At 34.2% G+C, this 72,089-nt stretch overlaps 4 protein-coding genes across 5 annotated transcripts in view; 2 read left to right on the plus strand and 2 right to left on the minus strand.

The window, feature by feature from the left end:
• The first annotated feature begins 22,636 nt into the window (after positions 1 to 22,636).
• Positions 22,637 to 26,656, plus strand: LOC107492853 (sugar transporter ERD6-like 7). Of its 2 annotated transcripts, XM_016113901.3 has the most exons (18): positions 22,647 to 22,931; positions 23,021 to 23,083; positions 23,173 to 23,262; positions 23,333 to 23,392; positions 23,485 to 23,550; positions 23,780 to 23,845; positions 23,937 to 24,012; positions 24,119 to 24,183; positions 24,261 to 24,353; positions 24,461 to 24,541; positions 24,649 to 24,733; positions 24,884 to 24,927; positions 25,017 to 25,079; positions 25,159 to 25,218; positions 25,286 to 25,339; positions 25,448 to 25,507; positions 26,123 to 26,237; positions 26,366 to 26,656. In XM_016113901.3, the coding sequence occupies exons 1-18, from the start codon at positions 22,779 to 22,781 to the stop codon at positions 26,479 to 26,481; spliced, it is 1,410 nt and encodes a 469-aa protein (XP_015969387.1). In that variant the 5' UTR covers positions 22,647 to 22,778; the 3' UTR covers positions 26,482 to 26,656. The 2 variants fall into 2 exon arrangements, with proteins under 2 accessions (XP_052107337.1, XP_015969387.1); XM_052251377.1 differs by lacking the exons at positions 25,159 to 25,218; positions 25,286 to 25,339; positions 25,448 to 25,507; positions 26,123 to 26,237; positions 26,366 to 26,656 and adding an exon at positions 25,263 to 25,281 and having other exon boundaries at positions 22,637 to 22,931; positions 25,017 to 25,117.
• Positions 26,657 to 27,300: 644 nt separating this feature from the next.
• LOC107492852 (probable indole-3-acetic acid-amido synthetase GH3.6) lies at positions 27,301 to 29,553 on the plus strand. The gene is made up of 3 exons (XM_016113900.3): positions 27,301 to 27,751; positions 27,932 to 28,039; positions 28,118 to 29,553. Exons 1-3 carry the CDS (start codon positions 27,444 to 27,446, stop codon positions 29,463 to 29,465), a joined length of 1,764 nt encoding a protein of 587 aa, XP_015969386.1. The 5' UTR covers positions 27,301 to 27,443; the 3' UTR covers positions 29,466 to 29,553.
• Positions 29,554 to 29,709: 156 nt separating this feature from the next.
• Positions 29,710 to 48,133, minus strand: LOC107492849 (uncharacterized). The gene is made up of 4 exons (XM_016113899.3): positions 47,425 to 48,133; positions 46,330 to 47,343; positions 46,116 to 46,232; positions 29,710 to 29,955 (listed from the first exon to the last, which is right to left on the minus strand). Exons 1-4 carry the CDS (start codon positions 48,112 to 48,114, stop codon positions 29,815 to 29,817), a joined length of 1,962 nt encoding a protein of 653 aa, XP_015969385.2. The 5' UTR covers positions 48,115 to 48,133; the 3' UTR covers positions 29,710 to 29,814.
• Positions 48,134 to 68,159: 20,026 nt separating this feature from the next.
• The window catches only part of LOC107492746 (uncharacterized), a 4,170-nt gene continuing 240 nt past the window's right edge, over positions 68,160 to 72,089 (minus strand). Inside the window, exon 1 of the mRNA XM_016113804.1 lies at positions 68,160 to 72,089. This exon is cut by the window's right edge and continues 240 nt beyond it. Coding sequence (XP_015969290.1) covers positions 68,160 to 72,089 — 3,930 coding nt within the window.

A 72,089-nucleotide genomic window follows, 5' to 3' on the forward strand; every position in this document is an offset into this window, starting at 1 on the left:
CCTGTGGACCTGGCACCAATTTTTAAGATGGAGACAATAAAAGAGAGCAACTGGGGAGGACATGTTCTGAATTTCATCATTAAAGGCATAACAGATTATAATCTGAAAAAGAAGAAGTCAATCGACGACTGCCTGTTTGCCCTGATGATAGTCTACTTCCATCTATCAAAAAATAAAGATAAGAAAGGAGAGGAAAGACCTCCACAACCCTGGATTGCCAACTGGACTAGAGAGCAGTTGGTTGAAAGAATGAGAGAAGAAATGGATGAACATATGGTAAGTGAAAAGAACACCTTGGGTGTATTTTATTTAAGTGAATGCTGTTAACTAACATTTCAACTGTTTCAGGGAATTGTAAAGATGGCTGAAACAAAGGAGAATTAAAACAAATGAAGAAAAAAGAAAAGAAAGAAAAAAAACAAAAAAAGAAAAGCAAGTTCATCATCATCATCTGAGCCTGAAACAACTGAAAGTGAAGTCTATTCTACCTCTGAGTCTGAGACTGAAGAAGACTTAGAGGAACCAATAAGGAAACAACCCACCCAAACAGCCAAAAAGTAAGTAACAGTCTGAGACTAAATCGAATGATGAGTAATGTTTTGAAATTATTATTGCTTTTCTTTCGGTTTATTATCAAAATTTCATGTATTAACGGAGCGTCTCTTATTAACTTTCAGAAGCGAAGAATCATCACCAGTAGCGAAGCAAAAAATAAAGAAAAAGACTCAGAGAATACCCCAAAAGTAAGCACTTCTTTAGATAGTATTTTCTGATCAATTTTATTTTATATTTCTGATTCATACTTTTTTTTTCTCCAAGAGTCAATCCAAAAAGAAAAAGGTCATTGTTGAGGATTCATCTCCTGAACAAGCTCAATCCTATCATGGGTAGAGTACTTTGTAAGCTATATTACCGTTTATCATCAAAAATATATTTGTTAACATGTTCTTTTATGCATGTACTGTCAGATCTGAAATTGAAACTGAAGAATTAGAAGAATTCTTAAGGGAATCTAAGAAGAAGAAAAACAATGAAAAATCTGCTGCACAGGGGTATGTCTTGTTGGAGTGTATATTTCCGATTTTAAGGTGTTTTCTTTGCTAATAATTGTTTCTGGTTTGCCAGGGAGAAGGAAGCTGACCTGCGGTCGACAGAAGGTCACTATGTCTCATCTGAAACGTAAGAACCTTTATTTCATAAAATTTTGTTATCCTGATTTAACAGTATAGTATTTTTACTGAATAATATCTACTCTATGTTTAGAATACCGGAGGTAAACTTAGGAAGTGATGATCCTTTGTCTAAAGGACACACAGATCAAAGTAGTGTAAACAAATTGGCGGAGAGCATGTAATTTCTCTTTCTAATAACCGTTGCATTTATTCTTTTATTACCTTCTACTTCTAATTCTGTATATATTTTTTTTGGAAAAAAAGTCCTTTAATGTTTTATTCAAAAAAAAAGGCAGAAAAAAAAGCAAAAACTAGAGCTATGTAAGTTCTCAAAAAACAAAGCATGTCTTTCTTTTGAATGCTTCGGGTGTATTTTTGACTTTCTTAGGGTGTATTTCAGGTTGAGTCTTGTAGAAGAATCACCCAATGACCAAACTGAGGAGAACATGATGGTTGTGCAAAAAGAGACACAATCACAAACAGAAGCGCTTTCAATGTGAGTTTTTCGAGTAAATTTCAATCTTATAACCATTTTATTTTCATTGTTTTTCTTAACCTTTTATTTTTGTTTTGTTTAGAGTTCCAATTTAAGTTTGTCTACCTCTGTCCCAAACAACTCCGTGCCACAAATTGAACAAACTCTTGTAACAGAAAATAAACCAATCCTTATGCCAGAAAATGAACAAAGTGTTCAAGTAAAAAAAATAACGAAAGAACTATAAAAAGGTAAAAAATAATCTTAGAATGTATTTGGTTATAGTTTAGATGTATATTATTCCTTTTATTACATCCATTCATTCATAGAATTCAATAACAAATTCAATAACAAAAAAAGATATCAGCAGAAATAGAAAAGTTAATAATCAGATAGGGTGTAACTAAATAAGTGCTATTATGATGCTTGGTTGGATTATTCTTCTTGTTCATAATTTGGTAAGTGAGCTTTATTTTATTTGTACAAAAGAATTCCATTATTAGACCATAAAAGAAATGCTGGCAGGGATATTAGTTAAATTCCATTATCAGAAAAAGTATGCTGATTCCCTTGTTTATTTAATAACTAGTTGTATGTTCCGCGTCAGGAATAATACATAAAATTAAATTATATAAAAAAATTTTATTAAAAAATTAAACAAAAAATATATGTAATAATTATTATAAATATTTTATAATTTAAAAATATTAAAAATAATTAATATTTATTTTATTCAATTTAAATTAGTTAAATAGTCATCTCATTTGTTCGTTTAAGCAATTACTTAAAATTTAAATTTTATTTTGTGTGTAACAATTCATTAGTTAGTGATAGACTCTTAACAATAAAGCATTAATACGTGGTGGATTAGTCCTCAATTGTAGAGTTAGAAAATTCGTACAAAAAAAAATTATATCTATTTTTAAAATAGATTAATTTCTCATTAATAGCAATACTTATAGACTTTCGTCTTTGTTAAAATTTACCTAGAACAATTTTATTTGTTGGTACTATATTCATTCTAAAAATCAAAACAATATAATCAACATTGTTGCTTGTTAAAATTTCACATTTTATGATATGATTTTTAAATTTTTAAACTTATAGATTTATGTCATTAAAAAAGTTATTAGATTGATTACTATTTCTTAGTAACATGGTGTACCAAAATACTATCATTAAGTATTAGTTAATGTGAAGAAAAATCAATAATAATTTTTATTATTCAATATATAATTTAAGAAAGTTTTCAAATATACCCAGAATATTCTTAATACACTTGAAATTCTTCCTATAATTTATTCTATTAAAAATAAATTAGTATTTTAATTTCTTTTTAATTAGTATTTATCCTATAATTATTCCCTTAAAAAACGCAAATCTCCTCGTATCTATCAATATTCTTTGAAAATTTTTAGAAAAATAAACACAAAAGGGCATAATATAATTATCATACAATAATCAATTCAATATAATTTAACAAAATTCATAACATATTTATTATAAAAAATAGCATTTCAAAAGAAAAAACATAAAAACATATTCCAATATAATAATATAACATAATTTTTTGGGATGATACTGAACGGCGTAGTGATAGACTTGAGAGGTAGAGAAAGTGAGTTAGAGAGAGAGAGTTTGAATTAGAGGCAAGAATTAGGGTTACTAAATTCAAGAAATAAATTTATGTATATATAAATTAAAATAAATTAAATAATTTTATATTCGCGTGTATTTAATGGATCACATAGGGTGGATACTTATACCCGTGTCCCCATCCATTTTTGCATGGCGGGTCATGGAGATTTTACGAGTCCCTATCTAGTCCTAAAACACAAATAATTTCCACAAATACTTGTTTCTGCTATTTTTGTGATCATTTCTATTACTAGCAATTCATTGGTTTGTGACGTGGAGTTATTCGAGTCACTTAGTAATTTTTTAAATAATCAAAGCCTAGATTATATCATTTTTTTAAAGTTATATGTATTCTTGTTATAACAATATATCATTTGTGTAGCAACTGAAATTTAATTGTCAATAGAAAAGTTATATATAATATCATATCGTAATCAAATAAGTGTTTAATCAAAGAATTTAATATTTATATAATGTGATAAAATAAATTGAAATTTGAACTTAATCATAGTAAGTGTTTAAGTTTAAATTTTCATAAATCAAATTTTTTTTGTCAAAGTGAGAAGGTATCTGATAACATTTATAAAGAAATTATTTTTAACTGGATTTTTATTACAAGTCTTCTTGATAAACCTTAAAATTGATTTTTATTACAAGTCTTCTTGATATACCTCAAAATTTTATAGTTATAACTTTGAAGTAGCAGTGAAACTTGTTAATACGTTGGTCAGCCCAGATCGTAGTCCCAGTTGTAAGTCCTAGTAAGACAGTGAATCTGTTGATTAACAAGGGTGGTCCCGTAACTCGCAAAGTTCTAACCATAAAATGGCTAGTTTATTGAGAACGATGAGTAGTTTAAATCTAGAAAAAAACAATTCTTTAGTGATAAAAATAGATAATGATGAAGCTTTCACCTCTGGAACTAAAAATGAATTAGAAATAGCTAAATTAGAAGAAAGTTTTCATAATTGGAATATACCTATAATAGATAAAGATAAAGTATATAAAAAGAGAAACTTTTGGGAAGGAAGAAATTATGAAATTCATATGTTAGAATATTGTAAACAAGGAACAAGTAATAATAAGATTATTACCATCTTAAAAGAGGATAAATTGAAAGAACATAACAGTAAAGGATATAACTTCATCCACATAGGATTAATAAAAGTAGTCATAAAACCTAATTTTAGAATAGGAATTAATCTGCCTATATTATTAACCTTAAGAGATACCAGATTCCAAAATTTTAGTGACTCATTAATAGAAATATTAGAAAGTAACTGTCATGATGGACCAGTTTTTTTTTAATTGTTACCCAAATTATGCTAGGAATTTAAAAAATAAATACACATGGCAAGCCTTAAAATTGCAAGTAAGATCTGATGAAACAATTATAAATGAGAAATATGATCCATTCGAAATAATCTATAGGATATATTATAAATTACTAAGGTTAATTATGACTTTAAAGCATTAAGACAATCCTCAAAAGAAGAAACGATAATTATGCATGCAAATCTAAAAAGATCTAATATACAAACACCTAGAAAATTAAGACATGAAGAATTAAAAAGTAGAATGCCTGAAGAATGGATAATACCTGATGGTATTGAAGAACCACAAATACAAAATACCAGAATAAGAGAAGGACCTGATATTAGAATTAGAATGAATAGATCCCAATCATTAAGAATTCCTGATAATGTTGAAACTATTAGTCATAGAAATTCTATAGATAACTCATCAATAGAAAATATGAATAATATTGTAGAAATTGACAACAGAAGGCCGAATATAGCCACTGCTGTATATAAATCACCTTCGGAATTTGATCCAATGAAATCACAAGTTTCATCAGTAATTATAAAGGAAGAACCATTTGAGATTGATAAAGAATGGATAAGACAAGATTTTAATGCTGATTATAATAAACCACTAAGAGTTTGGTATTTTACCAATCATTCAGAAAATGAAGTTATTAGACTAAGAGAACTATTCTATGATTTTATGAAAGAAAATAGAATTAGTTTATACTTCTTTGATTGGTAGGTTAATTATTACTCTAAACTCGATAAGAAATTATGTCCTTTAACAAAACAAACTGTTATTTGGAAAACAAGCTCAGGATCAGTAATAAAATCTGAATATCCTCCTAAAGAAACTATTAAAATACCAATTGGAAAAGACCTAGAAGTTGAAGCAACACCCTATAAAGATAGCAATGTAGAAGGAAATATAGAAAAAAGAGATATTAAAAAGTTACATCAACAATTAAACTTTACTAATATCATGTTAGATATAATGAAAAATCAATTAGGAAGAATGAAAAATATGAAAAAGGTCATTAAGGTAGAAAAATCCATAGAAAAACCTATATATAAATTACAAAGTTTAGATAATATTAGCTTAAAATCTAAAGTAGAAACAGAAGTTGAAGAACTAAAAGAAAAACTTAGGAGTATTAGTCTAGGAAAATTAACAATTAATATATTATAAAAGGAAGAAGAATTAGAACTAAATAAAATATCCCATAAAAGAGATTATCCTAAAACAAGAAATTATTATTCTAGACCATCACCAGTAGATGTAGGCCTAGAAGAGCGAACACAATTAGTGCAAAATAGTTTCTCAGGATCAGACTTAATAGAATGAAATATAGATGGATTAAGTGAGCAGACCATTTTAGATCAAATGTGTAATATGACTATGGCTGCAACTGTCTATAAGATGAGAAAAGCTTCTGATAAAGAAGCAGCAATTATGATAACCCAAGAATTTACAGGACAATTAAAAGGTTGGTGGGATAATTTTCTCAGCATCTAAGAAAGAATTAATTATTAATAGTATTAAACAAGAAAATCAGTCACCAGACGCTACATCCACATTAATATATACTATTATTAAAAATTTTGTAGGAGATCCCAGTATTTTTAAAGATAGAATACAAACTCAATTAATGAATTTAAGATGTCCAACCATGTCTGATTATAGATGGTATAAAGATGTTTTGATGTCAAAAGTCATGATAAGAGATGATGCACATGCACCTTTCTGGAAAGAAAGATTCGTAGCAGCCTTACCAAAATTATTCTCTGAAAAAGTATTACAAAAACTACAAACACAGTTCGGGACCCAGATTCTCTATAATTCATTAACCTTTGGACAATTGCATAATATAATAGTACAAACAGGTATAGAAATATGCACAGATACCAAGATACAACAGAAAATAAAACAAGAAAGTATCACGGAAAAAAGAGAGCTTAGCACTTTCTGTTATCAATATGGAATAACTCCTAAAAAGGCACCTAGTGGACAACATAAAATTAAAAAAAATTTATAAAAAATCTAAATATAATATAGACAAACCCCTTTATTATGAACAGAAATATTATAAAAAATTCCATAAGACTCCTAAAGGAAAACCTAAATTTTCTAATAAGAAGAAACAAGTAACATGTTGGAAATGTAAAAAATAAGGACATTATGCTAACAAGTGTACGACAGAACAAAAAATAAATAAAATAGAAAATAAAAATATTAAACATGCTTTGACAGCTATACTAATCAATTCAGAGTCAGAAGAAGAATCAAGTTATGAGGGTTCTTCTGAAACTGAAGACTATTTTATACAATAATTAGACCTTATGTCAGAAGAAGAGAGCTCAGGAGGAAATAGTGAAAAAGAAGAACAGGATAATAATAATTGTTTAGGAATAGGATTATGTAACTGTAGAAACTGTGAAAAAATTGTAAATGTTTTGACTAAAGAACAAACTTTTACACTAGTCAAAATAATTGATAAGTTAGAAGATACGCCATTAAGGGATGAGTTCATAAGACAATTAGCTGAATTAGTTAAAAAAGAAGAAGAAAGTAAGCAAGAAATAAGACCGATAGAAATAAAAAAATTTATAATCGTTTTAAAAATCTACAAGAAGAAATTTTTCTTAATTCTCTCAAAGAAGAGATAAAAAAGTTAAAAAGAGAAGTTTCAGAATTAAAACAACAAAATATTAATATGGACTATAGATTACTAAAAATAGAAGGAGAAAACACAATAAAAATCCAAGAACAATCTTTGCAAAATAATGTTAGTCAAATAGAAGGGACTAGTAACATAACAATCTCCGAGAATTATATTAACCTGGGTACAGAAAATTATATAAATATACTAACTTTATTAGTAAGCCAAAAATGGTTCACTACAATAACCTTAATAGCAGGAGAAGAAAAATTTGATTTAATAGCTATAGTAGATTCAGGAGTAGATGTCAATTGTATACAAAAAGGGTTAATACCCACAAAATATTATGAGAAAACTACAGAAAGAGTCCTAATGACAGAAAATGACAAAATGACTATAGACTATAAGTTATCTAAAGTAAAAATTTGTAAAAATAGGGTATGCTTTTCCACTACATTCTTTTAGCAAGAAATATATCTCATCAAGTTATATTAGGAAATCCTTTTACTTTATTATTATATCCCTTTAATGTCGACATCGATGGAATAACTTGTACAAGAATCTTCAATCATCCTATTCATTTTGAATTTCTCACCAGACCAAAACAGCATGAGCTCAATATGTTACAACACCTATCTACACAAGTTAGTGTTATGGAAACAGAAGTAAGACAAATTAATTGTTTGGGCCAAGAGAAAATTTTACAACACTTACCGCGTCAAGTTAATATTATAGAAAGGAAGACAAGACAAATTAACTACTTAAACCAAGCAGTTACACATAAAAGAATAGAAGAACAATTACAAACTTCGGAAATACAAGATAAAATAAAAGCAATTGAAGAAAAAATTAAGATAGAATTATGTAGTTTAAATCCCACAGCTTTTTAGCATAGGAAATTACATGAAATATCTTTACCATATGAAGATGGGTTTGATGAAAAAAATATACCAACAAAGGCAAAACCAATACATATGAACAAAGAATATCTAGAATATTGTAAAAAAAAATACAAGAATATTTGGATAAGGGACTAATAAGGCATTCAAAATCACCCTGGAGCTGTACAGGCTTCTATGTGATGAAAGCATCTGAAATAGAAATAGGTGCTCCAAGATTAGTTATTAATTATAAACCTCTAAACAAGGTATTAAAATGGATTAGGTATCCTTTACCAAATAAAAGTGATCTAATTAAAAGATTAAATAAAGCAAATATCTTTTCAAAATTTGATTTAAAATCAGGATATTATCAAATTACAGTAAAAGAGGAAGATAGATATAAAACAGCTTTTATAGTATCCTTTGGACATTATGAATGGAATGTAATGCCTCAAGGATTAAGAAATGCTCTAAGTGAATTCCAAGAAATAATGAATAATATATTTTGCCCGCATATAGAATTTACTATAGTATATCTTGATGACGTATTAGTATACTCAAAAAGAATAAAGCAGCATATATATCATCTAGAAAAATTTATGGATATTATAAAAGAATAAGGACTAGTTTTATCAGAAAAGAAAATGAAAATTTTTACAACTAAAGTAAGGTTTTTAGGATATGAAATTTATCAAGGAACTATAGTACCTATTAAAAGAGCTATTGAATTTGCAGATAAATTTTCAAATGAAATAACTGACAAAAAATAACTACAAAGGTTTTTAGGATGTTTAAATTATGTAGCGGAATTTCTACCTGGAATAAGAATCACATGCGAACCTCTTTATAAAAGATTAAAAAAAATTCACCTCCATGGACAAAAGAAATGACTTCTATAATAATAAAGATAAAAAATGCAATAAAAGAAATACCTTGTATAAGTATACTAGATCCATTGGCTAAATTAATTGTAGAAACAGATGCATCAGAATTAGGATATGGAGGAATTCTTAAACAAATACCTCCTAATAGCTCAAAAGAACAAATAATAAAATATCATTCAGGAATTTGGAACCAGGCTCAAAAGAACTACCCAACAGTCAAAAAAGAAATACTTGCCATAGTATTATGTGTTTCAAAGTTTCAAGAAGATTTATTCAATAAAATTTTTTTAATAAGGACTGATTGTAAAGCAGCACTAAATGTTTTAGAAAATAATGTCAAAAATTTGGTTTCAAAACAAATATTTGCAAGATGGCAAGCTATTTTATCATGCTTCGATTTTACTATTGAACATATAAAAGGAGAACTAAATTCACTCCCTGACTTTCTTACTAGAGAATTTTTGCAGGAAAAGAATGGAACAAAAAGCAGCCTCCAGTGAAGATTATGGTCAACCTTTTGACCAAATAAAAGAAACGAAATTACCTATTACTGCTATACCAGCAAAACAATTATCATTAAGACCTATGACAATGTCACAGGTTCTAAAAGTCGCACCATCATCGTCATCACCTTCTAAGAGCCGTTTAATTACTACCAATAATAAATTCACATTATTACAACCATCTGACCTCTATAACACTCAACTCCTGAAAGAACAATTTTCTTACTATGAAAAACCCAATCCTATAAAAATATTAACCATCGAAAAAGAGTGGTTCAAAAAAAATAGGAAAACCCTATATAAGACTATTTTCCCAAACACTTTCCATTACATTCTTATTAACCCACAAAAAACCCAAAAATTCTATGAATTCATATTAGTAAACACCGGATCAATTGAATTAACCCATTACAGGGATTCGAACACCAAACAGCCTATTTATTTAAAGATAAAAATCATAAAAATATTATCTTTACAATAATGAAAAATACCTCCCTATCAGTCTAAGAGTTTCTCACTAAAATTCGAACCCTAGAACTATACCTACTATGATTATCAAGAAGCCTGGAATCATATATTATTTCTATCACCAAGTCCCCATTCGTGGTTCATTTAGTTTAGAAAGGGGATATCATTACAATTTCCCAAATGGTTCCAAGCATGGTTCTAGAATTTTGGACCAATGGAAGCTTTCTTCCCAAAAGAAGCCAGTATGGGGTATGAATATTTTAAAATCAAGTCATCATTCTTACAAGAATATAAATTCATTTCATTCATAGCAGCCATGGGAATAAGCTGGATTATGACATGGGAATATGATTCAGCAGCATATGAAGAATCTCCAAGCATACAATATTTAGTAAGAGTAATAAAAATAAAATGGTGGAACAAATATGATATAAATTTACTAAGAAGAGCAGCTATTGATCAATGGTTAACAACATCACAAAAGCGTCCAACAATAACAGCCTCAAGCACCACCAATGAACAAATAGCTTATAAAAAAGAGACCCAATTCTTAGCACAGAAGCGACAAATTATGGCAGCTCTAGCGGCAGCAACCTCAGAGGAAGATATTCAAAGTTCTCTACAAGCAATACAAACCGTACCTCTTGGAGAAGACGAAGAGGTCCAGTCTAGCCCAGCTCATTACGATCAAGATTCTCAAGACCCATTTGAGATGTAATAAGTACTGTATATGCAATCAATGTAAAAGCCCAATCATAAAGAAAAATGATCTCTGTAAAAAAAAGAGGTAAAAAGGTAAAAAGTAAAAAGTAAAAAGTAAAGAGTAAATATCGACAAATAGTAAAAGCAAACAGTGAATGTCGGCAAAACAGTAAATGTCTGCAAACAGTAAAAGCAAACAGTATTGTCGGCAAACAATACCCAAATAGTCATCATTTGGGGTCTATAAATACCAAAGGCCTCACTCATTCAAGATCATCAAATACTTGAAAGCTCAAGAAATCTCTCTACTCTTATATCTTCTTACTTCATATATTCTCTAAATATTTGTAACTATCTTCAAGAAGTGTATCAATTTTGCAAGCAATAAGAGTACAAGTTCATCTTTGTAAGCTTACTATCTTTCTTTTCTTTATTCTCTTAGTTATTATCCCTGTTCTTATAACATGAAAGAGTTTCATAAAAAGTTTAAATCTTTAAAGTTAGATAGAAGAAATATGAAAATAAGAGTAATGACAATAGAAATGAAAGTAAGAAAACTAATAACTGAATCTTTTGAATTGAAAGAAGAAATAAAAAAAGTGAACAAGAAAATAATTAAAACTAAAAGGTTTTTACAACAAATGAAAACCATAAAATCAGTAAAAATCGTTAGGCAAAGTATTAAGAATAAACGTATTTATTATGTTAGAAGAATGCATTATCTTCATGTGCAAAATATGATGCGTTTTTATGATATACAATCAAGAATACAAGCCCTTAGATCTTTACAAATAGAGTCTCAACCTCAACAAGATCCTTCTTTACTAGAACAAGCTCTGAATATACAGCTAAAAAAAAATTATAATTTATAAAAATTATCTCTAAAATTTATTACATAAAAAGAAAAATTGTAAAAGTTATGTATTTATATAAATTAAATTATATTAAATTATAAAATATCTAAATATTTAATCAACATAATTAATTAGTTGTAATTGATTTTATTTAATAATTTGAAAAATTGAATAGCATTTTTTTAAAATATTCCAATCCAAAAAATCTAAATTAAAAATAAAAAAGATAACTAAATTATATAACAACAACATAATATGTCTAAAAGTTTTTTTTATAGTAAATCTAATGCCAATATATTTATCATCAGTGGTGTTCCTGTCTAATAATTTGAGCCGAGATATAACTTATTCTTCTGTGTGTATGGAGTTTTCTGTCCTAAGAGCACAGATGCCGAATTATACTTCAGCTGTCAAGGAACATCGGAGGAGGTTGGAACCAAATGAGTGAGAATGAGTTCTGTACCTCTTTCATATCAAGAGTGGATGTATTTATAGAATTGTTGTGGTACGATTACTCTGATATTGTGGAGCTGTTATTTAGTGGGATAACTGCTCTTTAGTGAGCTTGTTTAGAGAGATTTGCGGAGAGATTCGGGTTGGCACGTAGTTATTTGATTGTATAGGATAAATTCGTTAGGAGAGCAAAACACGTACTCTCTACGTACTCCTGCACGTGTGTATTTACTTTTAACCAGATTGATTCCGATTTATAGTCCTGAGCCGAATTATATTTAATTTCACAATTAATTAAATTTTTTTTTGTAAAAAAATACGCATTATTTGTTTTAAAAATATTTATTCTAATTTAAATAGGATATAAAATATTACTATTATTATTCAAATTCCCACGGTACCCGCTTTAGTAAAACAAAAACTTTTCGCCTAATTCAGCTTGTCTGAAAATGTTCTAAATTTACAAATTTTTTCAAAAGTTTTCAAGAACCCTAAAAGATCAAAGAAGTTACTGAGGATGGAAATGAAAATCAGCGAGCATTTGGGTTGTGTTTGGTTGTTGTCTCAATATAAATGAGATATAGACATAGATACACAAGAGTACATAGACATAAGAAGACACTAGTTGGTAAGTTAAATATGACAAAAAAAAATTATAAAAAAATTAGTGTCTCAAGTTAAAAATTAATATCTCAATATTTTAGACAGAATACATGTTTTAATGGGTGCCTATGTATGACTGTATCTTTCATAATTTTCGTCTCCGTAAACAAACACCATACATATATTCCCGTATCTATATTTTGATGGACATGTATACCAAAAAGGCAAAAAACAAACGCTGCCTTGAGAAAGATCTTCAGAAAAATTTGCAACTCCCGAAACAAATCGTGAAATTCAACTGAAGTCACAGAAATTGGAAACGGGGTTGTCAATTCTTAAACCTATTCGAATTCAACCTCCTTCTTCAAGTAACACATTGTGGGAGTGGGAGAATCTGAAGTCACGTAAATTTACAAGGGAGGTGATGATTCAAAGAATGGTTGCTTATGCTTGGAAAATAGTTTAATTTGTAATATTGATGTCATTTTGATTTGTTGTAATTCATTGTGAAGAAATGGTTTTTTTTTATTTTTTTGACAGGGAAGTGCACTTTACAAAATTGAAAGAGTACAAAAAGAGTACGCAAAGATAAAGAATATTTTGGTATGTATTTTTTGATTGATTGAATTATAAGAATAAAACTAAATATATATAGAGTATTGTCTACTCAAAGATGAGATAAAATGGTAACTTAAAAATAAGATAAGATGATAAAGGCTAAAATTAAAACTGAATGTATGAATTCTGTTAGGCTGAATTTGTAGATTGTGAGACTTTTTTATTGTTGTCATGAGTTAAGGTAGAAAAATGGTTTAATACACTTGAAGAAGAAGAGTATGCCGATATTATATTTAAGTTCGCCAATTGGAGATTCACTGGTCCCAGATTCAGAGACGTGAATGAGGCCGAGTTATTCATAGAGGGAATCCCTGAACAATTCAGGGAAAAGAGAATTTACAGTGCGCTTTTGAGAGGTTTCGTGTATAAGCATGACCTTTGCAGTGCTAAAGAAACAGTGAACAAAAATCATAAAGTCCAAAATTCCCATTTACACAAGATTTGATTCATTTTGTTAGGTTGTTCAAGAGGAAGAAAAGGATATCGGCGAGCTTTGGAGGAAGATCTTCAAAAAGAATTGCAACTCTACTGAAATTCACCCGAAGTCATAAAAATTAAAAAGGGGTGTCAATTTTTAAAACTGTTCGAACTCAATCTCTTTTTGCAAAATTGGCTGCTTATTGTTGGAAGGTAAGTTAATTTGTAACATTGATGTCATTTTGATGCGCTATAATTCATTGTGAAGAAATGGTTTTTCTTATTTTGTTGATAAGAGGTTTACTTGAAGAACAAGTGTATGCCAATGTTATCTCCAGTTTCGGTTTATTAGTAGACCGTAAATTCCGAAACGTGACTGATGCTGAATTGTTCATGGAGGGAGTCCCTGAACAATTTAAAGGAGAGAGAGTATACAGGTCATTATTGAGAGTTTTTCTATTCAATGATGACCTTTTAAAGGCAGAAGAAATAGTGGACAAAATTCCAAAATTTCCTTGGACATTCCAAATTTAATTCAGTTTGTTAGGGGTGCCATAGGCGATGATGACTGTTGGAAGGTGTCAGGACGCCTAGGCCAAAGTAACCCAACGTGGAAGTGGGAGTTGGGGAGTCTGAAGTCACGTGAATTTACAAGGGAAGTGATGATTCGAAGAATGATTATTAGGTTGTTCAAGAGGGGTTCCATAGGCGATGACTGTTGGAAGGTGAGACTTAGGACTCCTCCCAAGTAACACAAAGAGGAAGTGGAAGTTGGTGAGTCTGACGTCACCTAAATTTAATAGGAAGGTGACGATTCAAAGTCAGAAGGTAGTGTTGGAAGATTGAATCAAATTAGGGAGATATTTAAATTAAATCAGGGAGATATTTTAGGATCACGAAAAATATTAGAAAAATCAATGTTATCAATTTAGAATATTTCTATAAATAGATTCCTAGCTATCTATAAATTAAAAGAATTGTTGTAAATCAAAATGAATTAGAAAGAAAATAACATTTCCTAATCTCTTCTTATTCTTTCTACCTCCTAATTATAGCGGTGTTAGGTCCTAAGAACTCAGAATTGGATCATCGTTCTTATACTCTCTCAGTAAAATTAGCCAAAACAAAATGTCAACATCTGACGAAGATACCAGTGTTAATACTGGCAATAATTCAAACAAATCTGATAAGTTGACGCTGCAGATCACAAAGCTGCTGTGGAGCATCCTTGGAATGCAATCTTTACAGTCTATCAATTGGTTTTCAATTGAATGGGGATAATCATCCTCTGTGGGCAACCCTAATAAGAAAAGCAATTGGTGGGAGAGGAAAGAAGGCTCACCTGACAGGGATACCCCTAGCACCAGCAGAAACAGAACCGACATATGAACAATGGGAGCAAGGAGACCAGACCATTTTTACTTGGATCATCCAGAACATTGAAGCAAGCATAATGAATAATGTCTCTCAATTTCCAATGGCAAAAGCTTTGTGGATGGCTTGGAAACCACATACGGCAACGGAACGGATTCGATACAAATCTACGACCTGCATCGACAAGCAAACATGCGAAAATAAGGACAAGGTACCCTAGAGGATTTTTGGAACAAACTACAAGCCATTTGGATGGCATTAGATAGAAAACAACCAAATCTCATAAAATGCCCAGAAGATATTACGACTTTCAATCGGTTAAAACAGGAACAGAGACTATACCAATTTCTAACTGGTATAGATGACAAATTTGACACTGTTAGAAGAGATCTATTGAAACAGGAACCTGCTCCTTCAGTAGAATCTGCCTACGCCACTATCCAGAGGGAGCTGGCCCGACTTCAGATTCTGAAACCTACCACTAATGGCGTAGGAGAGGCATCACAAGGAGTGATCGGGACAGGCCTCGCTGCGAAAAATAGAACCGATCAAGGCGGTCAAGGGCGTGGTCGCTCAGACACTGTTGGACGGTGGTCATCATCGCGGGGGAAAGAGAGAGAAGACAAAAGCCATCTTTACTGTACCCACTGCGGAATGAACAAGCACACCAAGAAAACATGCTTTAGAATCGTAGGATATCCAGAATGGTGGGAAGATAATCACAAGAAATCAAAGAACAAGTCTGGTCAAGGGAGAGGCGCCACCGCCGTGGGCATCCCAGAGGTGACCAGCAGTAGTGGCACCGAAGAAGAATAAGGAGAAAACCACAGGACACAGCACGGTAAGGCTTCGGTGGTCGCAACGCAACAAGGTAAGAGAGAAAAAAAGGGCGATAATGGGCTCTACCAAGATGGGTCATATAATGGCCTTGGTTTAATTGCTGGGAATGGGCCCCTAACCAAGGTCCTATAAAAAAAATCAAAAGCGTGGATCTTCGATTGTGGGGCCACTGATACCATTACCTATGAACTCGAGGATTTTGACAGCTTGACCAAGTCCTCAAAAGCCCACATTGAGACTGCTAGTGGCGATTTAATTGAAGTTAAAGGGGAAGGCTCTATTATTTTTTCAAAAACTTTAAAATTGGACAAATTCCTCTATGTTCCTGATTTGTCTTTTAAACTGTTATCTGTTAGCCAAGTAACCAAGGAGTTAAATTGTGTGGTACTCATGTATTTCAATTTCTGCCTTTTGCAAGACATTCTTACGAGGGAAATCATTGGATGTGGTACTGAGTGAGATGGCCTTTACTACGTTGATGAGGTAGCACACCAGGGACATGCCATGCTTACTCACGGAATAGTTACCAGGCAACTTTGGTTATGGCACAGACGTTTGGGACACCCCTCATTTGGGTACCTTAAGATTTTATTTCCTAGTCTTTTTTTGAAAAATACTGAAACTATTAAATGTGAGACTTGTATTCGTGCAAAAAATCATAGAGTTGCTTTTTCTCCAAGCAATACAAGAGTCAGTTCTATTTTTTCTCTTATCCATTCTGATGTGTGGGGTCCCGCACCGAAGTCCCAAAATAATCCCTTTCAATATTTTGTGTTATTTGTGGATAGTTTTTCTCGCATGACTTGGATATATTTTTTGAAACATAAATCTGAAGTTCCTGATCGGTTCTTTGATTTTTACCAAATGATTCATACCCAATTCAATAAAAAAAATTCAAATACTCCGGTAAGATAATGGTGGAAATTCATAAATCAATCAATGAAAGACTTCTTCCAAAAGAATGGGCTTATCCACCAAACATCCTGTCCAAACACCCTCCAACAAAATGGTGTCACCGAGAGAAAAAATCGTAAAATTCTTTAGATGACTCGAGCCATGATTTTTGATGCACAAATGTCAAGTTCTTTTTGGCCTGAAGCTGTTGCAACCTCAGCCTACCTTCTCAATCGCCTACCCACTCAGGCCCTCGGCAACAAAACACCCCTCCAAATCTTGGCCACTCAGACTAAGATTCCCTCTATACTTACCTTGCCACCTCGAATTTTTGGGTGCTCTGTGTTCTTCCATATCCCGAAAATATATAGGAATAAACTCGAACCTTGTGCAGAAAAGTGTATCTTTGTTGGGTATGCTACACACCAAAAGGGGTATCGATACTACAATCCTGTCACTCGTCGTATTCATGTAACAATGGATTGTGATTTCTTAGAGTTTGAATTTTACTACTGTCGCCAACATGGTATTCAGGGGGAAGAATTTAGTGGATCGCCAAGTTGGCTAGATAACCTTTGTTGCCTTGAAACTGTTCAAATAGATCGAGTAGATGGAGCCACCGAGCATACCTTACTCAACGAAGAAAATCACTCAGTACACACAACCAGTGAAACTCCTTCTGAGAATGTTATACAAGAGGTAAGTGAATCCCATTCTGACAATTTACTCCATACTTTTAATGAAGCTGCTAACAATGCCAGTATAGCTCTGAAACTTAAAGAATCAGAATAAGAACCCTTTACACTTCCTCCAAGAAAAAACAGAGGTGTTCCACCCAACCGATACTCTCTAGAACATGTCTCCCGCAACTCAAAGTACCTGATAAAGACAACCAGAGAAGGAGTGACAGAGGTTGCAAAGGCCTTTTCTAGCATCCTCCTAACTGAAGACATCCCCAGAACGGTCCAAGAAGCAAGTAAAAGGACTGGATGGCAAGAAGCTATGAAGACAGAAATGGAAGCCCTGGAGAAGAACAAAATCTGGAAAAAAATGTATTCTACCGGTCGGGAAGAAACCAGTTGGGTGTCGATGGGTATTCACCATTAAATACAAGATAGATGGCACTGTAGAACGTTACAAGGCAAGGCTGGTCGCCAAAGGGTACACACAGACTTATGGCATTGATTATTCAGAAACCTTCTCACCAGTAGCAAAAATTGATACCATCAGAGTCCTCTTCTCAGTAGCCACAAATGAAGATTGGCCTCTCCACCAATTTGATGTAAAAAATACTTTCCTTCATGGAGAGTTGAAAGAAGAGGTATATATGGAAGCTCCACCAGGATTCTCTAAAGGATTTGAGAAGAATAAAGTTTGTAGATTGAAAAAGACTCTCTATGGCTTGAAATAATCACCACGGACTTGGTTTGGAAGGTTCACAGTTGTCATGAAGAAACACGGGTACAAACAGAGTAACTTAGATCACACCTTATTCCTGAAAAGGAGAGGGGATTTAATAACATGCCTAATAATTTATGTGGATGATATGATAATAATAGGGAGTGGCAATGAAGAAATTGCAAGGCTAAGGAGGAATCTCTTCACAGAATTTGAAATGAAGGACTTGGGTGGATTAAAGTACTTCTTGGGAATAGAGGTTCTACGCTCCAATAAGAGAATCTTTATCTCTCAGAGAAAATACATCCTAGACCTCCTTGCAGAGACAGAAATGGTTGACTGTAAACCTGCAGACACTCCTATGCAAGTTAATCATGGCTTGAGACTCGAGGAAGACACTAAACTGGCAGATAAGGAGCAGTACCAACGCTTGGTTGGCAAACTAATCTACTTGTCACACACCCGACCAGATATAGCCTATGCAGTAGGGGTAGTTAGCCAATTTATGCACCAACCACAGGAGAATCATATGGAAGCTGTCATGAGAATAGTCAGGTACTTGAAAGGAACTCCAGGAAGTGGGATTTGGTTCAAAAGAAATGGGCACCTTAACATTGGTGCATACACAGATGCTGATTGGGCCGGTAACCAAAATGATAGAAGATCTACATTAGGCTACTTTACATTGGTGGGAGGTAACTTAGTCACCTGGAGAAGTAAGAAACAGAAAATTGTTGCCCTCTCAAGTGCTGAAGCAGGATTCCAAAGAATTGCTAACGGCATAACTGAAATCCTTTGGAGTAAGAAACTCATATCTGAAATTGGGTTTCCACCTCAATTGCCAAGCAAATTAAAATGTGACAATAAAGAGCAATAAGCATCTAAGAGAATCATGTACAACATAACAGAACTAAACATGTTGAGGTAGATTGGCACTTTATCAAAGAAAAAATTGAAAAAGATGTCCTTACGAAAGCAGTGTCAGGCAGAATTTTGGCCGAAGTTCTCAGCAAGTTGAGCATTGGTGACCCCACTACTCATCTTGAGGGGGAGTGTTAGAAGATTGAATCAAATCAGGGAGATATTTTAGGATCACGAGAAATATTAGGAAAATCAATGTTATCAATTTAGAATATTTCTATAAATAGATCCCTAGCTATCTATAAATTAGAAGAATTTTTGTAAATCCAAATGAATTAAAAAGAAAATAACATTTCCTAATCTTCTCTTATTCTTTCTACTCCTAATTATTCTTTCTTTTTCCCTTAAACCCTCGATACCATCATAAGAGGTAGTTTAATTTGTAACATTGATGTCATTTTGATTTGTTTGTAATTCATTGTGAAAAATGGTTTTTCTTATTTTTTGATAGGGGGTGCACTTGAAAAAAAGAGTATGCCAAAGATTTGCTAATCCCAGATTCAGAGACATGAGTGAGGGCGAGTTATTCATAGAGGGAATCCCTGAACCATTTAGGGGAAAGAGAGTTTACAGTACGCTTTTGAGAGGCTTTGTGTATAGGCATGACCTTTGCAATGCCAAAACTAAACAAAACAACATTAATTTATATTAATAATTAATTAATTTTAAAATTTTTAAATTCAAAATTTGAAAAATTTAAAATTAATTAAGTAAGCCTAATTAAAACCTATAAAAACCTTCCTCTTCTCTCTCACAATAACCTATCCACCTCCAACAATCACACACACAGATCCCTCTCTCTCACCGTCAGGTCCTCTCCGCCTCCCCACCGCGACCCACTCCTCTTCTATCACCGACATCTGGCTCGTCAGATTCGTCACCGTCGACAAGAACCTCTTTCCTTTCGTGAACCAGATGTGTTACCGGAGCCGACGTTACAGGCTCTTGTCTCTCCAGGCCTCTTGATGCAAAATTAGCATCTTCAATTCCAATAGCTTTCAGAGCAGATAAGAGACTAATCAAAAGGAGTCCTTGAACAATTATAGAAATATAAAAAAATATTCATTTAATAGAAAAAAAACTTCCTAATACTTAACAAAAGAAATATTCAGTTATATTTTAGTAAAAATAATTAAATATCTATAAAATTTAAAAAAATATATAAATTCTTAAAGAAATAGAGACACTTACATTTGTAATACAAAAAAAATAAAAAATATATAAAAGAACATCTATTTAGTATGAAAAAGAAATATTCTCATACTTAGCAGAAGAAACATCCATATATATTAACTCGTAAAAATTTTGAATTCATCCAAAGATATTTAGCTGATTTTTTGTTAATACCCTTTTAGTTCTCTAGCATTACTCTTAACTTTTCTCTTTTTTAACGTCTGATAGTATGTGATATATTATATACATTGTGACTTTGCCTCTTAATTAAATATTTCTGCCTTATTTAAAAACTAAGTGATTATAGTCACTAATCTGACTATTTTGTTATTACATGTCAATGCACATTCCAATATAGTCTATAGACATAAACTGAATATATAACTACTACGTAGACAATATAATAACTACTACTTACTTACCAGGCTGATGATAATAAATTAGGTAGAAGTGGTGACATTTTGGAACATTTAAGTGATGTGTAATATAGCATATTTGACTCCAAGTGCATTTAATAATAATTAAAAAAAAGGCTGCCATGAATAATCAAATGAATTCTGACCTCATTCTATATTCTATTTTCCTGCGAATTGCCAAAATTAGTGTTGAACAGATCTTGAACTTGAAGGGGATTTAGTTATGATTGCATACTGCCAACAAATGGATGAGGATTGAATAATATGAACCTGCGGTTAGTGAAGCTTTTGAAACTTGTGTGTATCCATCCAATTTAAAGGCAAAAAATATTTGCAATTTGTATATGTTATGAATTAACTATGGTTAACATTTAATCATTTTAAGTATAATTTATCAAAATAGCAACAAAAAACTCATATTGTTGACAAGAGTAACTTACATATAAGTCTTCAACAAATTAAAAAATATGACAAAATAATCATATATTTATATATTTTTTAAAATAATTTTGTTAGGTAGATAATGATTTTTGTAAATAATATAAAAAATGAGATTTAAAATTGGTCCAATAAAATTAAAACATAATTAGAAAAAAAGGAAGTTACTATATGCATAACTGTATTGTTCACTAAACTCATTATTTTCTTATATTTTTTTTTTAAAAAAATTAAAGAACAGATTTTAATATAGAATTTTATAAACATAATTAGAAAAAAATACTTTTTTTATTCTTAAAATTCAGTAAATTCAAAAGTTTATTTTTGTTAGTAATATAAATTTTCAAATACTATTTAATAATCCTAATTTTAATTAAATGAAACATGAGGGATCCACAATAATAATAAAAGGGTTGAAGTTCTTTTCTTAAGTAACCTAGGCTAAGAAAGCATCTTGTCTTTATCTCTTAACTTTTCATAGTCTGTTTCAAAGAGACAAGCTAGTAAAATTAAATTTAACTCAGCAGCCGTTAGATTGGATCTAAATCCAAATTTTATGAAATTCCCATATGGTGGACACATGATCATTTATTAGTTACTATTATTTATAAGAAAAAAACAAATAAATAAATAAAAAAATGGACAAACACATATATACTCAAGTGGCCACTGGCCACCGAACATTTGTATAATACAAAGAAATTTGTAGTTGAAAAACATAGATAAAGGCCGCAGGTTTTATTAGGTCGTTATTTATTTATTTATTTATTTTGCCAAAGATAGAGAATTTTATTAGGTGGTTATCCAAAATATTATTTGTATATTAAAATTAGCCATTAAAATTAACTGTCAATATATTTGTGTATAAATATATGTGGTGATTTAATTTATTTTTAATATATATTTATATTTCAATATATATTTTATACTAATAACTGATTTTAATAACTAATTTTAATGTATACGTATAACTTGATTCTATACCATCTTGGTTTTTTAGTTTTTACTTTCTATGGTCTTTCAGGTTTCAAGACAAAATGCACATGATACGCAGAGAATCTACGATAAAATGGTGAAAATTAAATATCTACCAATAATGCTGTTTCTGTTTATACTCAATTTCCACATTTGTTTTTCTTACTATATATTTTTTTCACATTTATTTTAATCTGGTCTTTTGGATGTTTGCAGCGAAAATAAGTTTATTAAATATAACCCAATAATCTCCAGCCCTTAGATTGGATCGAAATCCATATTATCACGTGGTGGACCGTAGTATTATATCAAGAAAAAATAGAGGGACATAAATGCGTACTTCACTAGCCACCAAACATTTAAGAATTAAGATGATGATACAAAGTTAAAGACGCAATTGTAGTCCTAGTAAGCAACAAAATATCTTTGTCAAAATTCAAAAACACCAATGTCCCTATCTCATGGTTAATAATGTTAATCTATCTTCAAAAAGCATGTATCCAGATCCACTTGGGTGCTAGTTGAAAAATTTTATTACAATGAATTCAAGCTTCATGTGGGACAGTGCTTGTCACAGAGTAATTATTTTGTTGTATAAACATTTTCACTCTTATCCCAAGGTTATATAATACTACATCATGGTTATATTGTATAGTTGATTATTACATAGTATATAGTGAGGAAAAGAGTGACTAGTTGCATTCAAAGGAGAAGATGGGGATCAAAGAGGACGGGGAGGATGGTGTAGAGAAGAATGGAATCAGAGAGCCATTAATTTCTGACCATGCAAGCAACAAAGGACATCCATGGATGGTTTACTTCACAACATTGGTTGCTGTCTGTGGTTCCTATGAATTTGGAACTTGTGTATGTGGTTACTTCACAAACAAATAAATAATGTTTTAACATAAGAGAAGCATAGCATGATATATTGTTTGAAGAGTTTGAAATTGCAGGCTGGATATTCTTCTCCTACTCAAGATGCTATTAGAAGTGATCTTGGTCTGTCATTGGCAGAGGTAATTCATCTTGAATATTGTTGGTGTTAGCAAATTAAACTAACCATGGATTTGATCTAATTCTGCTTCAATTTTTGGTATGACTGCAGTATTCTTTGTTTGGCTCCATCTTGACTTTCGGCGCCATGATTGGCGCCATAACAGCCGGACCGATTGCTGATTTGATTGGTCGAAAAGGGGTAAATTAAGGGAGATTGTGATTTTTGGCATTCAAGGTGTTCAAGTTGTTTATGTGTGGAATGTTTTCAGGCAATGAGGGTGTCAAGTGCCTTCTGTGTTGCAGGCTGGCTTGTCATTTTCTTTTCTGAGGTTCTTTTTTCTTCTTACAAAACTCTTACACACTTTTCTAACACAACTTTTTTCAACTAACTTGACATATTTTTTTTTAAACTTCCATGCAGGGTCCAATACCTTTAGACATAGGGAGGCTAGCAACTGGATATGGAATGGGATCTTTTTCATATGTGGTTGGTTTCACTCACATTCATTCTCTTTTACTTGTCACTGTCACTGTCACTTTTTAGTACATTCTTGGATCAATGTAAATTTGTATTTAGATACATCGACCCAAGGATGTACGAAAATGTGAAGTGACAGATAAAGAGAATTGCAATGTCATTTAAGACAACTGCGTGTATGTTCAAATTATTAAACTCTATTTTGATGATATATATTTGATGGATTATATTATGTAAGGTTCCTGTCTTCATAGCAGAGATTGCACCAAAAGAACTCCGAGGTGCTCTCACTGCACTAAACCAGGTACATTTTGAAGAATTTCCATGTAATAATACTCTAGGTCTTTAGAAAAGTTAGTAATAATAATGTCTAATCTTTTTTCTCCACATTGTAGTTCATGATTTGTGGTGCAGTATCTGTTTCATTTGTAATTGGAAACGTACTCTCATGGAGGACTTTAGCTTTAATTGGTTAGTTTACTTTCCAATTTGAATGTAATTCCAAGAAGACTAGAACTTGAAACTCAAGATACTATGATGGAAGATTCAATAGGTTAGTGTTTGCACTTTTTTGCAGGCCTCATACCCACTGGTGTGTTGCTTTTGGGTCTTTTTATCATTCCAGAATCTCCTAGATGGCTGGTAAGAAATTAATTCACATCTGCATTGTTATTCTAAAGTGGAAACACCAAAGAATACTGACCGAAAATCGACTGCAGGCGAAGAGAGGGCGAGGAAAAGAATTCGAGACAGCATTGCAGACGCTTCGCGGAAAAGATGCTGATATATCTCAAGAGGCAGATGAAATCCAGGTTCCTATTTTATAAACACAATTCTTTGACTCTGATTATATGCACAAAATTAAGGATCATGCAACTTTTTGATAGGGTGTATGTAACTATGTATCATTACTACACAGGATTACATAACAAGTTTAGAACAGCTCCCAAAACCAAAGCTGCTGGAATTGTTTCAGACAAGATATTTGCGCTCTGTCACAGTAAACTATACTTATAATTCAAAATCTTTCTTTCCCTGTTGTAATGCTACCAAAAAAAAATCCCAAGTGATTTTTACTAATGTTTTATTTAATTTGTTGATGAACAGATTGGAATAGGGCTTATGGTATGCCAGCAATTTGGTGGAATCAATGGAATTTGTTTCTATCTCAGCAGTATTTTTGAGCTAGCAGGTAGTTTCACTCTGAGTCTCTGATACCTTAATATTTTTTTTTTTGCATAATTGAAAGCATGATTGGAATGTTGAATAAGCTTCTTGAAGCAAAGAAGCACTAAGACTTTTGTTTTGTTTTGAATAATGTCTGAATTTCATTATGTCATAGGATTTTCTGCATTTGCTGGAACAGTAATATATGCTTGCCTTCAGGTTCCTACTTTTAACTTATTCACCAATTCTTGGAAAATAATTTTTTTCCCTCAATAAACTAACTCACCAATTGATTTTGTTTTTTGGAGATTGTGATCACTGGCCTTGGTGCAGCTCTGATAGATAAAGCTGGCAGGAAGCCCCTATTACTGGTTAATTCAAAGCAGAGAACAACTCACCTTCAAACTTTGTTGGTTTCCTTATCAAAACTCTTTTCTTGTTTTCTTTTAGATCTCTGGAACTGGATTAGTAGCTGGTTGTATATTTACAGCAGCTGCATTCTACCTTAAGGTATACCCTGAATTTGAAATTTGATAATATATTTTATGTAAAAGGTGACAATCATTATTTTGTGAAGGTTCATGAAGTGGGATTGGGGGCAGTCCCTGCACTTGCTTTGATTGGCATACTGGTATGAACATTGATGTTTGTTTCTTGATGCTACTTTCTTGCATTGGTCTTTGAAATAAATAAATATTAACTCATTTTCTACCTAACTCAACTCTTATGGTGATACTAGGTCTATATAGGATCATTTTCACTTGGAATGGGAGCAGTGCCTTGGGTTGTCATGTCTGAGGTACTTGACAACTTAATTGACTTGTCTTCTGTTATCAGAATCAGCAAAACTTTGTTAAAGACATGAATCTTGCTTATTACTCTCTTTTTTGTGTTTTGATCTTATATAATGTAACTTTGGATGTGTCTGTGTTCACTTACTGTCTCTATTAGAGACATGGTTATAGTGACATGTTTATATATAAAATACATATATTTAATGTATTGTCAGAAAGTTAGGACATAGATATTACATATGAGATGCATATTTTTTAATTACAATTTTATCCCTTTGAAATTTCACTTTCTACGCTTGATCACTGACAACTTTTTCTTTATTAGAGGTAAAGAATTAAGAAATACATCATGTATGCATAACATAATGTGCACCATAATCGAACTAAACTATGCATACATAACATAATGTCTACCATTAATCGAATTAAATTAACATACTCAGATTTTTCTGTGTGAATGAGAAATTGAAATCATCCCTTACATATTAATGCAGAAACAAATACATGACTGAAAAACATCTAAACCCACAAACTACATGTATTCATATGCATCTATATCTGTGTATATGCATGTCTTCATTGTTTTGAGACAGTAAACAAACATAACCTTTTTGTTGCAGATATTTCCTATCAACATAAAAGGGCTGGCAGGGAGTGTAGCTACATTAGTAAACTGGTTTGGTGCTTGGTTATGCTCTTATACCTTCAACTTTCTCATGAGTTGGAGCTCCTATGGTAAATACTAAATACTAATCTCTCTCATTTGCAAAATAGAAAATGATCATTGGAGGTTGAATTTCAAGAAAACTGTATAAAGGCTATACAATTTTTTAAGTATCTCTTGTTGTGTGTGATATTTTCAGGTACCTTTATTGTTTATGGTGCAATCAATGCAGTGGCCATAGTGTTTATAATTGTAGTGGTGCCAGAAACTAAGGGGAAAAGCCTTGAAGAATTACAAGCTGCCATTAATGCGTAGGAATAGTGAAAAAACATGCAAGTTGATGATTGAATAAACTATTTACTAGCCATAATCATTGTTTGGTTGCTGAATTGATGAATTCATTATCAAGTGTTACAATTGTATTCATGCAAAGGCATCAAAGTAGAATTGCAAAGTGTTCCACAAAATATTAAAATAATTAGTTTCTTCATTAACATGTCTCCTTAATTAATGGAACTTTGCCCACAACACAAATTCTACATCCGGAGAATAAATTATAGAACATAAGAAATCAAAGAATGATATAATATAATTAATACCACGTTGTTCATAGGAAATAAAATCCAATGATGAAAAATTGTGATGAAAAAATTGACCACCATCTCTTCTGTATTAGTTATTTACAAAAATAAATGATGACAGGTGGGTTATCTTTTCTTTTTTATTTTTCTTGTGAATTGAATAATTTAAAATTTTAAAATATATTTAATATATCAAGAACTATGTCTATATATTTGATAATCTGAAGACTAATTATCTCTTGAATGTGAGTTGGCTAATAAATTATTATATACATAACACAAAAATTTAAATTTTTTATACTTATTTAAATATATGAATAAGCTGATCTCTCAACCAATTTAGAACATACTTGAATTATTGAACAACCCATTTATTGTCGTATTCAAATAACAAAGACCCACGGCAACCAAAGGATATTTTATATTGTGCTGCTGACCCACAGAAGATTTTTTTTCTATCAGAAGTGTGTTTTCTAAGATCCATTTATTTACTTCTTAGATTCCATCCAATACTGTGTGCGCAATTATTCTAAATATATTATATACATGGTTAGTATTGTAATGTTTTCTGCACACCTAGAAAGATAATATTGATATAAAAAAGTTGACTTTATAAACTAATGTCAGATTCATTATCTTGAATAATATTCTCCCTCTCTCTTAATCTGAAGAGGTGTGACATTTTGTAATGGTGAAATGAATCAGCAACCAAAAATGGCAGAGGAGGAGGAAGTCATAGAGAAGCTTGAAGAGTACACCAAGAACGCAAGGCATCACCAACTTGAGACTCTACGTTCAATCCTTCAACATAATGCAAAAGTGCTCTATCTCAAACCATTTCTCTCTAATCTTCATCATGATCTTGATGCTGATACTTTCAGAAGTTTGGTTCCTCTGTCTTCCTTTGAAGATTATGCTGACTACATCAACCATATGGCAGAACATGGAACACAACATGATTCTCCTCTTCTCTCTATTGATCCTCTTCTTGGCTTCTTTTACAGGTAGGTGCCACTTTTTCTTCAACAATCACATTAATTGTATTTGTTTTTGGCTTAGAAACACATGTAAATGTATGCAAGTGAATTTGGAATACACTATGATCCTAAGTCCTAACTTCTGAGCTTTAATTTGTATGTGATATGATACTTTTTTGCATGTTGCTTAATTTAATTTGATAACAGCTCTGGAACTGCCACCATGAAACCAAAATTGATCCCTTATTTTGATTCAAATCTTTGCAATGATGCCACCTTTCTAGCTATCCAATGGACCTTTCTTATTCGTAAGAGGTAAAATTAGAATTGTAATTTTGCTTTTAAGGATGAAACTATAGCCCATTCAAAAACTTGAAGGATCTTTCAATGCAGGTTCTTTCCTACAAGGCCTTCAATCAACAAGATCCTTTGGTTCCACCATGTTGGCAACATCACTACTGCGAAATGCGGCCTGAACGTTATGCCTGTTTCGCAATACATTTTGCAATGTGGCAAGGTCACTCCTCAAGAGATTCCTATGGTTTATGCTAGTCCTTCAGAAGTCTTTGTTGGATCGCATGCTGACCAACAAACCTATTGCCACCTTCTATGTGGCCTGAGGAATCTTGACCTTATAGATGGAATTGCAGCACCTTATTCCTTAGGATTGGTCAAAGCATTTACCCTTCTTGAGTCCAAGTGGGAACAACTATGTCATGATCTTGAACGTGGTTTCCCAAGTCATGAAATCTCAGATGTTGCAATGAGGGAAGCTGTAACAGAAACACTTGGAGGGCCTCAACCTGAATTGTCAAACAGAATAAGGCAAATTTGTGAAGATAATAATGGCAATGATTGGAGTGGAATTGCACATAGATTGTGGCGAAACGTTCGATATATAAAGTGTGTTAGCACTGGAATCATGAAGCAATATTATCCAAAGGTAAAGTATTATGCAGGAGAAGTACCTGTTATAGGAGGAGATTACTTTTCTTCTGAGTGTAGTGTTGGTTTGAACTTAGACATAATGCAACCCCCTGAGACTACAACATATGTGTTGTTTCCAAATACTGCTTACTTTGAGTTTCTTCCATTTAACATGAATCATGAAAGCAATAACAATGTTGCTGACGAAATGTTTGATCTTAGCAGTGTAGAGGTTGGGAAGATGTATGAAATAGTTGTTACTACTTATGGCGGATTCTATCGCTATCGTTTAGGTGATGTAGTGAGAATTGTTGGCTTCTATAATTCTTCTCCAGAAGTGGAGTTTGTGATGAGAGCACCAAAAGCTGCATCTGAGATTCTAACTGAGAGAGACTTGATTTCAGCAATTGATAACTTTCAACTTTCACTAAGAGGTGCCATGATGAGAACACAGATAGTTGAGTTTGCAAGTTTCTTAGACCAAGAATCAAGGCCGAAGCAGTTGAAGGTGTTCGTAGAAGTTCAAGAGGAATCTGATTTCTTGGAGGATAAACAAGAGGAATCAATTAGGACAATGAGAAGTTGTATTACCTCACTTGAAGGTAGCTTGGGAGCCTTGTACAAAGTGGAGAAGGTTAAAGGTCAACTTGGGAACTTAATGGTATTCATCCTAAGGCCTGGAGCATTTGATAAGTTATATGAAGTAGCCATCAGAAATGGAACACCAGCTAGTCAGTATAAACCACCCAAGATTCTAAGGAATCATGAAATTGTTAGCGTCTTAGAAAAGTATAGTTTGTGTGATATTAGATGATTCTAAATGAAACGATATTATTTGCTTGTTTAAAATTATTAGGCCTTGATGGAGATTGTTGACACTGAATAAGTTCAATTTACCAACATGCAACAATAATTAGCAATAGCTACGATATCATATCAGAGGCATACAAATTACTACAAATTGTCGACGAATAAGAAGGAATATATTCATACATCAACAAACAAAATCACGAGGATAATATCTCACAAAAAGAGTTCTAGCATCAACAATTAAAGTTCCAATATCCAATTTAAAAAAGTAAATGAGTTCATTCCTAAAGCTTGTTTAGTTCTTCTCTACGGTAATGTTACTGTTGTGTATACATGTACTACTAAAAAACATCTCAATTTGTAGTAGGTTCAGTTACCCCACCAGCAATATACATGTATCCGTCGCTGGTCTCCTGCAAGCTCATGTTCTCCAATGCTGCCTCTAAGGTTGCATTGGCCACAAGATTTCCATCCTTAATCTTGACGGGGCTAACCTCGGAGAGAAGGTACAAGCATAGTGCTTCACATACCTCTTGAAGCAGGGAGTGAGCCTCACAATACCCTAAAAGAAATTGTCCGACAACCTCACTTGGAGAGATTTTCATCTTCGGCAAACAAAATTGAGGTGCTGAGGATTGAACAAGAACCTCAGCTAAAGGCCCAGATGCCAACGGATCAAAAGCTGCAGCCTGCATCATTTCAATCAAACAATTTAAGAAATCAAGATTGACATCAATCAATTGTACTAAGAAAATATCAACTGAAAAGGGTAGATAATTATACATACAGGATATCCAGGTGATGATGATACATCACATTGGGGAGGAGGAAACTTGGATTTCAAGCTGAAAATCTGATTGTATATCATATTGATGTATTGATCTGACAAGTCAATCGTGCCAGACGCCTTCTTAGACTCAAACCTCAGTAGAGTCAACCAATTTAAAGCATCATTTAAGGCGTCCCCGGCAAGGCAATGACCTTGGATGGTGGTGAGATTGCAGAGAGAGCAATGTGGGTGCAGAGGGCTGCCAGGTTGAAGAGAACAGAGTGCAAAGGCATTTGAAATAACGGATGAAGCAGTCACGGCGAAAGGGTAGAGAAAGGTCATCACGAAGCATCTGATTGCGCAATTTGTGTAGCATTTCGAGAAGGCCTTCTACTTTCTTTGCCACGCTCTCAGAGTATTTGAGGACAAAGTAATTGTGCAGGGATTCATAGAGATTCAAGGGCTCACTCTTCTTCAAAGGAAGGAATGCAAGAATATGTGAAAACGGCGAATAAGACATCGAAGATGAGAGGATTGCCGAATCTGTTTGATAAGGGGGAGGCATGTCCCATGGGTAAGCCACCAGCTTTCCATCCTTCATAAGCTTGAAAGGATTGTACTCCGAGAGGATGAGGTCAACTTATTTTTGTCGTGGCTTGAAATTTATGATTTACAATTTAGATTTAAGATTTAAGATTTATGAATTAAAAGGTATGATTTAAAATTTAGGAGTGTACGGTATAAAATTTAACGTTCAATATTTATAAATGAATGTTTACCGTTTAAGTTATATGTATTTAGTATTTAAAGTATTAATTTAAATAATTTTTTTAAAATAATTGTTAAAACTTATTAAAAATACAGTTAGTAAAATAAGTATTTATTAATAAATATTTGGGAGTTAAATTTAATTTTTTATGTATGAATAAAAGAAATTAATTCATGGCGTTGTATGAAGCAGATAGATAAACCATCTGTGTTGGACCTCTGCTGCATAATCTTTTTGTAAGCTTAACAATTCACAAAACACAAGTTCAAAATTCAATAAGACAAAAAATATTGGGATCAAATAGATTAGTTCACAATCAAAATTTATTTTTACTTTTTTAAAATAGTTTAAACCAAAAACACAACTATAACCAGGCCTAATATTATTTTTAATAATTAATCATGACAAACACAATTTACCAACTTATTCTATATACTACCATCACATGATATTGATGTAATATATGAAGTATGTCAATTACTAGGAGCAGAAATTGTCTTTAACCACACACTATCTCTCTATACACTTGTCTCACAATCCTTTTGACAACACAAATATATAAGTGTAGAAAGAATCTTCTTTCTACACCATAGAACTCACCTAAAAAAAAGTTTTGGCTCATAAAAAAGTGCTTTTGTGTTGGCGTTCCTTTCATAAAATACGTTTGTTCACAATACCCGTTGTTTACCTAGCGAAATTGTTCTATTATATATTATTTGAGATAGAGTTAGTTAATGTCTTTGCATTTTGTTGAGACATTAATGATCCGTGACAACATTGGATATAGTCCCCACAATCCACATACAACAAATTCTGTTTGAGTAGCAGGACTTTTGTGACTTTTAACAAGTATGGGTTTGATTTGGTTACATACAACAAATTGTTATTGGTCATGACTCATGACTTTACCTTTTTACTGCACTATATAGCCCATTTAGCCATGATCACTTCATCATGCTTCAATTCAGCTTTTTTTTTCTAGTGACTACTACTCAGAATATTTCTGTCTTATTTATTCTTGTGTAGATTCTACAACGTGAGAGAAGATTACAAAACCAAGTTGAGGTTAGATGCACGCTAGAAAAGGCACTTGGATACAGGCCTTCATCTCTTGTTAATCCAAATGATAATACCATGTCCATTGTCCAAGGTAGATTTCTCTTTGTTTCTCTTAATCATATTATCTATAGCTATGAATGATTCATGGAATTATGTTACATATAATGTTATCAAAAGATCGAGCTTTCCTTCTTTTCAAGGTAAATAGTGTAGTAGGCTAGCTAGTAGCTTCTTTTATAGTCATTGAAGGATGAAACTCATAACATAACGTTCTTTGCTTGATTGGCCTTTGCAGGCTGCATATAATGTTGGTGGCTTATTGAGTTTGTGTAGCTTTTTTCCTTCCAATTGAATCCCGAAGGATTAAAATAAACAGGTCTGCTACACATACAAGTGTTTTTGTTTTACAAGTTATACAAGTTGGCCCAAATTCAACAAAAATGACGCGCACCACACTCTCTACACTCGAATGTAAACACCACGCGCGTTACTCAACCGTTTCACTTTTCCAAAGCGCGCTCATAATGAAAAACTCTTCCTCTTCTTCCTTAATCAATACAGAAACCCTTGAGATTCAAGCCACGTTCGAAACAAAAAAAAGCTCTGAAAAAACCGTTCAAGTGCTCGCGAAAATTAGAAGAAATAATCAAGAAGAAAACATTCAAATCTCCATAAAAAAAGACCAAAAAGAAGGAACAAACATCATTCAAGGTACTGTTTCATTTTTCTTCTAGATTTTTCACATTTCTGTTTCTCATTTCGAAATCCAAGTACTATATCATCGTATTTTTCTCTCTGTTTCACTGTTCTTTATTTAGATCTCATATTAATTTTCAATAAAACTCTTCAAGTCGTTTACGCTATTTTACGTAGTTCTAGTGAAATGATATTTGGGTGTATACATATAAACTCTGTTTTGTGAATGTTTGGATGTCTTTTAAGTAGGTTTGTATACATATAAACTCTGTATGGAGCATTTCTGGGTGTATATGGCAGTATGGAATGTGACTGGTGCTTCTAGTGACATTTTGAACTTAAATATCATTCTAAACTCGTTTAATTTATGATTTTACTTGTTTGGTTGAGTTGAATATGATTTGGAACTCATTTAAATTTGTTTAATTTAAAAAAAACAAAATGTGTATAATACTGAATTTGGGTGTTTGTGGCTAGTATTTGGGTGCACGTGACTGATTTTTGGGTGTTTGGCACTGGTATTTGGGTGTATTTTTTATCTATTGACAGTATTTCTTTAAACCCAAAACAATAGGGCATGCCCTTGGCCTCAATGCATCAGGTAACTAATTATAAAAAACCTCTATAGTTTCATTCTCTGTAATATATGAGTGATATTTGGGTGCATGTGAGTGATATTTGGGTGCATATGAATCATATTTGGGTGCATTTCAAGTAATAAATTGTTTTCATGACATGAATCGTGACAGAGATGCAGCGATCAAGGGAAGTGAAACAATGAGATTGTCGAAGCCATCTACAGCTTTGTTGAGTCCATATTGTCAAGTAGATTCTTATGATATTGAAAGTGACAGTAATTGACTTCAGTTTTATGTAATTTTGAAATAGTTTGAACACTTGTAAATTTTGTGAATATTTTATTCATTTGTATTATAAAATTTGTTTGCATAAATAAACTGTCTATACTCTATTAAAAAGCTGTAAATTACAGGTACATAGAAAATAAAGGAAAACAACAAAAAAATAAATATGACCAATTACTTTAATTATGCACCAAAATATAACCCGTATACACCCAAATATGTACCCTAAACCCCTAAACCCTAAAACCTTAAATACCTAAAACCCTTAACCCTAAAATCCTAAAACGCTAAACCCCAAACCCTAAACCCTAGACCCTAATTATGCACCCAAATATAACACGTATACACCCAAATATATACCCTAAAACCCTAACCGCATAAACCCTAAACCCCTAAACCCCTAAACCCTAAACCATAAGTATGCACCCAAATATAACCTGTAAACACCCAAATATATACCCTAAATACCTAAAACCCTAAAACTCTAAAACCCTAAACCCTAAACCCTAAACCCTAAAACTTGCAACCTTTGAATTTCGTTTTCCTCTCTAGTACATGTAATCAGTTGATTCTTAATTTCGTTTTCCTTCTTATTTGTGCACCGAACTCTTGTAGAAAAACTTGCAACCTTTGAATAATTCTTGTAGAATTTTGCAACATCGTCAAGGGTTTTAAAAGTCATCCCAACCTTGGGGACAAACTGGTCATCAACTGCACAGAAGGTCTGCAAAAATACACTAAAAAATACACTATATTAAAACAGAAACTAAAACAATTCAACTAAAATAATAAACTGTAATAAACTATAAAATGCACCCAAAATTTTCTTAAATGCACCCAAATATTGCTGATCTATACCCGAATGTCTGATATAAAATGGAAAAAATTCTTTTAATTCTAAGGAGAACTAGTGCATTAGATTCAATTCAAATAAGGAAGAAGAAACAACAAATATCACAGGCAAGGTTCACAAATTATTCAGCTAAACAATCAAAAATTACTAATCAGATTCAAATTCAAATTCAATTACTAAAACTAAATCACACCTCAGGAACTTCATTGAATTCAGTTTCAAAATCCACTTCGCTCTGGTTCACCTGAGAATCTGAAGTTGAATCATCCATTATCTTCAAACGCAAAACAAAACGAAAAATTTGAAGCACGTAAGGCAGAGAAAACGCAGGTAAAACACGAAGGAGAAGGCACAGAGAAACGCTCGAAAGAGATCGAAGACAGAAGGCAAGAAAACACAGAAGAAATTGAAAAAAGAAAACGAAATCCTTTTGAAAAAGGAAGTTATATATTCGCGCGTTGATTGATTGAAAAATCTGTTAAGAAGGTGTGTGAAATATACGTCCAAAGAAAAGCGCATTTTAGGAATAAGAGGTATTGAGGACTTGTAAGACTTGTAAAGGAAAAAGACTTGTATGTGAAAATTTTCTCTAAAACAAAAACTAGAGTACATGATTGTTATTATTAGCTTACTGCCACTCTTATACTCTATACTCTGCACAGTGAAAATAATATTTTTAACACCAGTCTATTACGTCAACAACAAGTTAGTTTGTTAATCTCTCTCTTCTTTTACCAAACCCGAAACATTTTCAAAACTGTAATACTAATTTTCAACAAGGTCGCTGATTATTTGTTATTATAATTCCTCCATTATTGCTGCACATGGGATATATGGGTGTAAGGAAGTTGCCTGAAGAATCAGAGCATAGAAAAGGACGTGTCCTTAATCCTTATAGAATTATATAACAATAAGCATATTATTTATTTATTTATATACGGTTGTTTGGTTTGGTTTAGTATATATATATACATGCAAAACAACCATAGCAGAGTATTCATATCTTCTTTCCTTTAAAAACACACCTCTCATCAATTCCGAAGCAGTAACAAGTCTAAACATTAAACAAGTGGCCCTCAGTTGAAGGGGCATGTGTGAAGACTAATTACTAACTCAAAACACCCACCTTTGTAAATTCTTCCTATGAACTTCCATTCCACGACTATAAGGTGGAAGATTATTTTATGTTCCTGTTATGATTTATGGCATTGTTATTTAATGATTTCTATAGTTCTGTCTATTTCATCAACTACTCTATTGTCTCTATGTACATAGTATGGTATCTTCTGCTACTCCTACCATGATTTATAAAGTCTTTCTACAACATTTTTAAGCCATTTCCTTTTTCTTTAATCATTTTACCTTTAACTAAATAGAAACATTTCATTGTCTGAATCATATTCATCTTTCTCACTTCAACAAAATTTATTTTCTAAACAGATATATTTAATAGTTTGAACAACCTAATCTGATTTTTATTTTTTATTCACTACGCTACATTCGACAAATAGCAGCGGTTACGCAGTCGATTAGCAGCGGTTTTTAACCGCTATCGAACGGATAGCAGTGGTTGATAACCCATTGGAAGATAGCATGCGACTAAATCTTTAGCAGCGGTTAATAGTAACCGCTGGTATAACCGCTGCTAAATGGTATTTTGTAGCGACATAGTTTTGCGACGGTTCTAACCGCTACGAAATCATAAATAGGACTGCTTGTACAACCGCTGCAAAATGCCATCTGTTGAAAAGTTCTATTAAGATATAGCGACGGATTCGTAACCGCTGCCAAATGTAGAGTTATAATTTTTTTAAAAAAATCCGAATTTATAATAATATATGCCAATTATTTTATTCCTTATACGTTCTTCCACTAAGTTGCTTTAATTTATTAAAACAACCAACAACCAATCAAACTAAAACACACAAAACAGAACAAAAATATATATGCAAAAGTGAATCATTATAATAGTAATTTGAATTTAGTGCTCCGATGTCTGTAAACTACAAATAAATATCTCAAAAGTCATTAGGACAGTGAACAGTTAAAAAGTATTCAGATTCCAAGATTTATCATTCAGATCATTAGTGCCAGCACATCATCTTGCATGGGATAAGGTCAGTACACTTCCCAAAGAATCCAGATCTGCAGCTATTTCAGGTGGCAAATTACCTCATTGTTGCTGGATTATGTATCTTAATAAATTTTTCATTGTCTGCATTTTTGCCTTCTCCTTTGCTACCTCTGCATCCATTTTCTGCTCTTTGCCTTTCTCTCTGCTGCTGCTGCCTTGAGTTCTGCTACCTCCGCCTTAAATTTTACAATCTCCATCTGATACTCCTCAATCTGCACACTGAAGTCAAATTGCTGTGGAATGTTACGAAAACACTGAGTGGGACATAGACCGAAACCTAGTCTACGAACTCTTCCTGGGTGCTCCTTTCCAAGCACTTGTGGAAGGAAATCATTCTGTGAAAATTCCTTACTGGAGGCATCTTGGCTCTTAATATGTTCAATTGCTTCCTGCAGACATGTGAGATTTGGATTTACATTAATTTAAATTCAATGGTGTTAATTACAAAAAGAAATTTGAAAAATTAAAGAACATGATTTACCCCAACAACACGCGCATCTTCATTCATACACGAACCATTCTTTTTTTTTATGACTCATGGTCCATATCTCTCCTCTACCAATAGGCCTTCCTTGTCGTTGCTCCTATAACATTCATCAAGACACAATCATATACTAGACAACACTATATTACCAAAAACAAGTCAAAATTCTGAAACTGAATTTAAATTAATTACTTCTTCGTATCTCTTTCTTGCCATTATTTTAGAACCTCCGGTATGGGTCTACAGTTGCTTTGAGCAATTAATGGCATTTTTTCTACACTTCTCCTACAAACAAAAAGACAAACATAAATGTTATCGGGATAAATTACTACAATATTAATGGTCTATAAGTCAGCCATGTACAACTTCAAGAAACACAAAATAGGATAACGTGAAGTATTTTTGGGTAGTAGTTTTTCCACCATCACAATAAATTCAGCATATTTAGTAGTAATTCATGACGGTTTAAAATCGAATACAATGAAATACCAACTCAATATTTGTTACCTGTGTGTCCTCCTTCAACCGATATTCAATAAACCATGTCCAGTGATTTGCATCTATTCCTGATGGCTTACGCTTGAGGTTTTCCTCAAAAGTTAGTTCTTTGTCATAAACCTTATGGAACAAATGATTTCTTGTGTTCCTCCAGGATCTTCATATTCTTTGTACAATTCCCCGCTTTATTCTCCCTCTTCTATCGTCCTCATAGTGAAAGATTCGCTACAAATAGTTCAGATCATAAGATAACACAATGTGCATGATAAAGATCTTCTATCAGTGCTTTCACATCGTCATTGTAACCACTTAACTTTAACTCCACATCCATACTACATTACAGAACTTTATACACGAAGGATCAAATCAACACACAAGCAAATATGATTAAGAGCTTTCTACCATGAAAACTTTATCCTAAAGGCTAAGTTCAAAATGCAAGTTTCACAACCAATATAACCATATAAAGAGCAAGAATCACATCCAATATAAGCATACCTAATCACATAAGGCCACATAATTTGGTCCACATAAAGATTAACAAGAGCTTATCATACAGACAAAAAATCATAGTAGGTGGACCTTGATCATGAACTTCAAGAATAAAGAGACCCTTGACAAAAATGGCTCAATATTGAGTATTTGTTTTTCAGTAATCAAAAGTTAGCTGGGAACAAGCACATGAAAGATACTCTTATCGTCTATATTCCCTCCTAACATACACCTTGTCAGTAACATGATCAAATCAAATCTTGATGGACCGCTCACTTAATCATACATGCCACAAAAATCATACATGCCACAGAAGGTTCCCAATAATGATAATGGAAAAATTACCTTCAAGATATGAGAAGAATCCCCTTTGCTGGACCAGCTTAGTAGTAATCAAGTATATATCACTTTATTAAATAATGGTATTAGTTACTAATACAATCTGTTAAAACTTTTTGGTAAAGGAACCATCAAATCCTATTAAAGGAATCAAGCTGAATCTCTTCTACAATAGTTTTCTACAGGCAGGGACAACAATAACAAAGTTGAAAAGTGAAGGGGTTTTCGGTCGGGAGGGTTGAGGAGGAGCAGACTAAAAATTAACAGAAAGAAAATATATAATAATTAACCACCTGAAACAGACTTACATATTATCAAAAGACACATCATTAGACATGAACAATTGTCGACAAAAAAATTCAAAGCAGTGAACAAAAAGCAACCCAACATGCACTATCCTTCTCTAATTTACCAGACAAAAATAGAAAAAATAGAAAACCAAAGAAATTCACCGACTGACGGAGAATAGCAGCACAGAAAAACAACATAACCAGAGCTAGTCAATAATCAAATAATCTCTCAATAAAAAATTAAAACCACAAAACATTCAAATTTTTAAAGTTAGGAGGGTAACGGATTCAACTTGTGCAAATGTGTTCCATATTTATTTTCTTCTGACATTTTGATTTAACCAAAAGTTATAAATAATAGCTAGTCACTCTCTAATTATTTACTATAGGAGCAGCTTTAACATTCTCATGAGGTTTATAAGTTTTATTATTACTATTGTTATTATTATTACTATAATTATTAGTTATATTGCTATACACGATGGACCGGATTAATTGGGGACTAAGCTATATAATAATGTAGTGCAGTTTACACTAAACAAAAAAAGTCCTTATATATTTATCGATATTCTCTAATAATTTGTATGGTCGATATCATGTGTGTGCGTCTTAATCTTTCCCTTGTACTGTTCATTTAATAGATAAAAAAGCATTTTACACTTGAAAAACGGTTGAACGACCCAAAAAAACTTCAAGCATTGGTAACGCCTTACTTTATCAACAAACTTAAAAATTACCTTAACCTGGTCAAACACATGCTCCTTGAAAGCCTTGTTCATTGTCTTCCAAGTAGTTTCGCAAATTGGTAACTGTTGAAAATCAGCCCTCAAAGTCCCCAAGAACCCGCTCAATAAGTCCGTTGCCTGACCAACTTGTTGCAACTCTCTGTTATGTCAGAGTATGATCTTCCTTCCAGGAGGAAGTGCTAATGCCTCCTTAACAGTCAGCTCCATACAAGAAGTCACGCCATTTTCTAACAGAGAAAAAAGCTTTAAACGTTAGTTTACTAAGAGAATTAAAATGCAAGGAGAAGAGTAATTACACTTTCTAAGAAACAAGCAAAAAAGAAAAAATACCGATGACATCAACAACCCAAAAATCAGTGTCCTTTTTTGCAGTTGGCATTGCCTTGACGTTCAACTTCATGCGCGGCAAACAAGTCATCGACATGGTCATCGAACGACTGGACCTCATTCGCCTCTGGGTCATAGTCTTCATCTTCTAAATGGTCATCTACAACTTCATGTAAATCCGGATGCTCTGTGCGTGTTGCAGGAGCTCAAGTGTCCCCCATGTCACTTGACAGAGCCAGCCGTGTTTCATTGCGCGGTGGTTGAAACGGTACAGCGTTAACACGAGATTGTCGAGCACCGTTGCCAGAATGCGGAGGTGGAGGCGCTCTAGCACGTCGCTGCGCACTTGAAGTATTTGCTCCCGTATCCTTCGTTCCATCCATGTGCTAAAAGCAAAGTAGTTAGTACATCAACCAATTTTTTTCAGTATTCCCACAAATTATATTGAATAAAAGTCTATCCTAAAAGGCAAATCAACATTTGAAATAAGTGTTGCATTACTTAACTCACCAGAGTAGCGTGGGTTTGACTATCAGAGGCAACAACAGTTCCGGCTACAGTACTAACGGTATAGCGATGTTTCCTAGGCATTTGATTAATCCTTTACACAACATAAGGTCATTAGACAATTAGCAAGAGAATGACAATGTAAAAATTAATAGTACGCAAAACTCACACCCACACTAACAGAATTCTGTAACCAAAATAGTATTTAAAAATTATCTTTTTGGTTCTGAAAATCGAACCGATCATTGAACTATGTTAGTTACTGGTTTATTAGTTTAACCAATTCTACCGAGGTTCAATGACCGAAAAAAGGGCTTATAATAAAAAAATTATAAATAAACACACCATACAATATAATTACTATCTAATATAAAAATTTAAATATCTTCAAAATTTAAAATATTACATATAAGAACATCAATCAAATTATTATTCACTTATGCATTATTATAACTAAGTCGATTGTTTTAAATCATAAAACATTTTAAAAATCTGTAACCACATCAATTTAAATAGAAACTTATTAAACTAAAAGACTAATTAATTTAATTGAGCTACTTCAAGTCATATATTTCCTCATTGAACTACAAGGCTGGTGATGATCAATTTTACTTTTTTATTAACAAAGGTTGATCATCATTCTAATAAATTTACAGCATAATTTCCTTCTTCTTTAATAAACCTTTACCAAAAATTCAGCACAATTTTTATAAAAATTAACAAAATTTCAGCTCAATTTTAACCAATATTGATCAAGTGAACTAAAATCAACTAAACATTCAAATCAATTATTCAGTCCAAAGCAGAGAACAATACAGCCCATGAGCATAGTTAATCATTCCATGAGACAAATTTCAATTTGTGTAGCACATTTGCACTAGTAATTCCTAAAAGAATACTGATAGCAACACTAAACAAGAAAGTTAGGCAGCAGAAAAATAGAGGACATGAGTATTGTGCAGAGGAATAATATCATAACTCTTGGAAGAAAGTTACTCCTTTAAACCACACTTGGCTAAAGTCTTATATATTCTCCTTAATTTAGGAATCTAACCCGAAAGCAGTAAATAAGCTAAAGATTACATAAGGTCAACTAATACATCTGATTACACTTCTTTCAATCTTGTTCTTGATCATCTTGATTCTTTAAAACAAAATAGTTATTCTCCTTTACAATCTAGGAAAAAATTGTTCTGAAAATAACATGAAGAACAGAGAACAAGAAATAAAAAAAAAATGAAGCCGTTAACAAAATTTTCATCACAAATTTAACAGCCATTCACCAGGAAACTAAAATCACCTAATCATTCAAATCAAACTTTCAATCCAACGCAGAGAACAATACAGCATTTCGTGAGCAGTTATAGGGTTTGGAGAAAGAAAATTATTCCAAGCAAAACATTTGTACTGAGCAAAAAAATGAACAGAGAACGAAAATTAAAAAAATGATGCCATTAACCTAATTTTTAGCACAATTTTAACATAAATTGACAATTTTGCAGCTCAATTTTAACCAATATTTATCAAGTGAACTAAAATCAACTAATCATTCAAATCAATGATTCGGTCCAAAGCAGATAACACGATTCGACATGAGCTTATTTAATCATTCCATGAGACAAATTTAAATTTTAGTAGCACATTAGCACTAGTAATCCCTGAAAGGATAATAACAGCAACACTAAAGAAAAAAGTTATGTAGCAAAAATATAGAAGACATGTGTATTGTGCAGAGAAATAATATCATGACTTTTGGACACAAACCATAAATTGTTATTATAAAGTTACTCCTTTAAACCACACTTGGCTAAAGTCTTATATATTCTCCTTAATTTACGAATCTAACCCGAAAACACTAAATAAGCTAAAGATTACACAAGGCCAACTAATATAACTGATTACACTTCTTTCAATCTTGTTCTTGATTATCTTGACTCTTTAAAACAAAAGAGTTATTCTCTTTTACAATCCAAAAAAAAAATATTCTGATAAAAAAATGAACAGAGAACAATAAATAAAAAAAATAAGCCATTAACAATATTTTCATCACAATTTTTCAAACCATTCACCAGGGAACTAAAATCACCTAATCATTCAAATCAATTATTCAATCCAAAGCAGAGAACAATACAGCATTTCGTGAGAGGAAACAGGGTCTGGAGAGAGAAAATTGTTCTGAGCAAACAATTCGTTCTGAGAAAAAAATGAACAGAGAACGAAAATTAAAAAAAAATAATCAGCTTAACATAATTTTCAGCACAATTTTAGAAGACTTTCACCAGATAACAAAAATCACATAATAATTCAATTCAGTGATTGATAAATATTCTTAATTAATTGTACATCAAGTGCAAACTTGGTTCAAAGTGGCCAGACATGGAAGGAAATAAAGAAAAACCAAATAAAAGAATACTTGTGATATTTTAGAAAACAAAAGGGAGAATCATGATGCCTTGAAGAAGGAAATTAAATGAAAAATATCTTCAAATTGTATATAAAGTTATTACATTCTACATACAAAAATTACTAATTCTAAATAAAATTAAAAAAAAAAAGTTAACTTCTACATGTTTTTTAAATATAAAATTAGTACATCTTTCGGTATATCTATAAATTTATTTTTAGTCAAATTAGCAGGTAACATGCAAAATGAAATTGAAGTCGTTTGGTTCAAATCAAAGAAAAATATAAACTTTGCCAATATTAGTAAAAGGCATTGATATTTGTTATGATCCCAAGTTCATATTGGGCAGATGATGACAAAGAATTATTAGATATTTCATTAACATGATCATGATATGTGCGTGTTATTAGTTGTATGTGTTACCATTATTAACTTTATTCAAAAGAGCATTTTGATCTATAGGCTAAGAGTTATGGTCGTGTTAATGAATTTCCGCATTTATATGCATGGCCATGGGGGTTAATATATAGTCTATAGACATAAACTGAATACATACATGTCAATGCACATTCCAATATCTTCTTGCAGTGTAGTAATTAAAGGTCATATAGAAAAGAGTTTCTAAACTTTCCATATGAAACGAAAGAAGATGATCGTATACTAATACCTAGAGCTAGTAAGCTACTAATGTTGTCAAATTGTCTCCGATTTATGGTGCATGCCGGCCTGACAAGTCGAACTCGGACAAGTGCATTGCCGTTGCCGAAGATTTGCGTGGATTGGTGCGAGTCTTGAACCAACTCCATAGGCAGCAGGACAAGACCATTGCTCTCCAGCAGCTGACTGGCAGATACAGGATGCTCTTCAAGCAGTTTCCCCATCATCTCTTCAAGTGGTTCATTCAACTTCTGCTGGTGAATATAATGCCCATAACCCTCCTAATCAAACAAAACAAGATCTCGAGTCAGTGAATTTGGCACTCTGGAGGGCAGATATTTGATATTTCCTATGGGACAGAATTTGGGCTAGAACATTCATAGTGATTGTGTGCAAGGACAAGACATATACCTCATGGAAAACAAGTGGTATAGCAGTTGATTCAGCTTGCAGTCTATTTCCACTTAGTTCCTGTAAGGAACATATGCTACGTTAATTTGCACATTAACAAATTCAAGTCTAGTCTATATCTCCACTTTGCTTGATTTAGGGACCAAAAGCCTGAAGCTTAATGGTCTAATAGTATGACAATGCCCAATTTTATTATTTTCCTAAATGATGGATAGTTCTTTCAAGGGGAAAGAAATCATTTAGTCTCATTTTGTGTTTGCATGTAGCCAAACTTCTAGTTTGTTCATTCTGACATCATCTTAATTCATTTGATATGATAGCACAATCATAATCATTAGCACAGCCGTTACATATGTATGAGAATGAATGAGGCTGAGAAAATTGAGATGATCCAAAGTTAATAGGTACCTTTAGTTGAAGCTGCAAATATTTAACATGGTCAATAACGTCGTCCAGTATATAAGCTTGACTACCTTATAGATTAAAAATCAATTATTGATATAAATGAGATTAAGTATATATGATCTGCCAAAGTATTGCTCAAAGATAAGAATGGTGAGATATTTTTGAAAGGGCTGTTTTATTTCATGCATGCAACAATCAAGATGTTGTACTTAAGTATTCCGTGTTCTTAAAGCAGAACCTACCAATAAAAGCTACTTAGAATCTTTATTTTCATTTTGTCACTTATTTCTCAGCAGTGAGATATCTTATTCCAGGTTAGGTATTCTTATGTTAATTGCCACTTTATTCACTGAAAAACTTTCCAAGGGAAAGGATAACACATCACCATGTTGCATTGACAACTTACTACAAATTACCTCTTCTTGATTTGGAAGCAAGTCGTGTGGTGCTTTCAGCTCAGCAATTCGTTGCCTGCGTTGCTATGATGTAGAATTCATGGTTAATGAAGATAAATTGTGTTAAAAGTTAAAAACATTGCAATATCCAAAATTTGAATTCAGCATGTGATCTTCAAATTTTGTATGCCTGGAGAAAACTAATAGTGGCATACTTGACTTACTCGGTCAGTGGCTTTCTGTCTTGCTGTTGAGCCTCTTCCTGGTTTAGGAAGGAAACTAGGTGTGCCAGCCATTACTGATGGATCAAGCTGTGAAACATTAGGATTATCTCCACTTGCTTCTGGTGTCCATTAAGCAGGAGTCTAGCACAAGATTAATGGAAATCATTATTATAAAGTCTTCAAATGATAAAAACTATACAGTATATTATGCTTGTTAAAGCATTAACTGACCTCACGATAGAGGGGATGATGATGTTGAGTACTTTCAAATTGCATTGCTTCCTGCTGGACTTCACTCTCAGCAGGTCTCCAATACCCCACTTGCTGAAAACACAGAATAAAATCTTTATTTGGGTATCATTCATTCTATGTACATTTATAAGCCGCAAATTTAACCAAGAAATAGTGAAACAACTAGAAGAAACTAGAGTACAATTATTGTGAAATCTTTGCTCCCTAATATTACTATACAAACAACATCTATGTCAAAATCACTTCTTGCAGGAAATTTTTTCAAACAAAATCACGTTGCAATGAAACGCAATTCTTCATATTCACTCAACTTAGATTTGAAAATGCTAATTCAAATACACATTCAGTCTTGCTGACTTTCCTGCCTTGCCAATGTCTACTTCATTGGAAGAATGAACTTCAGTTTTAAAGGTATAAGCTTTTCCAGGATCTTTACAAAAGATCATGTTGTTCCATTGGCATCGTTTCCAAATCAAGAGATGCATAATTGCTCCCAATCATATCCTCGGTCTTAGGCAGATAGTTTGAAGATTCAGTCAGATACTAAACAAACTTATGATGAGATGGTTTTGGGAGGAAACTCCACTGGCTCCCACTCCCTTCTTCAGTTGCAACAACATCTTGCATGTTTGGATCATTCTCAGCAGCTAACTTTTCTCGGATTTTAATTTTCGGAATGCATTTTGCCTAATTGAATAATAAACTTTCTGAAAAGAGATAACTGACTTTAATAATTTTAGATCTTTTTTTTTGGGTATACAATGAATTTACCAATATATGCAACAATAACTAGCAATAACTACGAAATCATATAAGAGGCATACAAATCACTACAAATTGGTGATGAACAAAATCAACCAACAAAATCAAGAGTTCTAGCATCAACAAACAAAGTTGCAACATCCAATAATTAAAAAAAAAAAAAAAGTAAAAAAGTTCATTCCTAAAGCTTGTTTAGTTTCTCTCAAGGGGAATGTTAATGTTGTGTCTCCTGCAAGCTCATGTTCTCCAATGCCAAATTTGGTGCCTCTAAGTTGCATTGGCCACAAGATTTCCATCCTTAATCTTGACGGGGCTAACCGCAGAGAGAAGGTCCAAGCATGCTGCTTCACATACCTCTTGAAGCAGGGAGTGAGCCTTACAATACCCTAAAAGAAATTGTTCAGTGACATCACTCGACGGATCATTAGTTGAAGCCTGCATCATCTCAATCAAACAATGTAACAAATCAAGATTGACATCAATCAATTGTACTAAGAAAAGATAAACTGAAAAGTTAGATGAGTATACATACAGGATATTCAGGTAATGATGATACATCGGATTGGGGATGAGGAAACTTGTGTTTCAAGCCGACAATCTCATTTTTTATCTTACTGGTGTATTGTTCTGACAGGTCAATCGTGCCAGATGCCTTCTTAGACTCACCCGGCAGTGGAGAGACCCAATTTAAAGCTTCATTTAAGGCCTCCATGGCAAGGCGACAGCCTTGGATGGTGGTGAGATCGCAGGAGAGAGCAATGTGGGTGCAGAGAGCTACCAGGTTGAAGAGAACAGAGGCCTTCTCCAAATGGATGTTATGCTGAGAAGAGTCCTGTTGCGGGTTGATGGCATTGTACCAAACAAAGACAGGTGGGTTGGGTGAGGCATTCATAGGGAAGAAAGGCTCAATCATGCAAAGGCATTTGAAATAACGGATGAGACAGTCACGGCGAAGGGGTAGCGAAAGGTCATCACGCAGCATCTGATTGCGCAATTTGTGTAGCATTTCGAGAGGGCCTTCTACTCTCTTTGCCACGCTCTCAGAGTATTTGAGGACAAAGTAATTGCGCAGGGACTCATAGAGATTCAAGGGCTCACTCTTCTTCAAAGGAAGCAATGCAAGAATACCTGACAACAGCGAAGACATCAAAGACGACAGGATTGCCGAATCTGTTGGATAACGAGGAGGCATGTCCCATGGGTAAGCCACCAGCTTTCCATCCTTCATAAGCTTGAAAGGATTGTACTCTGAGAGGATGAGGTCAACGTATATTTGTTGTAGATTGGGTATCGAGCGCCTGCAAATCCCTCTAACTAATATCTCAGCGACACATTCTGCATCAGGTTGCTCTGGGATGGATGATTCCCTCTGAGGAGCCTCTGCCTGAGCCAGATTCCAAGAATGCATCGATGAGTTACCAAAGAATCCCTCCTTCTCGGAAAGATGAGTTGCCCAGGTTCGGTCAAAACAGTAGACATGTTTCAGTTTAGCCGCTCTCAAAACATTATGTATCAGTGTAACTGCTCTAGCATAAAGCAAATGAACCTACATCATCATCGTCATCATCATCATTAGAAATTTAGAACGAGAAAATAAATGTAAAATCAATCAAGAGTGAAGACTGGCCGATTGATGGAGAGCGTAACGGGCGTCGTTGAGGAGTTGTGGCTGTAATTCGAGCTCGGAAGCCTGAGCGGAGAAGAGGGCGTGCAGAAACTGCGCTAAGAGGGGAGTCAAATCGAGGGTGGCGGAGACCACGTCCTTGGCAAAAACCTTCCAGAGTTGGAAGAAGAAATTGGCGGCAACTTTGAAGGCTTCCATTGCAAGGTGACGGCCAAGGGCGGTGGTACGGTCGTAAGAGGCAGCAATCTGGCTGCAGATGGCTCCAAGGTTGAAGACAACAGCGGCCTTCTCCAATTGGATGCCGTTGCGCTGTGAGAAGACCCCTTCCTCATGCTCAGGGTTGAAGGCGTCGTACCAGACAAAGATGATGGGATCGGCATCGGCATCGGCGTCGGCGTCGGCGTCGGAGGAGAGAGAGGTGAAGAGTGACTCAACCATGCAAAGGCATTTGAAGTAGTGGATGAGGCAGTCACGTTGCATGGGAAGGGAGAGATCCCCTCTACGCTCCACCATGTCCCTGCGGCATTTGTTTAGGGTTTCCAGAACGCTTTCAACTTTTTCTGCATCGCTCTCCGAGTATTTTGAGGCTACCAACTTGCGTAACGGCAGGTACAGCTCCACCGGATCAGTCTTCTTCAGTGGAATTGACAGCACCGTTTCCGGGTTCAACAACTGCCAAGACTGGTTGCTCATGTCGGCGGCGAATGAGGATATAGAATATGATCCGATTAGGAATCAAAGAATTGGAATTGGATTTCTCCCTCTCTTTCCTATTCTTTTAAACCTATTCGTGGATTTTTTGTATTTTTAAATTTATAAAATTTAAAATTTGAATACATCCATTTCAGATAATGGTTTTGGTTTTTGTTTTCTTTTTTATAAAACTTTTTTCTTATTTAACATTCTAGTTTCTTATTTTCTTTTAAACTTATGAAACTGAATTGATAGCTCGTTGTATATTTACAGCAGCTACATTCTTGTCACGACTCAAGTCGTGATTGGTGTTTAGAAAAATCTTCTCAAGTAAGCCTCAAAAATCGATATTACAAAAAACATAACAAATAGAATTTTCAATTATACTAAAAGGTAACACATTCTTAGCATCATATTTAAAACATACTCAGCATATTTACATAAAATTCTACTTTAATATTTACAGCAAGCACGGTCTATTATATTCATCTGGTAAAATATTTACAAAACAACATACTCAAGTCACTAAGGTCGGATCCTGCTTGTGTCATATAGAGCAGTTTAATAAGTCTAAAGAGTTTTAAAACTATTTACACAAAATATCAAGCCCTTAAACAGTAAAAGGCTCACCAACACAAACAAAATTAGAGCGAAACTGATGAAGTTGGATTAGGATCAAAGTCCGTATCTAAAAAAAATAAAAGAACAACAAAGTGAGTTTTGCAACTCAGTGAGTAAGTAGAGCATCTATAGCCCCACAAGAGACAATTGTTGAATTAATAAACTCATAGTTAAAATAAATCCACCTTAATAATAGTGATAAAATTATACTCAAACACAATGATAATTAATTATAAATATCAACCATTCAAACTTCTTTATTTACAACAATATACGCGAAAGGTTATCTAATTCAGAAAAATCAAAATAACAGACAGAAATCACACTTAGGTTGTTTTCCTTCGTGTGAGTTCTAAAACAGACATATTCCACTAGTTTTGTGAACATGAGACAGACAGGAACCATTTCATCTCATATAGTCCTGAAAATACAATTATATACTGACAAGGTACACCAAGTCTAATGTTTACTGCCGTTAGCTGCAGTTTCTATCATAGAACCTTCCAAAATATTTTGACATACAAATTATGATCAAGCCAAAAGTTGTCAAACAAATCAATAAGTGCATCATGAATTCAATAGTAATAATTCATGTAATAACTTTATCCAAATTCAATACTAAATTTACATTTAAAGTGTATACGTAAGATAATATCTACATTGTAATTTAATTTCTCAAATGACAAAATTTATTTCAACACAAAATATTTAATATAACGTCATGTTGACAAATAAGTTAATAAATAACTAAATAATTAATTTTAAAATTATTTTCAATAATTATAAAAATGAAACAATACTAAAATTTAACGATAGATACAAAGTTTTCTCACAAACTAAATTTCAAGAGAGGGACTTCTACTTTACAGGTTTCAACAAGTAAGGAAAGTGATTTCTTTGAGTTTCTAATACCACAAAATAACAATAATAATTCTAATAAGTTAATCTTAACATCAATTGATATAATAGAACCTATATACCAAAAAAATTTCAAATTCTATCTTATCCTAATCCTAAATTTTTGGATTTATTAATACCCATAATTATAAACATGCTAAAAATTTAAAATATACGTAATTATCAATGGAGTTTTGGAATAAAAGGCAACATAAGAGAGCACAATAAATAGGACATAATAGAGTTGGAATAGAAGAAGAGTAGTAAAATTAATTGAAATAAAAGTGTATGGAATTATTGTTGGAGAAGTAACATGAGGGAAGGGAAGCAGACATATTATGGAAGTGAGGAAGGGAGTATGTTGTCTGTGTGTGTATGATGATTCTAGAGAGAGTGTGTGTGCCGTTGGTAGGAAATGAAATGTGGGAAAAGTGATGGGCGTGGCCCATCGTTCCTTCCTTTTTTTTTAAGGCTCTACAACCTCTCCACCTTTAAAAAATTTGGTCCCCGAATTTCGAACATGAAAATACCTTAAGTTTTGAAAAAATATGGATATTTGTTGCGTATTATATTCTCAGGTTCCCAAGTTGCTTCTTTCTCCGAATGATTCTTCCGGACTACTTTTACAGAGGCTACTTCTTTATAACGTAACTTCCTTACTTGTCGATCAATTATAGCAATAGGTTCTTCTTCAAATGATAAATCCTCTTTCAATTCCATTAATTGGGGAGTAAGTACATGAGATAGATCATGAAGGTATTTACGTAACATGGACATGTGAAATATCGGATAGATCATAGACAAATAAGGTTGTAGTGCCAAGCGATACGCTACTGCGCCTATTCGTTCCAAGATCTCAAAAGGACTAATATAGCGAGAACTAAGCTTACCCTTTTTACCAAACCTCATCACACCCTTCATAGGTGACACTCAGAGAAAAACTTGATCACCTACTGAGAATTCTAAGTTACGTATCCTATGACCAGCGTAGGCCATTTGTCTACTTTGAGCTGCTAACAAACGTTCCTTGATTACGCGAATTTTCTCAATTGCATCTTGTACCAAATCGGGTCCCAACAGTTTGGCGTCACTAACCTCAAACCCTCCAACTGATGATCTAGATTGCTTTCCATAGAGAGCTTCAAATGGTGCCATTTGAATACTGGCTTGATAGCTATTATTATTAAAAAAACTCAATCAAAGGTAAGTAGCTGTCCCAATTTCCACCAAAATCTAAAACACAACATCTCAACTTATCTTCCAATATGTGAATTGTTCTCTCAGATTGTCTGTCCGTCTGTGGATGGAAGGCTGTACTAAGATCTACTCTTGTTTCAAGCGCATTTTGAAAAGATTTCCAGAAATAAAAGTTAAATTGTGGCCCACGATCTAAAATAATAGACACAAGAGCTCCATGAAGCTTGAATATCTGATCGACATAAAGCTTAGCATATCGGGCTGCGGTATGAGTAGTTTTCACAAGAAAAAAATGAGTTCACTTCGTCATTCTATCTACTATTATCAGACTGAATCGTAGTCCATAAAACTACGAGGTAAACCTATTACAAAGTCTATGGTAATTCTCTTCCATTCCCATTCAGGTATCTTAATATGTTGTAGCAATCTTACAAGCCTTTGATGTTCAGCTTTAACTTGTTGACAAGTTAAGCAGTGAGAAATAAAAGTACTTACATCTTTTTTCATGACTTCCCACCAAAATAATTGCTTCAAATCTTAGTACATCTTATTAGTGCCTAGATGAACGGTGTATTTAGAATTGTGAGCCTCCTCCATAATAGCTTTCTTTAAGTCATTGTTATTAGGCACACATAAATGGTTATCACAACATAAAATACCTTGATCAATAGAAAAATATGAGTTCTTCCCATTGTGAACATCTTCTATTAGCTTTCTTTAAGTCATTGTGTTGAGTTAAGAAATTAACTAAATCAATTAGTGATGATAAACATTATTTTTGGGCAAAATAAATAATTAGTGTTGATAAATTATAATTGCATATTACTAATTATTTATTAAAATTGTTGCAGGCCAAAATCTGAATTACAGCCCAAATGGAATGGAAAATAAAATAAGCAAGCTGGTGGGCTGAAAGCAAAAACAGAAGCCCAAAAGAAACAAAGCCAAAGAAATCAAAACGGGCCAAGCAAACCATATCCATATCCAAGCCCGAATTGAGTTCAGCAAGCTTTTTCCCTCTCACTTGCTTTCACAAACTCAACGTTCTTTTTTCTCTAACCATGTCAAATCACAGAAGCAAGAGAAAGTGCTTAGCTCCTAAGCTATTCAAAGAAGAGGAAAGAAAGAGAAGGTTAGGCAAGAAAGGCTGAGGTCAAATCAACAAGTTCAAGCCAGATCCGATTTTAGGTAAAAGTAATCCATTTCCGTTTGCGTGCTTCATATCTTCTTCTCTTCTTTCCAACACTCTGCAAGTCCGAAAATGGCATACAAGGGAAAGTTGTTTTCTGCTCTAATTTGCTGTGTATCCACGGTCTCAAACATGTCTTGGGGACCAAGTTGGTTTTCAAGGGCTCAGATCAAGTTGACCATTGGAAGACTCATGTGGTTGCTGCTTTATGGCTTTCGGTCAAGATGAAGAAGTCAGAAGCAAAGTTTCTACTCTAAGGTTTAATGTGAAAAAGTGAATCTGTGGGTTGGTGAAGCTCAAGGCTCAAGGTGTTGACCTTGGAAGAAGAACCCAGCAACATGCAAGGAGATAAAAGAAGTCTTGTTGCTCATTCAGAACCAAGGAGAGAAAACCAGAGTTTGGTGAGTTGTGTTCTGTGAAGAGTTCTCTGAGAAGTTCCTCTACTTGGACAATGTTTTCTTTCAAAGAAACATTCTGCCAATACTGAAGAACTGTATCTGAGGCTTGCGAAGCTGGTTTTTCACATAGCAAAGAGGTTGTTGATCCAGTCAATCTCCTTCATGTTTTACAGATTGTGATGTACTTTTCAATGTTTATCTTTCTGTAATTTCTTGTGAGAAAAGGCATATTGTGAGAGCTCAAGTAAAAGCCATGAGTGGAAAAAGGCTTAGTGAAACACTTGAGAGAAAAGCCTAGAGTTTATTTCAGATTTCTTTAGGTTAATTAAGTGTCTTGTATCTTATACCTGTTAGGTATCCCTTTCTTAGTTGGGTTAGCAATAAAAGTGAAGAGTTAGGTATTAGCATAGCCAATGTCAAGTTAGGTTAGAACTTGAGTGTGAAATTGGTGTATGTAATACTTTTAACTATAGTGGAAATTCCTCCATAGTTGTGGAAGAGACTGGACGTAGGTTGCATAGCACAAGGCAACCGAACCAAGATACATGCTGGTGTTAACTTTTCTCTTCTCTGCTGTGTTTTGTTTTATGATATTCATGAGACAAAAATAAATTGTCTCATAAATTTCTGCTGCTGAATTCAAACAGAATCAGAACCCAAAGTTTGATTAAAAAGGGTAACTTCAGTAATTAAAAGGAAGGCATAGATTCAACCCCCTTCTCTAAGCCTACCACAACCTTCAATTGGTATCAAGAGCTAAGGTCTCAAGAATCAAGCTTAACCGCTTGGAGCAAAGATCCAGTGGCGAACAACTTGGGCACAACCACAGTTGCCTACACCCTCATTGAAGGCCAGTCAAACAACCGGCCACCTTTCTTCAACGGGAAGAATTATGCCTACTGGAAAGAAAGGATAAGGATCTTCATCCAATCCATTGACTACAACATTTGGAAGATAGTTGTGAGCGGTCCCAAGATCCCAACAAAAACAAGTGCTGATGGAGTGGTGACTCCAAAAGAAGAAGCTGAATGGAATGAAGACGATAAGAAGAAGATGGAGCTGAATGCTAAAGCCATTAACCTTCTTCACTGTGCTATCAGCTTTGAAGAGTATCGGAAGGTGTCTAGATGCAAGATAGCCAAAGAAATTTGGAAAAAACTCCAGGTTACACACGAAGGCACTAAACAAGTCAAAGAAACAAAGATTGATATACTGCGAAAAGAGTACGAGATGTTCAACATGAAGGATGGAGAAAGCATTGATGAAATGTTTGAGAGATTCTCAATCATAATCAACAACATTGATGCTGTGGGTACAAACTATGCAGAACAAACCTTGGTGAGAAAACTCCTTAGAAGCCTCACAAATGAGTGAAAAACTACTGTCACTGTCCTAACCGAGAGCAACAACCTAAGTCCCATAACCTATGATGAGCTGAGAGGAAAACTCCTTGCCTATGAAACCACACACACAAACCTGAACTCAAAGAAAAAGGGAATAGCCCTCAAGTCAAAAGTAGAACCCAAAGAGAGTGAGTCAAGTGATGATATTTCAGATGATGAGCTTTTGTTTTTTTGCTAGGAAATTTAGAAGGATGATGAAGAACAAGGGCAAGTACAAGGGTTCAAGCTCAAAGGAACACAAGATGGACTTGAGCAAAGTGACGTGTCATCATTGCAAGGAGGCTGGACACTTCAAGCTAAACTGTCCCAAGCTCAAAAAGGAGGACAAAGACAAGAAAGAAAGGAAAAGAGTACTCATGGCAGCCTGGGAAGATCTTGAGAACGATTCAAACGAAGAAGAAGAATCTGAAGGTGAAGATAAAGACTGCCTCATGGCTGGTAACAATAGTCTTGATGAGGTAAACTTCTATGACTTAACCATAGATGACTTGCATGCTATTATTGATGATCTCACTGCAAATACATCAAAGTTGCTAGATAAATACAATAAGTATAGATCTGAAAGGGATGTGTTCAAAGCTGAAAATGATTTTTTAAAAGAAAAAGTGAAGGAAACTGAATGTGCTTTGGACATTATTGAAGAAAACAGATTTCTAAAATCTGAACTTGAAAAATTAAAAGGAAAGCACATTATGGATCCTTCCCAAGAGCTAATGGCTGAAAATGAAAAATTAAAAGATAGGATTAAGATGCTGAATGGTGACTTAGCAAAATTTGATCAAAATTCAAGTAACTTAGACAAATTACTTGCAAACCAAAGTCCACTTTTTGAAAAATCTGGTTTGGGCTACATAGCCAAGGAAGATGCAGTTTTCAATGATTCCTCTATAAAATTTGTGGCTTCCTCATCAAATGCTAAATCCACACCAATCAAATATGGTATTGGATATGTTCCAACTCTTGAAAAAAATTTTGATGAAGTATACACAAGTGAAATTGAACTTTCACCAAGAACCGAACCTAGCTCAAATAGGCCAGGTTTGGGATACATTTCGAAAAGTGAGGTTGCTTTCAAAAAACCACCATTTTACAACAAAACCTCATATTCAAAAGGTACAAAAGTCAATCAAAATTCTGGTGAAAATGTTTTTGCAAAGAGGAACAATTTTAACAAAAATCAATTTGTCAAGAGAAACGCATCTCTTCTAAAAACCAGAAAATTTCAGTCATTCAATCATTTCCAGCATGGTAGCACATCAAAATTTCAGCAACATGCATTTGAAAATCACAGTTTTAATTGCAAAAAATTTGGTCACTCATTTGCATAATGCTTCATTGAAAAGAGAGTCGTGGGAAACCAAATTTATAATGTTGTTTGTGATTTCAATACACTTGGGCAACCAAGATGGATTAACTTCAAAGGATCCAAATTAGTTTGGATACCTAAGGCTACTTGAAACTCTTCATGCAGATTTGCCTAGCATCCAAAAACAAAAAGGACATGTGGTACATGGATAGTGGATGCTCAAGGCACATGACTGGAAGGTCAACCTATTTCATCAAACTAAACAAGTATGATGGAGGTTTTGTGACCTTTGGAGATGATGGTAAAGGTAAAATCATTGCTGTTGGAAAAGTAGGTAATGAACAATCTACTTTCATTGATGATGTATACTTGGTTTGTGGCTTAAAACACAATCTTTTGAGCATAAGTCAGCTGTGTGATTTGGGATATTTAGTGACTTTCAAAAGACTTGAATGTTGTGTTGTTAATGAGAAAACAAATGAAGTGCTTTTTGTTGCCAAGCGAGTTAATAATGTGTATGGACTTACTCTTGATGAACTAAAGGATCAAAATGTAGCTTGTTTTCATTCCAAAGATTCTGAAAAGTGGTTATGGCACAAGAGATTGGGCCATGCAAGTATGTTTCAAATAAACAAACTTATAAAGAAAGAATTAGTGAGAGGTCTTCCTTTGATAAAGTTTGACAAAGACATCACTTGTGATTCTTACCAAATGAGAAAACAAACAAAGAGCTCTTTTAAACCAAAGGAAGACATCTCCGCTAAAAGACCACTTGAGTTGCTACACATTGATTTATTTGGTCTAATAAGAACTCAAAGCCTAGGTGGTAAACATTATGGTTTAGTGATTGTGGATGACTACACTAGGTTTGGTTGGGTTTTATTTCTTGCACACAAAAATGAAGCCTTTTCGGCCTTTGAGCCTTTTTGCAAGAAAATTCAAAATAAAAAAGATTTAAAAATCTCTTCTATAAGAAGTGATCATGAAACTGAATTTGAAAACAACCTTTTTGAATCCTTTTGTGAGGAATTTGGAATATCTCACAACTTCTCTTGTCCAAGAACACCATAACAAAATGGTGTGGTGGAAAGAAGAAATAGAAACATACAAGAGATGACAAGAGCTATGCTTTGTGAGAGTAATGTTCCAAAATTCCTTTGGGCTGAAGCGGTTAACACGGCTTGCCACATTTTGAATAGAACAATCATAAGAAAATTTTTGAAGAAAACCCCTTATGAACTTTGGAAAGGTTACCCACCAAACTTGGATTACTTGCACATCTTTGGATGCAAATGTTTTGTTTTAAATAACAAGGATAATTTGGGTAAATTTGATCCAAAGGCGTATGAGTGTTTGTTTGTAGGATATTCCACAACTAGTAAAGCATATAGAGTTTATCATCAAGATGCTAGGATTATTGAGGAGTCCATACATGTTACTTTTTGTGATACTAACTTGGTGCAAAGTATGTTGGAAGATTGTGATGCAGAAAATCAAGCTCAAAAGGACGGTGAAGTTGTGCATAATAAAAAAAAATGAAAATTCTGGACAAGCTGAACCAGAAACTGCCGTTGCTGAAAATTCAAGAGACAATTCCATTTTGTCTCATGAATCTGAAGGAGATCCTAAAGCAAGAAGCTCCCAAAATCCCTTGGTATCCGAATCTGCCTCTAAGTCCACCAGACCTCGTGAATGGAGGTTCTTGAGGAATTATCCAGAGGAATTTGTTATTGGAGACGTCTCTCATGGAGTGCAAACTCGGTCTTCCACAAGAAAGGCAAATGAAGGAACAAATATTGTCCTTCTCTCTCAAATGGAGCCTCAAAATGTCAAGGAAGCCCTTAGTGACCCCTCTTGGATAAAAGCAATGGAAGATGAGCTCAAAGAGTTTGAGAAGAACCAAGTATGGACTTTAGTTCCAAGGCCAAGTGGGAAGAAAGTTACCGGTACCAAGTGGATCTTTCGAAACAAGCTAGGTGAAGATGGTAGCATTGCAAGAAACAAGGCAAGGCTAATGGCACAAGGATATAACCAAGAAAAAGGAATAGACTTTGATGAATCATTTGCCCCTGTTGCCCAAATGGAAGCCATAAGAATTCTCTTAGCCTTTGCTGCATTTTGTGGTTTTAAATTATACCAAATGGATGTGAAATGTGCATTTTTGAATGGGGTGATAGATAGAGAAGTGTATGTGGAGCAGCCACCTGGTTTTGAAAATAAAGAGCATTCAAACCATGTTTTTAAATTATCAAAAGCTCTCTATGGTTTGAGACAAGCTCCTAGAGCTTGGTATGAGAGGCTTAGCTCTTTTCTTTTGAAAAATGGTTTTCAAAGAGGCACCACAGACACAACTCTATTTATCAAGAATTCTAATGATTCTTTTATACTAGTCCAAATATATGTTGATGATATTATTTTTGGATCAGCCAATAAATCCCTTTGTTCTGAATTTGGAAAACTCATGACAAGTGAATTTGACATGAGTATGACGGGTGAACTTAATTTTTTCCTTGGGTTGCAAATTAAACAAGCTGAAAATGGTATTTTCCTTCATCAAGAGAAGTATGCCAAGGAATTAGTTAAGAAATTTGGTATGGAAAATATCAAACCAATGGGAATTCCCATGCATCCTAATTCAAAATTAGATAAGGGAAAAACTGAGAAAGATGTAGATGAGACTAGGTATAGAGGGATGATTGGTTTTCTTATGTACTTAACTTCATCTAGACCCGATATAGTGCAAAGTGTTGGATTGTGTTCTAGGTTCCAATCCAAACCTAAAGAGTCACATCTTTCTGCTGTTAAAAGGATTATTAGATATGTTCATGGTACATCCAACCTTGGTCTTTGGTATCTTAAGATTGATGATTTTTCTACAGTTGGTTATTGTGATGCAGATTTTGCTAGTGATAGAGTTGATAGAAAGAGCACTTCAGGGCTATGTTGCTTCCTTGGAAAGTCCTTGAATGTATGGTCAAGTAAGAAGCAGCCAACAGTGGCTTTATCCACTGCAGAGGCTGAGTATATAGCTGCTTCCTCTTGTTGTTCTCAGCTTTTATGGTTAAAAACTCAGCTTGCCGATTACAAATTAAATGCTGAAAATATCCCTTATTGTGTGATAACATGAGTGCCATTAACATTTCTAAAAATCCAGTTTTGCACTCAAAAACTATTGTTAAATCAGAAGAGCAATTGGCAGACATTTTCACTAAACCACTGCCTGAGGACATATTCTGCATGCTTAGGACTAGTCTAGGAATCTTGAGTTATGATTCTTTGTTTAAAAATTACTGATGTGTTTGCTGGAGCAATTTTGTCTCATGAACAGGTATGAGACAATTCTGGGCAGATGATGGTTGTTCCCTTAAATCAGCGTATTCTGGGCTTCTTGCAAGGGATAGTTGAACTGGGCCATGCTCAAAATTCAGATCATAGGTGGTCCTATGTGTTTCCTTAAATCCAACCATCTCTGGGCCCAAATATGAATGTCACATTTTTGTTTGGTTGAGATTTTTGTTGGCTTGAGTGGTTATTTTAATTTTTTTGGCAAAAAGGGTTTTCATTAAATGTTTTTGGTCCAAAAGATTTTCAGTTTGATTTAAAAAAAGGTTTCTAAAATTTTAAAATTAATTCTTTAAATCAAATAAAATCTTTCTTAAATGAGGTCATGTCTTTTCAAAGTCTTTTCAAAAGTAATGCGGTTGCATAGTTTGAGATAGTTTCTTTTGGGTACGGTTACCAATAATCCTTCTCTTCCCTCCAAAACTCCTTCTACCCTTCAGTTTCTTCTCACTCACTTCACCACTTTTCTTCCCTCAAAAGCCTAAAACCAACCAAATGAGGAAGAAAGTTATTGATAAAAGAACACCGCATGAAAAGATCCGTAAGCTTCCTAGACCATCAACTTGCTCTCAAGACCTTACCTTCACACCATCGCCATCTCCTCCCACTTCTCCTCCAAGAACTGACCCAATGGCGCGAACCAAAACCACACCCAAATTTCCTGCTCCTGCCAAGCCGACGCCACAACCAAAGGCGACGCCCTCCAAACCGGGATCTTCAAAACCTGGTTCTTCGAAACCTGCATCATCCAAGGGCAAACGTCCGGCTGTTGAAGAACCTGTTCCCAAGCCAACACAACCAAGGTCAAGGTCTGTTCCTGTGCGCTCCCAGAGAGGTAAAACTCGAGTTCCTCTCAAATCAGTTAGTAAACCTGACATTGGACCTTTTGATCACAAAGCTCATTTTTTGACCTCTCATTCAAACTATAACCCCTATAGATTCAAATCTGCCATGAACAATGACTTTTATAAGGGGGTTATCCAGTATCGTACCCTATGTCCATCTTTTCTTGCTGATCTGCAATCTTTGAAAAGAAAAGGTTTTCCTTTTGTTGATAACTTGATTTTTCTGGACTGGAATCATCTTTTTGATATCAAAAAGCCTGTTTATCCCTTGTTGGTCAAAGAATTTTATGCAAATATGACATATCATGAAGGTACTGCTCACTCATATGTAAAGGGCCGAGACATTGTTTTGAACAATGAAACTATCAGTGATGCATTGAAGTATACTGATGTTGGGCCTTGTGCTTACACTTCAGTTAAGTGGGATGAAGGAGTTGGTGTTTCTTACAATGATGCCCTGGCTAGTATTTGTGAACATGTCTCTTTGATTGATGGCATTACACCCACTCACAAAGCCCTAGGATATGAACGTGCTCAGTTGCACCGAATGGTCAACCACATCATACTTCCTTAAAGTGGTTCATATCAAAGGGTTTCATACACTGACACTCTTATTTTATATGCCCTTCTCACCAAAACTGAACTTTCATTTGCATATTTAATGGTTAGATACATGTTTGACTCTGTTAGGAGTGAAAAAGACGAAGCACTTCCTTATGACATGTTTCTAACTTGTATTTTTGAGTATTTTGATGTTGACTTGACCAATGAGAAATATAAAAATAGACATTCATATCTAAAGGGAGGTGGTGCAGTGAAACAGCAAAAATGACCCACTCGATCTGAAATAGTGGTTTTGGATGATGATGATGACGAGTACAATTCAGAGGACTCTCCTCCTCCTTCCACCGAGGGTACTTTCGTCTCTACTGGCAAGAAATCCATTCTGCTGAACATTGTCAAGGATGTTGTTTAAGAGTTTGTCTCCCAATCCAACCATATGATTGCTATGAGCAAGGAGCAACGGAAGTTAGCAAGCAAACATGAAAATTTTCTAAGGAAATTAAGGGATAGAGTGGCGGTTTTCATGACATACATTGATAACCTTCAACAAGATGAAGATCCAACCACTGATGTTGAAGAAGAAGCTAACTCGGAAGGGAATGACTCTGATGCCTAGGATTGCTACATAAAGCTGCTGCTGTCATTTTGTCTCATGAATTCTGTTTACTTCGTTACTGCTGAACTGTTTTTTTTTTTGTTGGATGACTGTAATACACTATATACTACTGCACTTAAGTTTAGTTTACTTCATATTTTGGACTGTGCACTAACTCTTTCTTGCAGGGTTTAAGGTGCTGTTTTTGTTGATATTGCCTGTTATTCGCCCTTGATGACAAAAGGTGGAGTAATAGTAGATAAGTAGATAACTTGATGCTTAATTTATGCTCAATTTTGCTGCTGATATAATATGTTGGGCTGATTGCTGTGGTGTTGTTTGTTTAAAATCCCTTAGTCAAGATGAATGTGTGTGTAGCTCTTTATGGTGTAAACAGGAACAAAAGGAAGAAGCCTAAATCCAGGGGGAGCTACTCTTGAAAAGGAAAGGGGGAGCAACACAATTGCAAGTAACATCATTCAAAGGGAGTTTCTCTAACCTTACTAAAACTTTAAATCATTTTGATTTTGTTGCTTAAATATATTTGTCATCAAGGGGGAGATTGTTGAGTTAAGAAATTAACTAAATCAATTAGTGATGACAAACATTATTTTGGGGCAAAATAAATAATTAGTGTTGATAAATTATAATTGCATATTACTAATAATTTATTAAAATTGTTGCAAGCCAAAATCTGAATTACAGCCCAAATGGAATGGAAAATAAAATAACCAAGCTGGTGGGCTGAAAGCAAAAATAGAAGCCCAAGAGAAACAAAGCCAAAGAAATCAAAACGGGCCAAGCAAACCATATCCATATCCAAGCCTGAATTGAGTTCAGCAAGCTTTTTCCCTCTCACTTGCTTTCACAAACTCAACGTTCTTTTTTCTCTGACCATGTCAAATCACAGAAGCAAGAGAAAGTGCTTAGCTCCTAAGCTATTCAAAGAAGAGGAAAGAAAGAGAAGGTTAGGCAAGAAAGGCTGAGGTCAAATCAACAAGTTCAAGCCAGATCCGGTTTTAGGTAAAAGTAATCCATTTCCATTTGCGTGCTTCATATCTTCTTCTCTTCTTTCCAACACTCTGCAAGTCCGAAAATGGCATACAAGGGAAAGTTGTTTTCTGCCCTAATCTGCTGTGTATCCACGGTCTCAAACATGTCTTGGGGACCAAGTTGGTTTCAAGGGCTCAGATCAAGTTGACCATTGGAAGACTCATGTGGTTGCTGCTTTATGGCTTTCGGTCAAGATGAAGAAGTCAGAAGCAAAGTTTCTACTCTAAGGTTTAATGTGAAAAAGTGAATCTGTGGGTTGGTGAAGCTCAAGGCTCAAGGTGTTGACCTTGGAAGAAGAACCCAGCAACATGCAAGGAGATAAAAGAAGTCTTGTTGCTCATTCAGAACCAAGGAGAGAAAACCAGAGTTTGGTGAGTTGTGTTCTGTGAAGAGTTCTCTGAGAAGTTCCTCTACTTGGACAATGTTTTCTTTCAAAGAAACATTCCGCCAATACTGAAGAACTGTATCTGAGGCTTGCGAAGCTGGTTTTTCACATAGCAAAGAGGCTGTTGATCCAGTCAATCTCCTTCATGTTTTACAGATTGTGATGTACTTTTCAATGTTTATCTTTCTGTAACTTCTTGTGAGAAAAGGCATATTGTGAGAGCTCAAGTAAAATCCATGAGTGGAAAAAGGCTTAGTGAAACACTTGAGAGAAAAGCCTAGAGTTTATTTCAGATTTCTTTAGGTTGATTAAGTGTCTTGTATCTTGTACCTGTTAGGTATCCCTTTCTTAGTTGGGTTAGCAATAAAAGTGAAGAGTTAGGTATTAGCATAGCCAATGTCAAGTTAGGTTAGAACTTGAGTGTGAAATTGGTGTATATAATACTTTTAACTATAGTGGAAATTCCTCCATAGTTGTGGAGGAGACTGGACGTAGGTTGCATAGCACAAGGCAACCGAACCAGGATACATGCTGGTGTTAGCTTTTCTCTTCTCTGCTGTGTTTTGTTTTATGATATTCATGAGATAAAAATAAATTGTCTCATAAATTTCCGCTGCTGAGTTCAAACAAAATCAGAATCCAAAGTTTGATTAAAAAGGGTAACTTCAGTAATTAAAAGGAAGGCATAGATTCAACCCCCCTTCTCTAAGCCTACCACAACCTTCAATTGGTATCAAGAGCTAAGGTCTCAAGAATCAAGCTTAACCGCTTGGAGCAACAAGGGAGGGACTCCTCAACCTCAATTGTCCACACCATGGTTTCATCACGAAACCAAAAAGGGGTTTAAAACCTCTAAAAATTCTATGCTGCGACTACAATAGCTAAGGAGGTATTTATAACCTCTTATTAGGTTAAAACAAAGAAAAACCCTAAAGCCCATAAACATTAGGCCCAATCTAGTAACTAAATAAACAAAATCAAAATACATTAAATTAAAATATTCTAAAAATATAAACTAATATCTTCTAAATAATACTTGAACTCTTCATATCTCGAACATTTGAAGCACGTATCATTCTCCTCCTCTTCAAAAAAGATTTGTCCTCGAATCTGGTAGGTGAAAAAAATAGCATATGAAAAGGACAATAATTACAAAGAAGATATTTTTTTTTGTTTTTTTTTCTTTTCTTTCTTGTATATATTTTTCTTTCTTTTTTTTTTGCACTGTATGCTTTTTTGTTTTTTTTTTAAACAATAAAATCAACAATAATATAAAATACAAACAAAAAATAAGAACACAAGAACTTAAAGAAAGACGTGACAAATACTGGACTCTTTTTTTAATGATAAAAGAAGAACAGATATAGATTAATAAGGATTAATCTAATACTTGAGTTCTGATACCAAATGATAAAGAAATAAAGGATAAACAAAAAGATAAGGATTCAAACTGAATAAGAAATATAACTTGAAATTGAAATAAAAACAAAAAGGATAGGTTGAAATTGAGTACAAAGAGAATCACTCTACTTTCTACCCAATTTCTTGACGCAACAAGAAAGGGACTCCTCAACCTAACTTATCAACGCTATGGTTTGGAAATTGAATCGAAGGGACTCCTCAACCTTCTACTCAATTCCCCGATGCAACAAGAGAGGGACTTCTCAACCTCAATTGTCCACACCATGGTTTCATCACGAAACCAAAAAGGGGTTTTGAAACCTCTAAAAATTCTATATTGCGACTATAGTAGCTAAGGAGGTATTTATAACCTCTTATTAGGTTAAAACAAAGAAAACCCTAAAGCCCATAAACATAAGGCCCAATCTAGTAATTAAATAAACAAAATCAAAATACATTAAATTAAAATATTCTAAAAATGCAAACTAATATCTTCTAAATAATACTTGAACTCTTCATATCTCGAACATTTGAAGCACGTATCATTCTCCTCCTCTTCAAAAAAGATTCGTCCTCGAATCTAGTAGGTGAAAAGAATAGTATATAAAGAGGACAATAATTACAAAGAAGATAATTTCTTTTTTTTGTATATATTTTGGTTTTTTTTGCACTGTATGTTTTTTTTGTTTTTTTTTTTAACAATAAAATCAACAATAATATAAAATACAAACGAAAAATAAGAACACAAGAACTTAAAGAAAGACGCGACAGATACTGGACTATTTTTTTATTGATAAAAGAAGAACAGATATAGATTAATAAGAATTAATCTAATACCTGAGCTCTGATACCAAATGATGAGGAAATAAAAGATAAACATAAAGACTAGAATTCAAACTGAATAAAAAGATACATTATAATTGAAAATAGAAATAAAAAGGATAGATTGAAATTGAGTACAAAGAGAATCACTCTACTTTCTACCCCAATTTCTTGACGCAACAAGAAAGGGACTCCTCAACCTAACTTGTCAACGCCATAGTTTGGAAATTAAATCGAAGGAACTCCTCAACCTTATACTCAATTCCCCGATGCAACAGGAGAGGGACTCCTCAACCTCAACTGTCCACACCATGGTTTCATCACGAAACCAAAAAGGGGTTTAAAACCTCTAAAAATTCTATGCTGCGACTATAATAGCTAAGGAGGTATTTATAACCTCTTATTAGGTTAAAACAAAGAAAAATCCTAAAGCCCATAAACATTAGGCCCAATCTAGTAACTAAATAAACAAAATCAAAATACATTAAATTAAAATATTCTAAAAATATAAACTAATATCTTCTAAATAATACTTGAACTCTTCATATCTCGAACATTTGAAGCACGTATCAGAGTTTCTCTAACCTTACTAAAACTTTAAATCCTTTTGGTTTTGTTGCTTAAATATGTTTGTCATCAAGGGGGAGATTGTTGAGTTAAGAAATTAACTAAATCAATTAGTGATGACAAACATTATTTTGGGGCAAAATAAATAATTAGTGTTGATAAATTATAATTGTATATTACTAATTATTTATTAAAATTGTTGCAGACCAAAATCTGAATTACAGCCCAAATGGAATGGAAAATAAAATAACCAAGCTGGTGGGCTGAAAGCAAAAACAGAAGCCCAAGAGAAATAAAGCCAAAGAAATCAAAACGGGCCAAGCAAACCATATCTATATCCAAGCCCGAATTGAGTTCAGCAAGCTTTTTCCCTCTCACTTGCTTTCACAAACTCAACGTTCTTTTTTCTCTGACCATGTCAAATCACAGAAGCAAGAGAAAGTGCTTAGCTCCTAAGCTATTCAAAGAAAAGGAAAGAAAGAGAAGGTTAGGCAAGAAAGGCTGAGGTCAAATCAACAAGTTCAAGCCAAATCCGGTATTAGGTAAAAGTAATCCATTTCCGTTTGCGTGCTTCATATCTTCTTCTCTTCTTCCCAACACTCTGCAAGTCCGAAAATGACATACAAGGGAAAGTTGTTTTCTGCCCTAATCTGCTGTGTATCCACGGTCTCAAACATGTCTTGGGGACCAAGTTGGTTTTCAAGGGCTCAGATCAAGTTGACCATTGGAAGACTCATGTGGTTGCTGCTTTATGGCTTTCGGTCAAGATGAAGAAGTCAGAAGCAAAGTTTCTACTCTAAGGTTTAATGTGAAAAAGTGAATCTGTGGGTTGGTGAAGCTCAAGGCTCAAGGTGTTGACCTTGGAAGAAGAACCCAGCAACATGCAAGGAGATAAAAGAAGTCTTGTTGCTCATTCAGAACCAAGGAGAGAAAACCAGAGTTTGGTGAGTTATGTTCTGTGAAGAGTTCTCTGAGAATTTCCTCAACTTGGACAATGTTTTCTTTCAAAGAAACATTCTGCCAATACTGAAGAACTGTATCTGAGGCTTGCGAAGCTGGTTTTTCACATAGCAAAGAGGCTGTTGATCCAGTCAATCTCCTTCATGTTTTACAGATTGTGATGTACTTTTCAATGTTTATCTTTCTGTAATTTCTTGTGAGAAATGGCATATTGTGAGAGCTCAAGTAAAAGCCATGAGTGGAAAAAGGCTGAGTGAAACACTTGAGAGAAAAGCCTAGAGTTTATTTCAGATTTCTTTAGGTTGATTAAGTGTCTTGTATCTTGTACCTGTTAGGTATCCCTTTCTTAGTTGGGTTAGCACTAAGAGTGAAGAGTTAGGTATTAGCATAGCCAATATCAAGTTAGGGTAGAACTTGAGTGTGAAATTGGTGTATGTAATACTTTTAACTATAGTGGAAATTCCTCCATAGTTGTGGAGGAGACTGGACATAGGTTGCATAGCACAAGGCAACCGACCCAGGATACATGCTGGTGTTAGCTTTTCTCTTATCTGCTGTGTTTTGTTTTATGATATTCATGAGACAAAAATAAATTGTCTCATAAATTTCCGCTGCTGAGTTCAAACAGAATCAGAATCCAAAGTTTGATTAAAAAGGGTAACTTCAGTAATTAAAAAGAAGGCATAAATTCAACCCCCTTCTCTAAGCCTACCACAACCTTCAATTGGTATCAAGAGCTAAGGTCTCAAGAATCAAGCTTAACCGCTTGGAGCAAAGATCCAATGGCGAACAACTTGGCCACAACCACAGTTGCCTACACCCTCATTGAAGGCCAGTCAAACAACCGGCCACCTTTCTTCAACGGAAAAAACTATGCCTACTGGAAAGAAAGGATACGACGTTAGGAGCATTACGCGCTCCTGCCCGTGTAGTAGGAATACGACGTTTAGGTGGTATCTTCCACCTAAGAATAAATGATTATATCAAATATAGGTAGGTTCAAACACAAAAAACAATGAAAACACACTTTAAAGACCTTATTTTACGAACATTCCTATAAATCCTTAGTAACATCACAACTTCTGAAAATGGGCCGGCTTCCATTTACACAATCATGATCTTACTATAGGAGAATTGCTCCTATTACATAGGAAATCCTGAGCTTTGGTACCAATTTGTCATGACCCAATCTGGCCGTGACTGGCGCTTAGGAAAATTTTTCCAAGCAAGCCTCAGAAATTGATATTACATAAAACAGAACAAATAGAATTTTCAATTATACTAAAAGACAACACATTCTGAACATCATATTTAAAACATAATCAGCATATTTACATAAAATTCTACTTTAATATTTACAGCAAGCACGGTCTATTAGTTTCATCTACTAAAATATTTACGAAATAACATACTTAAGTCACTAAAGTCAGATCCTGTTGTGTCACATGGAGCAGTTTAACAAGTCTAAAGAGTTTTAAAGCTATTTACACAAAACATCAAGTCCTTAAATAGTAAAGGGTTCACCAACACAAACAAAACTAGAGCAGAACTGATGAAGTTGGATTAGGATCAAAGCCCATATCTGAAAGAAATGAAAGAACAACAGAGTGAGTTTTGCAACTCAGTGTGTAAGCAGAGCATCTGTAGCCCCACAAGAGACAGCTGTATAATTAATAAATTCTTAGTTAACATAAATCCACCTTAATAATAGTGATAAAATTATACTAAAACACAATGATAATTAATTATAAATATCAACCATTCAAACTTCTTTATTTATAACAATATACGCGGAAGGTTATCTAATCCAGAAAAGTCAAGATAACAGACAAAAATCACACTTAGGTTGTTTTTCTTCGTGTGAGTTCTGAAACAGACATATTCCACTAGTTTTGTGGACATGAAACAGACAAGAACCATTTCATCTCATATAGTCCTGAAAATACAATTATATACTGACAATGTGCACTAAGTCTAGTACTTACTGCCGCTAGCTGCAGTTTCTGTCATAGAACTTTCCAAAATATTTTGACATACAAATTGTGAACAAGCTAAAAATTGTCAAACAAATCAATAAGTGCATCATCAATTCAATAGTAATAATTCATATAATAACTTTATCCAAATTTAATACTAAATTTACATTCAAAGTGTATACGCAAGATAATATCTACATTGTAATTTAATTTTCCAAATGACAAAATTTAGTTCAACACAAAACACTATATCTCACGTGGAATTTTTTACTGTGTAAAGTATTTAATATAACATCATGTTGACAAATAAGTTAATAAATAACGGCCAGACAAACTGACCCGGCTCACAACCCGCAACCCGAACCCGCCCAAGCCTGGAAGCCTAACCCTAAACCCGAATTTGCTCTTCTCTCCACCCTCTCTGCCCGATTGTATCATGTTGGGCGTGTTTCTTCTTCGCGCCTCGCCGTCGACAACGGAACCTTCTTGCATGGAACTGATCCTGTAATGCTTTGCTGTTGGCTTCATTGAATTCTTCCTTCCAATGGTGATCGTGTGTTCGTGGTTCCTCCGCTGCCGCTCCTGTGCCGATCGTGGTTCTGCCCAGCCAGAAATCTGGGTTGAATCCTACCCTCGAGCTTCGCCGGTGTGACGCTATTATCCATGGTGGAGTCATTCGTTGGACTTAGGGAAAACGTCAGTTGAGGTTGCCGATCCCCCTGTGCTACCAGCCTAACCCAGGCTTCAGATTCCACTCGCCCCTGTAATGGTTCATCATTTCGATCTTGTTGAAGGTTGGTTGAAGCTGAAATCTGGTTGTCTTGAATTTGATTGTGATGTTTGTTGTGAATATTGGCGAAACCGGCTTCCTTTCTGATTATGTTCCTGACCTGTACAGGCGGAGATACTGCCCAACGCCTCTGAAGCTGATTTCCTGCTGCCATCGCTGCCAGTTGGTGGGCTAAGACGTTGCCTTCGCGTGGAGTCCAAGTAGCTCTTACATTCGGCGCTTCTTCCAGCATAAGCAGAATGTCCCTGATTATTGCATCTGCTTCAGCTAAGGGCGTTCTGGCCTTGATCGCTTGAACTAGGGGTAAGCAATCTGATTCGATTATACAGTTACTTATCTGGAGATTTTTTGTGAGAATAATAGCTTCTCTATATGCTTGTGCTTCAGCTGCTAAAACTGATATTGTTTTGAATTTTGATGTTATTCCTGTAATGATGTTTCCTTGCCAGTCCCTGATTATTGCTGCTGATGCTGCGATTCCTGTTTCCCTGTGAAAGGCCGCGTCTATGTTGATTTTTACCTTGCTGCGAGGAGGAGGCCTCCAGGTGATTCTTCTCTTCTCTCCATTCCTTCCTGTTATATCATTGTTGTCTCTGTTTAGTTCCTTTGTTGCTATTATGTGTTCTGCTGCAATCTGTTGTGATTGAATTATTGTTTGTTGTGGATTGAGTTTTGTTTGCTGAAAAATGTGTTTGTTCCTTGCCTTCCAAATGCACCAACATATGCATCCTAGGTTGCACAATACTTTTTCATGTTCATTTCCTGTCTCAGCCCTGATTTTGTCCATTGTAGTCAGTAACCATTGTTCAAATGTTCTTACATTAGAAGCTTTAGGCACAATTTGAAGATTAGAACCAAACCACACCGCTCTAGTCCAAGGGCACAATAACAACATATGTTCTGTAGTCTCCTCTTGTTCTTGGCATATGCTGCATATAGGTGTTGGTATACTCCTGTGCTGATGTAAATTTGCGTTCACTGGTAGAATTCCATGCACCGCTTTCCAAAGAAACATTTTGACCTTTTTCGGAACCGGTAATCTCCAAATCCTCTTCCAAATCTCCTTCAAGTTATGGCTTGTTGAAGCTTTTCCTTGCGTTGTCTCCATCTTTGTGTCTTTCTCCTTCTTTGCTGCTTGGTATCCTGATCTGACTGAGTACTGTCCATCATTCCTATATGGCCAAATAAGATGGTCCTTCTTGTTGATCAAGCTGATGGGCGTTCTAGTTATCAGTTTAAGCTCTTCCCCATGAAAAATGTCCCTAATTTTTTGTAAATCCCAGCCCTCGCCTTCTCTTATTAGCTCGCTGACTTTCCTATGCTGAGTTTCTCCAATTCTCTTCAATTTTCCTATTCCAATCACCCAATTATCTTCCCAAATATCTATTCCTGTTCCGCTTCCTACACTCCACCTACCCTTCCTTCTAAGAAAATCTCTGCCTTCCAAGATGCTCTTCCATATCCATGATGCGTTCCTTCCTCTCCCCGCTTCCCATAGGCTGCTATTAGGATAATAAATGGCCTTTAGAATCCGGGCCCATATTGCATCTTCCTCTTTTAGGAGCCTCCAAGTTTGTTTAGCCAAGAGAGCTGTGTTTTGGCACTCAAAATCCTTAAAACCCAATCCTCCGTTCAGTTTGTTTCTAGTCATACTTGTCCAGCTCTTCCAGTGAATACTTCTATCCTTGCCTGAGTTAGTCCACCAGAATTTCGCAATTGCTGATTCGATTTTTCTGTGAAAAGACTTGGGAAATTTGATAATGTTCATGGTATAGACTGGAATCGCTTGTATAACAGCTTTTATCAAAACCTCCTTCCCCGCTTGATTTAAAAGTTTTTCTTTCCATCCTTGCATTTTATCTAAACTCTTCTCTTGTATCCATTCTAGCGCCTTGTTCTTGGATCTGCCCCATGTAGCTGGTAATCCTAAGTATTTTCCTGGTTCTTCCCACGATGCCATTCCTGTGATCTCTTCAATATTAACTCTCCTCTGAATTGATACCTGCCTTCCGAAGATCAGACCTGATTTCTGAATGTTTATTCTCTGACCTGATGCTTCTGTGTACTTGTTTAAGATCTGAATTACTTGGTAAATCTCCTCTTCTTGCGCTTCAGCAAAAATGATACAATCATCCGCGAATAATAGGTGAGTTAAGACCGGTGCAGTTGGGGCTAATTTAATTCCTGAAATGAGGTTATTAGTCAACGCCTTTTCCATCAGTATGGTAAAGCTTTCCGCTGCTAGGATAAATAGATAGGGCGATAAAGGATCTCCTTGTCTGAGTCCCCTTTGAGGGTGGATCTTGGCTGTCAATTTTCCATTGATTTTGAATCTATAAGTGGCACTCTTAACGCAACTCATCATCAGTCTCACCCATTCTCTGCTGAAGCCAAACTTTTCCAAAACCCTTTGCAAGAAATTCCATTCCAGTCTGTCATAAGCCTTGTTCATGTCCAATTTGATGGCTATGTCATTGCCTCCATTATTTCCTTTTCTGTTCAATTTGTGGAAAACTTCCTGCACAACTATTATATTATCTTGTATTAGTATGCCTTTTATAAATGCGCTCTGCACTGGAGATATGATGACATCAAGAATTCTCCTTAACCTTCCAACCAAAACCTTCGTTACAACCTTATATATGAAATTACAGCAGCTTATGGGTCTGAGATGGTTCAAGTTTTCCGGTTGCTTAACTTTGGGAATCAAAACCACAATTGTTTCTCCTATGTCTTCTGGTAACCTGCCTTTTTCAAAGATTTCCCTCACGACTCCACAGACTTCCTTACCCAAAATGTCCCAATGCTTTTGGAAAAAAAGTCCGTTTAACCCGTCTGGTCCCGGGGCCTTTAATCTTCCCGTGCTAAAAACTGCGTTCTTGATCTCCTCATCTTTTATCTCTCCCATCAATTCATCATTCATCTCTTTTGTAACCCTTGTAGGAATTTCTCTTATGCAATCTTCTATGTTCCTATCCCCTTCTGAAGTGAACAATTTGGTGAAGTGTGTTTCTACTAGCCTCATTATGTCTCTGTCTCCCTGAATCCAATGTCCAGCCTCATTTTTTAATTTGTCTATCCTATTCCTCATTCTTCTTTGTATGGTTGTTGCATGAAAGAAGGCCGTGTTTTTGTCTCCCCATTTTAGCCATTTCAACCTTGATCTTTGCCCCCAATATTTCTCTTCTTGTTTCCAAAGCTCAGTTATCTGGTTCTTCAATTTCTTTTCTTTTATCTGATCTCTGTCTGTCATATTACCCTCCTGCAGTTGATGTAGCTCTTCTTTCTTTTTTTCTAACTCTTTATCTGCTCTTTTGAACTTTCTCCTGCTCCACTCTGTCAATTCCCTTATGCATTTGCTCCTGTTTCTGTTAAACTGACTCCACCAGTTTCTGTTTTCTACTTGATGCTCCCAACTTCTTCTAATTACCTCTTCACACTCCTCATGCTCAGCCCAAAAGGCCTCAAATTTGAATTCTTTTTTTATCCGATCTCTCGGTTGTGTTTCCAAAATAAGGGCGCAGTGGTCCGAACTTATGGCCGGAGCGGCTTTTAGAATAGCATTCTGATGTATATTCAACCATTTCCAATTCACTAACACCCTATCTAGCCTTTCCCTAGTGACAAAGTTATTTCTTGGGTTACTATACCAAGTGTACCTACT

This window comes from Arachis duranensis, chromosome 6 (assembly GCF_000817695.3).
Source record: "Arachis duranensis cultivar V14167 chromosome 6, aradu.V14167.gnm2.J7QH, whole genome shotgun sequence".
NCBI classification, from domain to species: Eukaryota; Viridiplantae; Streptophyta; class Magnoliopsida; order Fabales; family Fabaceae; genus Arachis; species Arachis duranensis.

Bases quoted from the DNA above. Each gene is read 5' to 3' on its own strand.
- LOC107492852 (XM_016113900.3), top strand. From the start codon at position 27,444: ATGAATCAGCAACCAAAAATGGCAGAGGAGGAGGAAGTCATAGAGAAG. The intron at 27,752-27,931 runs GTAGGTGCCACT...ATTTGATAACAG, and splicing joins CTTCTTGGCTTCTTTTACAG to CTCTGGAACTGCCACCATGA. The intron at 28,040-28,117 runs GTAAAATTAGAA...CTTTCAATGCAG, and splicing joins ACCTTTCTTATTCGTAAGAG to GTTCTTTCCTACAAGGCCTT.
- LOC107492853 (XM_016113901.3), top strand. From the start codon at position 22,779: ATGGGGATCAAAGAGGACGGGGAGGATGGTGTAGAGAAGAATGGAATC. The intron at 23,084-23,172 runs GTAATTCATCTT...GTATGACTGCAG, and splicing joins TTGGTCTGTCATTGGCAGAG to TATTCTTTGTTTGGCTCCAT. The intron at 25,219-25,285 runs GTATACCCTGAA...TATTTTGTGAAG, and splicing joins CAGCTGCATTCTACCTTAAG to GTTCATGAAGTGGGATTGGG.
- LOC107492849 (XM_016113899.3), bottom strand. From the start codon at position 48,114: ATGAGCAACCAGTCTTGGCAGTTGTTGAACCCGGAAACGGTGCTGTCA. The intron at 47,344-47,424 runs GCCAGTCTTCAC...ATGATGATGTAG, and splicing joins GTTACGCTCTCCATCAATCG to GTTCATTTGCTTTATGCTAG. The intron at 46,233-46,329 runs GTATGTATACTC...GAGATGATGCAG, and splicing joins CATCATTACCTGAATATCCT to GCTTCAACTAATGATCCGTC.